Source organism: Arachis ipaensis, chromosome B5 (assembly GCF_059453495.1).
Source record: "Arachis ipaensis isolate K30076 ecotype BB chromosome B5, ASM5945349v1, whole genome shotgun sequence".
NCBI lineage: Eukaryota > Viridiplantae > Streptophyta > Magnoliopsida > Fabales > Fabaceae > Arachis > Arachis ipaensis.
In genome coordinates this window covers 151,773,991-151,835,750 of record NC_142440.1, presented here as the reverse complement: position 1 = coordinate 151,835,750, position 61,760 = coordinate 151,773,991, and the positions used below count along the sequence as shown (strand labels likewise).

The following is a 61,760-nucleotide window of genomic DNA, read 5'->3' as shown; positions in this document are numbered from 1 at the left end:
TTAACTTCCTTTAATAATTAAGTAATTATTGTATATTTTTTTATCTAACTTTTTTTTAATTAAACTTTTGGGATTGAATAGTGTGAGACATGCTTGCTTTTTTTTTTTTCCAAAGATAATATGTTATATTTCATTAATTATTAAAATATGAAATATAAAGATGTCCAAAAGCAGGACAGCATAATAAAAAGTGGGAATTTCCCAAAAACACTATACTGAAGGTATTCATCCAACGGTGCGTGGTTGAAAAACGAAGAGAAATCTTAAAAAAGAAAGAATGATAAATCCAATTGAATGCAACTAAGAGCTTGCCTCATGGAGATGACGACCTAAACTGGGAGTTCTTTGGATTTCACGGAGTAACTTGATAGAGCTTGCTAGAATGGCAGACGGCATAGAAGTAGAACCTTCAAAAATCAACTGGTTGCGAGCTTTCCAGCAGTTCCAGCAAATGATGGCAAGCAATTGAGGATTACGGTCAGCATTCTTCAACGGGTTACGTATCTCTGTTGATGCAGTCCACCATGTCCAAAAGTTGTTAGAACTCTGAGGGGGAAGACAGTCACGAAGATAACTCTGAGACCATACGTTTTTAATTCTAGAGCAATCGATCAAACAATGAGTGACTGTTTCCGTTACTTCATGACAGCAGGGGCATATTGGTGATATAGATGGGATGCGGTGATGAATCTGAGCAAGTACCGGAAGTCGGCCATGGAGAGCTTTCCAGATAAATAGCTTAATTTTGTGAGGCAAGTTCAACTTCCATAGATCAATCCACGGCTTTTTCTGCTGCTTATAATTAGGGCAGAGCTCCAGAGGCAGATGGTAAAATAAATAGCCAATTCTGTAACCTGAAGCTGTATCATATTGCTTGGATTTGTTCAAATCCCATTGCAATTTGTCCCTACTCTGCTAAATTTTAACTGACAAAATCCTGTTTGCAACATCTTGGGGAAATAATTCTTGAATGAGATTCTGAGTCCAATTTCTATCTTCAGTAATTAGATCTTTAAATCTTGGAACCAACTCAGAAATAGCCTGTCTATTTTGCATGTCAGAAATCATTAAAGGATACGGAGGAGGCAACCAAGGATCCTCAAAGGTTCGGATATCCTCACCAGTATCCACAGCCCAATTAAGACATTTTTCAACAATCTTTCGGCCTTCCAGTATGCTCCTCCATCCCCAAGAAGGTAAGACTCCAATTTCTGCCGTTATAGCATTACCATTGCTAAAGTATTTACCTCTTAGGATTTTGGATAATAAGGAAGTAGGCTGTGTTACCAGTCGCCAAAACTGTTTTCCTAAAAGCGCCAGATTTTGGATTCTGAGATCTTTAAATTCAAGGCCTCCTTCTTTTCGTGGGCGAGTCATAGTGTCCCAACTAATCCAAGCCATCCGCCTTTCAGAACCTTATTGTCTCCACCAGAACTGAGAAAGTAGAGAGTGAATTTTCAAAATTAAACCATCAGGCAACTTGAAGTAAGACAATGTATAGATAGGAATAGCTTCTCCCACTGCCTTAAGCAATACGTGTCTACCACCTGACGAAAGAAGATTGCGCTTCCACCCTTGGATTCTTTTCCGAACCTTTTCTTTGATCATACTAAAAGAAGCCTTTTTCGATTTAGAGACTGTAGAAGGCAAACCAAGGTATTTATCCTGAGTCCCAATATGATTAATATTCATAGAGTTAGCCAGTAGTGTACGACTAGTGGAGGGAGTGTTGTGGCTAAAGAATACAACAGATTTATTAAGATTTACCCTCTGGCCACTGATGCTTTCATAAGAATTCAATAAATGCAGACTATTTGAACATGCTTCAGGATTAGCCTTACAGAATAAGATGGAATCATCAACAAATAGGAGGTGGTTGACCTTGGGATATCACCTATGTATCTGAAGACCCTGAATTAGTCTGTTTTGTTTTGCTTTGTGTAGCAAGAAGGAGAGACCTTCTGCACAGAAAAGAAAAATATAGGGGGATAGATGATCTCCTTGTCGAATACCTCTATTTGGTTTGAAGAAACCATAAGGTTGTCCTTCCACAATAACAGAATAAGAAACAGTTGTCACTAATTCTCGAATCCACATGATCCACCGGGAGTCAAAACCTAACTTCTCTAATATAAACTAAAGAAAGTGCCATTCCACCCTATCATATGCCTTACTCATATCTAATTTTAGCGCCATTTCATTTTCGAGACCCCTTTTTTGTTCTTCAAGTAATGCATACACTCGTGAGCAATTAGGATATTATCAGAGATTAATCTGCCTTTAATAAAAGCACTCTGCGTATGGCTAATTAGTCTATTCATCATACTCTGAAGCCTATGTACAAATACTTTGGAGATAATCTTGTAAAAGACTGAAGATAGGCTTATTGGTCTTACCTGAGTCATGTCTTTAGCATTAGAAATCTTGGGAATAAGACAGATCTGAGTGTGGTTAAAACCTTTCAAGATTCTGCCCCCAGAAAAGAAGCTCTTAACTGCTCGAAACACATCACCACTAAGTATGTTCCAGAAGCTTTGAAAAAATTTTGCTGTCATACCATCATCTCCTGGAGCACTTTGAGGATAAATGCTAAATGTTGCGCGTTTCACTTCCTCTATAGTCACTGGTCTTTGAAGCCTACGGTTCATGTGAGCTGTAACCTTAGGTTCAAAATCAGTAAACAGAAGTTCAGGGTTCTCATGACAAGTGGAGGAAAAGATGTCCTTGAAATAAGATTCAGCCACAGAAGCAATACCTGCATTTGAAGTAGCCACTTCACCATCACTGCCAGTTAGTTGCCAAATTATATTCCTTCAGGTTCGATTTCTAAATTTCTGATGGAAGAAAGCTGTATTCTGATCACCAGATTTGAGCCATTTGACTCTAGACTTATCTTTCCAATAAGATTCCTCATTTTGCAATGCTTTTTCAAGTTTGTCCCCTATTTCTGAAATGATGTCGCCTCCATGAATTCCTGCTAAACAAAGTTCCTCTAATTCCGACTGTAGTAAATCAATCTCCACCTTCGAATTAGATCTGTGTTCTTGCTGCCATCTGACAATCTTATGCCGACAACGCTTTATTTTTTGAGCTAGGATATACATGACTGAACCATCAATCTGTTCATGCCAAACCTCTCTAACAATCTGCCTTATTTCATCATTGGAACACCATCTTTCTTGGAATTTGAATCGACGTTTAGATATCACAGTTCTCGGATTAGAGTCTAAGAGAAGAGGGGCGTGATCCGAACCTGATTCTGACAGTCTAAGAACCGTTGCTTTGGGATAGAGTTGCTGCCAATCAACTCCTACCAGGAATCGGTCCAGTCTTTGCTGTATCAACTCATCACCCCTCCGTCTATTTGACCAAGTGAATGGTCTTCCGACCATACCAATATCAATCAGGGAATTATCATCAATAAAACTATTAAAGATTTCAATAGAAGAAGGAGATTTAGCACCCCCACCTTCTTTCTCCAATTGATTAGAAATGGCATTAAAATCCTCCATTAACACAACCTTACCATCGAACTGTTGGGTGACTGAAGTTAATTCAGCAAATTGAGCCATTCTATGTTAATAATTTGAACTGAGATAAACACCTAGAACACCATAGGGATCATTAGAACCCGCTGTCAGAATTGATGCTGCAATGAAAAATCTACCATGCTGTAAAATCTGAACAGTGCAACCATCCCTCCATGCCATTGCCAAACCCCCTGATAATCCATCCAGATCCACAATAAACCATTCTTTGAAACCACAAGATCTTAGTTTTCCTTCAACTTGTCGAGATTGATTTTTTGTTTCACAGATAAAACCAACATCGGGGGAGTAGGATTTGCAAATCCCTTTAAGATTGTGGATTGTCAGGGGTCTCCCCAAACCCCGACAATTCCACGAGAGCAGTTTCATATTTCTTTGGGTGCCACTTGAAGGCTGGCACCCTCCACCGTTATAGCAATTATACGAGGGTTCTGAGTCTCTGATTTGTTGCTCATGGTGTAGAGAAAATCAGAATTGGTATTCAATGATTCCAAAGAGAAATAAGATATATGGAATGAGTAAATTAAAAAACGGAATGAATTAAAAGAGGAATGAATTGGGAGAGAAAACGAAAATTAGGGAGCTAAGTGGAAAAGAAATTAAGAAAAGAAAGTAGAAGAAGATGGAAAGGAATTTGACGACGAAAAGACAAAGAAAGGTGTAACCATGAAGGCGGCGCAGTGAAACCCTAGTAGAGCGTCTGACGCTAGATGAGGAGTACGTACTCCCTAGTATGAGGCATGCTTCACACACACTTTTATTGCACTAAAATACACAACATCACCACCGTTATCAATTAAATGCTATAATGTAACGTTTCATTTGTATTATTTTTATTATTATTATTATTATACACGAAATTTTCATATTTCTCTCTAAGGCAATGTAAATATTGTTGGATAATTTTGATAAATATAAAAATATTTTTTTATAATTAATTATAAATACAGTACTTTTTAACTACTTCTTATATGTTCATATAAAATAAGATAATATGCATAATATCTTAAATTAAAATACATAATATTTTATTTTAATAATAAATATATAAAAAAATATTATATCTATAATTAATTATAAAAATATAAAAATATTATTCATATAATACTTTTATATTTATCAAAACTATCAACTAATAACAAATATTACTTGAATATATAAAATTATTATTATTAATATTATTTATTAATAAACTATTTTGTCTCTCAAAATGATAAAATATACAGAACGTTAGTATAATTTTTGCATGGAACATCAGTTTCTTCTTCTTCTTTTTTTTTTTTTAAATATTTGTCAAAAATATTGCATGTGATTTTGATTCTTAAACGAGACATTATTCATGTAATGTCAACTAAACTAATAAAATTGTATAAAAAAGGAAAGATAGAATAAATATTGCATGCATTTTTAAGATTAGTAAGAAAAAATTGTAAAAATAATAAAATAAAATTTATTTTTTATTTTTATTTATTTAAAAAGATTTTCAAGAATACGAAATGTTAAGATAATTGCATATAACATACTAATCAAATAAACCTTTAAGTACTGGATTACCGAGATTTTGAGTGAAATCACAAAAGCATAAAAGGAAGAGTTAAGAACAAACAATAAAAAGCGTAAAAACTCTAAAATCAAAGTCCTGATTGAAGATACTAAGTAAGAGACATCAACTTGTAAGGTTTATCTAAACTGAGGAGGTAGAGGGGAAAAAAATATATTTTTTGTTCTTGAAATTTAGCAAAAATTTTAAATTTTAATATTATCCTTAAGTTTTATTTTGTTTTAATTTTATTCCAAAAAAATTTTATTTGCATCAAATGTACTCTCGACGATTAAATTTTTAAAAAATTTACAACCAATCTGATGATAATGTATGAAAATTATACTTGATTTGCTTGTGTTGAGGGGTTGTTCTTGTGAAATTGTTGTTGAATTGGTCTTAAATTTTTTGAAAAATTAGCCGTTAGGAATATATTTGATATAAATCGAAAATTTTTAGGATAAAATTGAAACAAAATAGAATTTAGGAGTATTTTTAAAATTTTTGTCAAACTTTAAAGATAAAAAAATATACTTTATAAAAAAAAAAGTGTGGTTTTGGAAGTTTGACCGATCAAATTGAAGTTTGAAGAGATTGAAGAAAATTGGAATTGAAACCGACAAAGAGAAAGAAAAAGAGATGGTTGAGGAATGAGGAAGAAGATTTGAATGAAAGGAAAAAAATAATACCAAAGATTGGATCAAATAAAAAACAACAACAAAAAATAGAAATAAAAAAAAGAAAAATGATGAGTTGATATCTTGACGAGTGATGACCTTTTTTTTCTATTTTTTTATTTATTCTACAAATATTTATAGAGGAATATTCTTATTGGACATGTTAACCTGCATAAAAGATATTTACATTTTTATTTTGATAATATTAATTTTTTAAATTTATATAAATATACAATAAAAAATTTATGTGTGGAGTGACACTATGAATAATAATAATGATATTATTATTTATATATAATATAAAAATACTAAAATAATAGATGTATAATTATTTTGTATGAACAAAAATAAAAATACTACAATAGTTCTTGTTTGATAGGAGTATGAAATAAGAAAAAAAATATTAAATAAAATAAAGTTATATTATCTCTATTTTAGATACAATATTTGTGTTCTTATTTTTTTAAATTTTAATTATTTTATTTATTTTTATAATTTTGTTAAATTTTTAGTTAAATTTTTATAATTTAAAATTTTATTAGATATTTTTTTATAAATAAATATAATAATTTTAGAATATTTACTCCTAGAATATTTTAGAAAATCATCTTATTTTAAACATAAAAATAATATTTTAAGAAGACTTTATATTTTTTAACAAAGGCTAGTTAATAAAAATTTAATTCAAAATTTAGTAAAATTTACAAAAAATAATTAATCTTTTTTCTCTTACCTCCTTTAATATTTAAGTAATTATTGTATCAATTTTTGTTTGTATCTAATTAAACGTTTGGAATTGGTAACGCGTGATTCGTGCTTCACTCACACTTTTATTGCACTAAGATACAGATTATCACCGTTATCAATTAAATGCTATAATATAATGCGTCAAGAAAAATGTTTTGCAGACGTATGCACGAGTTTTTCATGTTTCTCCTTAAGGTGATGTAAATATTAAAAGGATAATTTTGATAAATATAAAAATATATTTTATAATTAATTATACAATCTCGTTACGTTACCAGCATTTCTACCAATTTCTGTCAACTCTTATTTATAATTGTGTTTAATGAAAGTGTCTTTGCAAATGTGTCTAATAAAAATGTCTTTTTTATGACTATATTTAATAGAAGTGTCTTTATATATATTTTTTCTGGATATATCTCTTTATATATGTGTTTAAAATATAATAATTAATTATTATTGATAATAAATTAACAAATAATTTGTTGGTACCTATACTTTTTCTTAATTATAACTACCATATTCTCTTATATGTATAATATTTTATTCTAATAATGAATATATAAAAGAGTACTCAGAGAATTTTAGTTTATATATAATATTTTATTTTAATAATGAATATATAAAAGAGTACTAAGAAAACACTGTAATTATAATTAATTATAATAGTATAAAAATATTATTGATATGATATTTTTATATTTAACAAAATTATCCATTAATAACAAATATTATTTGAATATATAAATTATTATTAATATTATTTACTACTTAACTATTTTGTCTCTCAAAATATATGAAACGTTAGTATAATTCTTGAAATATGTATGCAATATCAATTTTATTTTTTTTAAAAAAAATATTTGTGAAAAATATTGGATGTGATTTTGATTCTTAAACTGTACATCATACATGTAATGTCAAATAAACTAATAAAATTGTACAGAGAATGACGGGTGGAATAAATATTACATATATTTTCAAGATTTGTAAAAAAATGTAAAAATAATAAAATAAAATAAAATTTTATTTTTTATTTTTGTTTATGTAGTAAGATTTTCAAAAGTTCAAAATGTTAAAAATAATTACATATAACATGTTTACTTATCAAATAAACCTTTAAGCACAATATTAAGCACAGTAGAACTATGATATGAACTTATGATTAGAAGTGTTTGCAGGTTGTTATTTGGAAAACACTTCTAATTCCGCTTGGTAGTTGTTAGCCAAGAAACCAGTTTGCTTTTTTGTCCATAAATTTGGATACATTTGAGTTTTAGACCATAAGTAGGCTTAACACATTTAAGGAATAATCTTTAGTAGATAGGCCTCCTACTATTTCTAATTTCAACAAAATTAGGATATAGTTGAGCCAAAAGGATTCATTTTCCTTTCATTTACTATTAGTAGTAGTAAGTGAAGGAGGTTTTTATTATAAAATTTTGCGAACAAAATTTTTTTTCTGTTCTCTCACTGCACTTATGTGTTTTCTATTCTTTTTCTCCGACAAAACCTTCGATCAAAAGAGGCTACGTCCAAAGAGGACATTCATGAGATCACGAACTCCTACCACCACTACGGCAAGGACTAGACCAGCAACAACGAAACCTGACGAAGGTGAGAAAAGAGCTGGGCTAAGGCTAAGAGGGATGGATGGTAGGAGAACTGGAAAGTGAGCAGACTAGTAGGTAGTGTTTGATGGAGAGATAGAGACGGAAAGACTGACTGAAAGACAGAGACTAAGAGACAGGATTAAAATAAATTTCAGTATTCTGTTTGGTGTAAAATAGAAGACAGAAATTGAAACAGGAATGAAACTCTAATTTAATTTGCACAAAGGGTAAAATTGAAATTAATTAATTGAAATAAGGGTATTTTAGGTATAAAATGTTATTAAAGTTTCAATCTCCATCTCTAAAAATTTTAGTCCATGTGTCCTTACTTTTTAGAGGTACTGAAATACTGAAATTTTAGAGACAGAAACAGAAATTTTAATACTAGTCTTTGAACCAACAAACATAATACTGAATCTCAAATTCTTAATCTCTGTCTCAGAACCTCAAAACAAACGCTACCGTAGTGTCCAAGTTGAAAATTTCTTTAGCAAGGCAGTCAAAGGAAAAAAAAAAGTCTAATTGTAGAGAATGAAGATACTACTGAATTTCTAATGTCTCAATATGAGAGACTCAATAATATTTATTTTGGGCGGGAAATTGTAGGACATGAGAAGGCCAATTGTCCCAAGTCTCAACAGACCCAAAAAAATAACACTGGAGGTAAAGAAAACAATGATAAAACTCTTCAAAAGAACAATGGAGGTGAGAGCTAAGATAGGAGAAAAGCTCAGAAGGACAAAAGATAAGGGCAAAGACATCATTGAGGATGGAGGCCCTTCTCAGAAATCCAATAATGCTGAAAGACCCGAGGATAAACCATTGCTACTAGACTAGTCTAAAAATTCTAACAAAATATACTCAAATATCCATATGCAGCAACAACAAAGTACACATTTGCTATCTTCACCATAAATCGAATGAACTATCCTTAAAAATCATCGTAATTGTTGTGCCAGAGTAAAATCAACTCAATAAAATCGTGAGAAAACCTGAACCAAAGTCACTGAATTTTAACTTTGTTAATACATATATAATGATTGAAGCTATTATGATATATGCGAATAAGACTAGAGGAGGCAGAGCCTATGAAGGAAGCATTGTCCCAGAGGGGCGGCTAATAAAGCTTTTAGCCGCACCTTAGGAAAAATTCTAAGAACCCAGAAATATTACATGAGAATTAAACTGGAGAACAAAGAATGTTAGATTCTGCCTGATTTTCTCCTTGATTGCAATTTCTAGGATTTGAGATCAAGACCTTTAAGGTGGGAAGGAAGAGATATGCCATGTGAGTTAAGACTCATTAGTGAATAATTATGCTTCATATAGTGTAATCTCTTGTCTTGGGCTTAGGCTCATTATGTTACCAAAAATAATATTTATTTAAGAGTTTAAATCTTATTTCATCTATGAAAAAAATTTTAAATTTTATATCATTTTAATACATGTACTTTTTATTTTTGTCTTTATCTATTTCTTTAAATTTGTATTTTATTTCTAAAACCAAATGCCAAAATATAGAAAAAGAGACTCATGCAAAATAAAATAATTGCAAAGGAAGAGAAGTATTTTTCTTCCTTCCAAAAATAGATAATCTCATTTATGGAGAAGAATTTAAGAAAACTCATAAGATATGATCTTGAATCAAATCTATATGTTGAACTTAAGAATAGTTCAATGCTAAAAAAAGGGTAGGAAATGAAATAAATCACTCTGAATTTCATAAAGTTTTGTCACAAGAGATAATATTCACTCAAAAAAAGTTTGGACCAATTTGTTTGGATTTGGATACAAAAATGCTTGGATGTGTAATTGGACTGAAATTAAAAATAAGTCATCATCATATTTTTTTAGGCCAAATTTAATGCCAATCACTTTCAAAATGCATCTCAGATGCAAGCTAGCAAGCATAGTGATCCTCACTCGTTCTCTGTAAATTCTAGACAAACTTATCCTTAAACGCTTTTTGATAGGTGTTATGATGAGAGTGTTAGTTAAGACAGGTAGTTCTGTTGTGAGTCAGCACAAGTCACACCTTTAGCACAAGTCACACCTTTAGCACACGTCACACCTTTCCACACCCTTAAGCAACTCTCTAGAAGCTTCCATCACTCTCTATAAGTAGATGCATGCTATTGTACTGAATTGATTTTGATTCATTCTTTTGAGTAATCAATAAAGTTCATTTTCCTCTATTCTCTTCCTCAATCTTCAATCTCCTTTCTCCTTTCTTTTTCAATCCTCACCCTCTAAGATATGATACCTTCATGGTATCAGAGCTTATGGTGCTACAGCTTCTGCGAAATCACAAATTCAGAAGAGTTCAAGCTAATTCAAGCTGAGTCATGATCGCTCAAGGATTTGTAGTAACACCGATCTCAATGAAGTTGGATGAGAAAAATTTTCTGCAATGAAAAGACCAGGCATTCTCAACAATTGAAGGAAATGATATGCTAACTCATATTACAGAAAAAGGAATCCCTCAGCAATACCTAGCAACCGAAGACGAGACCAATGTATCGTTGAATCCGCAGTATCAACAATGGAAAAGATAAGATGCTTTGCTCAAGTCATGGATCTTGGCTTCGATGAGTAAACTGTTTACCACACGGATGGTTGGAAGAGGCTTGAAGATCATTTCGCATCTCAGATCAAAGCCAAGGTAATGCAGTTAAAACACAAGCTCAGTGCTCTTCAAATTGGAGCATCTGTAACTGAGTATGTCCTTTCAATTAAGAGCACAATTGATGCATTAGTCTCAGTAGGTGAAGCAATAACTGAAAGTAATAATGTAAATGCAATCTTGCATGGTTTAACCGCAGAGTATTCTTCGGTCTACACCTCTGTGCTAGCAAGATCTCAGTGCATAACAGTTGCCGAATTGGAAGCCCTACTGCTGGCTCATGAGAGCATGCTCACAAGGTTCAGGAAGCCAGAGGCATTTGTTCAAGCTAATATTGCTCAATTTGACAGAGAAGATTTTAGAGGTGGACTTCGAGGACGAGGAGGACGCACGTTTAGAGGAGGCAGAGGCTACTTCAATGGAGGTAGATCTCTACAAGATTCCTCAGTGCAAGAACATACAAACTGTAGATTTAGTGGCCAGACTGTAGGTGACAGAAGACAGTCTAATAGAGGTGGTAGGATGAACAATATAAGAGGTTATCAGGCTAAGAAACCACATTGTCAAGTGTGCAATAAAATAGGTCACACAGCTCGAACTTGCTGGTATAAGTATAGTGAAGACTTCTATGAAGGTTACTATGAAAATGAAAATGGAGGATATGGTGGATACAGCAAAGCAAGCAATCAACCCTATGACAATGAAGGGTACAACAGTGGAAACAATCAGGTCCCTCAGCAAGTGTCTCAGCCTCGTGCCAACTTCTGTAATGTTCTGGCAACACCTGCTACAGTTCAGGATCCGAATTGGTATCCTAACTCAGGAGCTACGCATCATATGACTCACACTGAGCAGAATCTGTTAGAGAAGGAGGAGTATTGTGGTGATGAGCAAGTTATAGTAGGCAATGGAACAGGTTTGCCAATTTCTTTTGTTGGTAATTTGTGCATTAAATCTGAGCTCTAGATTATAACACCTTAGAAAACTGCTATGTGTGCCAAAAATAACAAAGAATTTGATGAGTGTATATCAATGTTGCTGTGACAATCAAGTCTTCTTTGAATTTCATGATGATAGGTGCTGCATAAAAACCAAAGACACTAAAGAGATTGTTCTTCAAGGCATTGTTCACAAAGGCCTTTATAAGTTCACAACTGGTCAAAGCAAACCAAAAGCATACACTTCTGCATTAGGAAATAAGGGTGATATCCTGATTTGGCATGCTAGATTAGGCCACCCAAACTATAGCATTGTATCACAAGTATTAAAGACTTGTCAAATTCCCTCTTCTATAACCAAACTTAAATACTCAGCTTGTTGTATTAGAAAATCCCACCATTTACCTTTCTCTTCCTCTCAAACTGTGTATAACCATCCCTTGGAGTTTGTACATTCTGATATTTGGGGGCCAGCACCCATTTCAGACACTAATGGACATTGGTACTTTGTAAACTTTATCGATGCATTCTCAAAATATACATGGCTTTATCTCATTAAATCTAGAACTCAATTAAAATCAGTATTTAATCACTTCCAATAAATGGCTGAATTGCAATTAAATACAAAGTTGAAAATGTTGCAAAGTGACAATGCTGCTGAGTATAAAAGCTTATCTAAGCTGTTGCAAGCAAAATGAGTTGTATGCAGGTTTTCATGTCCTCATGTTCATCAGCAGAATGGAGCTGCTGAAAGGAAGCATCGCCATGTGGTTGAAATGGGCCTTACTTTACTTGCAGGGACATCCATGCCTATTAGATTTTGGGGAGAAGCATTTACTACTATTTCCAAGCTCATAAATATGCTTCCAACACCAGTGTTAGAGGGCATGTCTCCTACTGAAAAACTGTTTGGAAAAACGCCTTCTTATGACCAGCTTCGAGTCTTTGGATGTTTATGCTTCCCTCATCAAAGATCTTACAATAAACACAAGCTAGATTTTAGGTCCTCACCTTGCACATTCATTGGGTATGGCACATCTCACAAGGGATACAAATATCTTACTCAGGATGAGAAAGTTATTATCACCCCTCATGTTGTATTCTTTGAAGACAAGTTTCCTTTTCAACAAGCTACACAGCAGGTTCCTAGTAAATCTGTATCAGCTTCTGAAGATGCCTTACCTCCCTCTATTCCAACCATTCCACTCATCCCTAGGCCTTTGTCAAATATAGTTGAACCAAGGCAGTCTCGGTCTCAGCAGGTTAGCTTTAGCCATTTAGTCTCAAGTCAGCAGGTCTCTCCCTCTCAAGACAGTTTGAACCACAACTCAGCCAATTCTTCACCTTCAACTCTTCCTCAACCATCAACCTCACCCCTCATACCTCAGTTACCAATAGCAGCTTCCTCTATTCCCACTCCTATCCCTATCAATGACATTGAGATACCAATTTCAGAGGATTCTGAACCTGTACCTGTTGTTGTTAATTCTCACTCAATGATCACTAGAAGTAAGGCTAGAATTTTTAAGCCAAAAGTCTTTTCTGCCAGTGTAAAGCCAAGAACTATGAAGCAAGCTTTGAATTCTCCAGAATGGAGAGCTGCTATGAATCTGAAATATGATGCACTAATCAGGAACAACACGTGGGTATAAGTAAGCCTTCCACCCAACAGAGAAGCCATAGGCAGCAGGTGGGTATTCAGGGTGAAATACAATGCAGATGGCTCTTTACAAAAGTACAAGGCAAGGCTAGTAGCTCAGGGGTATGCTCATAAACATGGATCTGACTTCACAGAGATCTATAGCCCAGTGGTGAAGCCTACTTCCATTAGATTGTTGCTGTCCATCGCTGTATCCAAATCTTGGGTAATCAGATAGTTAGACGTTAATAATGCCTTATTGCATGGTGATTTAATGGAGGAAGATTATATGAGGCAGCCTTCAGGGTATGAACAAGAAGATCCTTCCTTAGTATGCAAGCTTACAAAGACTTTCTATGGGCTGAAGCAAGCCCCAAGAGAGTGGTATCATAAGCTGGCAAGTGGATTAAGGAAGATTGGCTTTGCAGCTACCAAGTCTGATGTCTCAGTTTTTGTCAAAATTGTTGATGGACTCCAAACTTATGTGCTTGTGTATGTAGATGATATCATTGTGACTGATGAATCTTCTGCGCTTGTAACAGATGTGATAGCTAAGCTGAACAAAAAGTTTGCTCTCAAAGATATAGGATACCTACACTACTTCCTTGGAATTCAAGTAACCAGAACTTGTGATGGTGGTCTAGTGCTCACTCAGCAGAAACATGTTGGAGAAGTATTAAAAAAAGCTGGTATGGTTGGCTGTGCCTCCTGCCACACACCTCTGCCATCCACTGTGAAGATCTCAGCTCTTGGTGGGTCTAGCTTCTATGACCCAAAGCTATACATATCGATCATTGGTAGCCTACAGTATCTCACAATAACAAGGCCTGAAATCTGCTACAGTGTTAACAAGCTGTCTCAATTTGTTCAAGCTCCTTTGGACTGTCATTGGAGAATGGTTAAACGGGTACTAAGATACTTGAGTGGCACAGCAAGCTACGGCTTACATATAAAACAGGATTTCTCTATGGGCGTAAATGCTTATAGTGACTCAGACTGGGCTAGGGATCCAGATGATAGGAAGTCCACCAGTGGTCATTGTGTCTTTCTTAGCTCAAATTTGATCTCTTAGGCGTCAAAGAAGCAGTCGGCAGTAGCTAGATCAAGTACTGAGGCTGAATATTGAAGTATGACAGATGCAGTAGCAGAGTTAATTTAGGTAAAAACCATGATGAGTGAATTGCTGTATCCATCACCTGAAGCACCAATGTTGTATTATGACAATCTCAGCGCAGTTTTGCTTGCTGCCAATCCTATCCTCCACTCCAAGTCCAAGCACTTCGAGATTGATCTGCATTTTGTTAGGGATCATGTCAACAATAAAAAGATTCGGGTCAGCCATATCCCACGGTCAGTGCAGCTAGCTGACATTCTTACAAAGGCAATACCCTCAGAGAGCTTTCTCCATTTTCGTGCCAAGCTCAGTGTTCATGATCAGCAACTTCTTGCTGGAAGTCAGAATTGTTCATCTTCAACAGAGTAGAATGAAGTTTGCTGGAGATGATGATAAGTGTATAGCTGTCAACAAAACAAAACAAAGATAAGTAGAGATGATGATATGTGTTATGATGAGAGTGTTAGTTAAGACAGGTAGTTCTGTTGTGAGCCAGCACAAGTCACACCTTTCCACACCCTTAAGCAACTCTCCAGAAGTTTCAATCACTCTCTATAAGTAGATGCATACTATTGTACTGAATTGATTTTGATTCATTCTTCTGAGTAATCAATAAAGTTCATTTTCCTCTATTCTCTTCCTCAATCTTCAGTCTCCTTTCTCCTTTCTTCTTCAATCCTCACCCTCTAAGATCTGATACCTTCACTTTTGACACCTTCTTGATATGCATATATACCTAAGATAAGATGAACAAGTGAACAACGAACAAAACTAACACCATTTAAGCACCTTTGAAAGTTGGATGGCTTTGATGGAGTCTTAGACACTGTCCAATATAAAACTTTTTCGGAGACTCTTAAGAAAAAACTCACCCTAACTTAGTTCAACTCCAAAGTGGCAAATTATACTTGCCTTCTAGGACAGGCAATAAAATCGAATCTTGACTATGAAGAGAAGTATACAAAAGAGCTACCTCATCAACATGTTCTCCATAGTATAAAAAGTATCAGAAACATTTGGTTACAGAAAGATATTAATAAAAAACAATTAGAATTTATTAATTTTTATAACAAATAATGAATGTTAAATAGGACAAGTTTTGACTTTTTTTTTGTTTTTTTTGTATTACCAAAAAAGTATATTGGGCCTAAGACAATGATCAGCCACGTCTCAAAAAAAAAAAACATAATCTGGATCATACCCGTGTAAGATCCTATCTAAATCCGAAAGAGATCTATACCTGGATTCTCCTCGAATTTCCTTGCGAATACTATAAATAAATTAAAGGGTAGGAAGAATGATATCCATCTATGGTCCTCATGGACCTCTGATTACTTGCTCGTTGAAGTTCTTTACATGTACAATTCCATCCTTGTGGAAACGTTAACTTTGAGCAAAGAGATCCCCATTGCAACCTCCAATTTCGATCTTACATATTTGTATTATACAATTATAGAATAGGTAATCATAATCTCCTTTATGATAATTTTTAAATAAAAATACTATTTATACACTAAAATTAGTTATTAAAATTAGTTATTATATATTTATATATAAATATTTTATATATATTAATAGTTGATTTTGATGATTAATTTTATTATATAGTTGATTTTAGAAAAATGTTAAAAGAGATGCATGGATGGTTAGGTGCAACGAACATATGCATGCAGAGCATGTCGATTAATTTGTCTTCGGAATTTAGATATCTTTTGTCTTTTGTTGCAAAATATCAGCGGTCACATGCAAAAATTAATGTACACACCCCTAATAAAGGAGAACGTAACCAAAAAAGAATAAACCAACAATGTTACACATGCAACACATAATAATAATAAGAAACAGTTCTCACACGTTATAAATTTTACTGAATTCATCATTCAATTGACTTATGATAGATTTGATGAACAAGTAGGTAATGGTATACGGTGTAGTCGTGTAGATCATCATATTACCTTTTATTTTGTTTGACGGAAGGGTTTGAATTTGGAATAGGGTATCATATAGAATTATGGTGGTTGTAAATGTACTACGTATATCGGTGTAACAGTGTAAATATGGAAAATATCATAAACGTGTGGATGTTAGAGTGTGATTTAATTTTTAAGGGTAAAAGGAATTATTGATTTGAAATAAATTAAAAAGATAAAAGTTCAAAGACAATTTTTTTGTTCGCACGATATTTTTTAATGTATCGATTAAAAATTAATCCGTCGCGAATTAAAATTCTGTTTAAAAATTTGTTGCACTTGTCAATAAGTTATTAAATACACGTAATATAAAATTCGAACTCCACACAAACACTTGTGTTAGACAAACGAAGTGAGTTCATCACTCTAACAATTCAAATTGACAAACTTTTAAGAAAGCTCAAAAGTAACAAAATATATATTCCAATACTAATATTTATTTTGATTTTATTTTTTTGTATACAGATGATAAAGAGTTTGACTAATTTTTATGGACTTAACTCAAATTCCATAAAATATAGAGATTTTTTTATAATAAAGATTCACATACAATTTTCTTATAAAATTGATAGTTGAAAGTCGTTAGATAATAATATAGTCAAATATTTTAAATTATTTAAAAATTTTCAACTAACAATTTCACATAAAAATAACTACATATGACTTTTTCATTTTTTTTATTTTTATTTTTGAGACTTAAATTCAAAACCCCAAAATAAAATACCAATATACTTTTCAAGTTTCAACGTACGTATTCATCAACCACATTTTTACGAGATTTCATATATCTGCTCTTTATACTATTTTTATACTATTTTTAATCAATCACTAACTCTACAGTGTACTAGTTAAATTGTTTTTTTTTTTTTTTGTGACTAGTTAAATTATTAATTGATCTGTGTAGACCCAATTATACATGCATGTGATAAAAATCCACGGATATATAGTTTATTAAATATGTTGACCATGTCACCAAAAAAAGCTATGTTGACCAAAAGAAAAAAAAAGGGTTAAATATTCTGGTAAACAATATTATATTGGTGACAAAGTGGTCAAGTTTCGCAAAAGTGAGTTCCTTGCGGAAGTGGTTAGAAAAAGAACTCTCAAAAAGTCACAAGAAATTATAATTAAGTCAATATATGCCAGCATACCAGATTACCAGGATCTCCACGTGTTATTTCCATATCTATTATTAATATTTAATACTATCAAAAACATACCATATAATATAATATGCATATCTAAAAACTCTCACATGCTAAATATATATAACCAACGAATTATAATTTAAATGGCATTATTTTTCATCCTTTTGCGTATATACTGTATAGTACATAAAGTTATTCTCATAAAATTACTTTTTTTTAAAAAACTTAAAAACAGATAGAAAAAAAATAAAAATAATTATATTTTTAACTTATTTTTTGTATAAGAGTTTTTTTAAATTTGTTTAAACTTTTACATAATTTTTTTATTTTTTATTTATTTTATATTATTTTTTAAAAGAGATAATAAAAATTAAAAATCCAGATTTTTCAATTATTAAAATTCTAATTTGATGTCATAAAATTATATATTCTATAAATTTAAGCAAAAAGCTAAGAAAGAGGCACATAAATAGATTTCTCTTATAGATACATAGTCTAAGAATCAAAATTTAATTATTTCACTCTGTTGCATAGTGTAGTGTATATTATATAAAGCTACATACTCTGTGGTTTCATCAAAAGAGGTAGCAGCCATATGATCCAAGTTACTCTCATCGGTATATTCCCAAACCCTCGCTACTACTCTAGTAGTTACATATATAATAAGTTGATAGAAGGAATGTTAGATTCTGATTATTTGTTTGTGTTGGACAGAGGAAGAAGTAAAAAGAGATCAAACAAAAACAGAAACATACAGAGTTGAAGATGTGGAAGTTGAAGATAGCAGAAGGAGGAAAGAACTTGGTTTCAGTGAACAACTTCATAGGAAGACAACATTGGGAATTCGATCCAAATGCAGGAACACCACAAGAACGTGCTGAGGTTGAAAGGCTACGCCAAGAGTTCACTAAAAATAAATTTTCCATCAAACAAAGTTCTGACCTCTTAATGAGGATGCAGGTATATAATTTTTCAATGGTTTCAACTTCTATGTCCGAAAAAGTTAGAGTTCGATTCTTGTTTGTTGTGTATTCCTTATCCATCCCTTATCCATACATCATGCCAAAACTCCATCTTCAATTTGCATTGTAGCCCTTCAAAAGAATACATCGGCAAGTATACGAAACCAATTCCAAATAAGCCCATAATGGAACAACTTAATTAATTATAAATATAGTGATTAATTTTATTTATTTATGATTTAAAATATTGGTTATTAAATATTTCACCACATTCAAATTAGGAGGAGATACGTTCAGTATCATTGCAATGTGAATCACGGAAACTGATTCAATTAGTTTCCGTCTCTTCACCCTCCTTTCCTCTTCAAATGTCTAAAACATGATAAATCAAAAAATATATTCAGAACCATCCAATTTACAAAGAAAATAAACATCCTAATACCTAAAATAAGCACCATTCACATAGAAATTTTGGATTTACCCGTAGGCATTTGGCTGATTTTTTGTTGGAACCATCCTAATTCCTAGCATTGTTGTTCTTTAAATTATTACATGGAAAACCACTTCCTTCCACAACTCACATTGCACTTTGTTCAACCACCACCACTTAAAAAGTAGCATTATATTCTTTAATGATTCATTTGTGAGAAAAATATATTTTATACAGTTATTTTTTATGGTTGATTCTTAATTTATATAAAATTTACATATTTTTTTTATTTTTTTATTTATTTTATACTAAAATCATTCTTTTAAAAATAATAAAGATCAAATTCTAAAATATTTTTGTTATAATATTTTTTATATAATATCATGAACCTACTTATTTCAAATATTTAAATAAATAAAAAATACACATAAATAATTACTTATCTAAATATCAGCAGATCATATATTATGTAAAATACTTTTCATGTTTATTACTGTATCAAATTTGAAATAATAATAAATATATAATCAAGATAGTAATGCATTACAAAAATGCTATTTGCAATTTAAAATTAACTACTAAAATAGGTATTTTGTATTTTAATACATATTCTACACAAATAATTAATTTTGGTGGTTGATTTTAGTGTACACCTAACATGAGTGAATGCGCATTATATTTCAATTAAAATTTTTAGCTTATTTTTATAAATAACAAATTTCATGAATTATATGTAATAAATGATATTTTTTAAAAAATATACCAAATCTATTCCATGTCCCTATTATTACTATAGAAAAGCTTTCAAGTATAAGGCAGTAGGAATAAGTAGATATATATATTAAAGGAAAAGTCTAGGTTCAGCAACTTTGTTAAATTATAGCCAGTATGTAATCAGTAAAGAAAAGTGAGCTATTGGATGAAATTTTACACCAATTTCACACCATTAAAACTATTATTGATGATTATTTGATGGCTACAAATTACAAAAATTGTTGACCCTAGCATTCCTCTATATTAAATATGATAAATAAGAAAGAATGAAAGAAGAAACTGCCAAATCAAGTATTATTCTTTTTCTTTTTTTTCTGCCAACTTCACATTTATAATAATAACCAATTATTGCTATATATGACTCACTTGATCACTTCACTTATGAGTTATGACTCTGGTCATGGGGTGGTTGAGTATTGACAAAAATTGAAATGCATTTAACCGGTGGCAGCTCAGAAAAGAGAACAGATGTGGACCAATACCAGAAGCAGTGAAAGTGGGAGAAGAAGAGAAAATAACACAAGAAGCATTGATTACAACAATGAGAAGATCTCTCACTTTCTTTTCTTCTATTCAAGCACATGATGGTCATTGGCCTGCTGAATCTGCTGGCCCTTTATTTTTCCTTCAACCTTTGGTGAGCTTTAGAATTTTAATACTACAATTTTAGCCTTTATATATGCTATACAAAGTTTTCATTTTGGTAGAGATATAATTATTTATGTTGTCTTCTTTTATCAATTTAAATTTGTAGGATGAGTAATTTTATGACATGCTATTACAGTTCTATATCCAAAAGATCTAAAGTTCGATTTTAGTGAATTCCAAAAGTAAAAAAAAAAAAGATAAAGCAAATAAAGAAAAATATCTATACAAAAATTAAACAAATTTAAAAGAGACTCTTTCTTGAAGGAGAGTGTTAGAAATATAATTATTCATATTGTCTCTTCCTATCAATTTAAATTTTTGGAATGAATAATTTTATGACACATATATATACATTATTTTTTATATTTATTAATAATTATGTCACTTTTCTAGGTAAGTGCTGGCATTACATTTGATCATGTTTGGTAATCTTATTTATTTTTGAGATGATATCATATAAATATATATGCATGGATGTTAAGGAGCATTTTTTAGCTTTACTTATTGATTTAATTGACCATGATTATCATGTGTGCAGGTAATGGCATTATATATTACAGGATCCCTTGATGTTGTTTTAGGAGCAGAACACAAGAAAGAAATTATTCGTTATTTGTATAATCACCAGGTAGCTACTCTTCTATACACTACTTCTTCACCATTTCCATGCATGGGATATTTATATTAAAGATATAATATAAAATTTATGTAATTTTTTTAATACTCCAAAAAAAGCTCTATAATTATTTCCTTTAAATCGTTAATTACTTTTTTCTATAAGTTAAAATTTTAAAATGTAACTAAACAAATATCTTTATAAAAATATGTTTTTGACATCTTAGTTAGAGCAGGTTTTTTTGTTAAAGAAACATGTCCATTTAATTTAAATTGGCTAGAAGTGAAAAGATGAATAACCAATAAAATTATTGGTTGGCATTTTCCATGACAATTAATGAGACAGAACAAAGATGGTGGTTGGGGGTTCCATATAGAGGGACACAGCACAATGTTTGGATCAGCATTGAGTTACATTGCATTAAGAATACTTGGAGAAGAACTTGAAGATCATGAAGACATGCCAATGGCCAGAGCCAGAAAATGGATTCTTGACCATGGTGGTTTAGTGGCTATTCCTTCATGGGGAAAGTTCTGGGTCTCGGTAAACTTATTAACTATTATTTTTCTATTATATTGAGTTACTTTAAATTTTAATAGTTTAGTCAAGTGAATGTTCATTTTAGCCGTTAATAATGTATATGTGCTTCATTTTACATCTTGAATAAGTAAATTATTTTTTTCTGTCTAAAATAAGTATTTATTTAAAGAAGTAGTGTTGTAAAGACAAAATTTTTAATTTAACTATACTCCTATTGATCGAACTTGTAACAGGAGTGAGGGGGGTTGTCCTGAAAAAGAGAATGTTAAAAGAAAGAAGATAAGTATAAAAAATTAACTTTTAATTAGATAATAGGGTAAAGTATTAAATTGGTCTTTTACGTTTGGACGTAATTCTATTTTGGTTCTTAAGGTTTGAAGTATCTTATTAGAATCCAAAAAAGTTTCATTTAGTTTCAATGTAGTTCCATTGTGAGGTCAAAGTTAAATAATTAACGGAATGTCCTTAATGACAGCAGTATAAAAATAAGATCGATAATCTGGAAAACAAGTATAAGCTCCAAAGACACAAAATCATCCGTGGATGTTTCAATACATTTATTTATCATTCTTCTTACAATTTAAATGAAATATTTTCTATGAAACTAAGGAGAATGATAAATAAATGTATTGATATATCCACGGTTGATTTTGTATCTTTGAAGCTTATACTTATTCTCTAAATTATTGACTTTGTTCTTATACTGCTGTAATGTAGGATATTCCATTAATTATTTAATTTTGATCTCATGATGGGACTAAATTAAAACTAAATGAACACTTTAAACCTTAAGAACCAAAATAGGATTACGGCCAAACATAAGAGACTAATGTAATACTTCATCCTATATAATATTAGTTTTATATTATAACATTATTTTTTAACATTTATGTTTTGTAGAATTTAGGATTAGAATTTATGGCTAATTTAAAATTTAAAATTTACTTAAGGTTTAAAGTGACGGCGATGAGAAGTAAAGTTGTGGTGTTGGGAGAAAAAATAACAAAAGAATGAGAGAAGAAATGATGCATATAAAGATAAAGTGATAATTTAAAATTTTAGTTGATATTGATTATTGAACGAAAAATAGTTGGTTTTATAATTGTCGTTGGACTCTGAAAAAAACAGTGCTAGGACATGTTAACGTTATAACCATTAAACCTTAAAAAAATACTAGGAAGAGTAGTTTTGCCCGTTCAATTTAGTTTATCTAAAATAAAAATATTTTTAATTAATTATCTTATTAATTTATGTTAATAACTTAATATAATAAATTTTTTATACTTATTTTGAATCCGTGGGAAAGTAACAATTTTATTTTTAATGTTATGAGCTAGTGATTCAAATCAACCAATTTAAGGATTCATTATTAACTTGAATATCCTTTTTGATATCAAGTTATAAATAATCAAAACAGTAATATTAAAAAGATAAAAAAAAACCGTTCAAACGTATTTTATTTAGTATTTATTAATTTTAGTAATAATTAATAAATGTTAAATAAGATAAATTTTAACTGTTTTTCACTAATATTTTTGTTATTAAATATTTTCGTAATTAAAAATATGTTATAGTATTCCCAGAATTTATTATTTTTATAATTATTTTTATCTATTAACCCATTTTGTTATTTTAATAATTCAATAATATATTTTATTCTATATTTTTAAATATTAATAATTAATTGATGAATAAAAATAATAAATTCTGATGATTTTTTAGTATTTTTAAATAATCAATTATTGCTAAAATTATAATAAAGAGTAAATATTGTGATTTCTATTTTAATAATATCATTTTTATATAATTTTATTATATTTTTAATAAATATATAAAATATAAGAATAGACACAAAAAAAATATTAAAAATAAGAGTAATAATATGTTAATTTGATTTATTGGTGAAGGTACTTGGAGTTTATGAGTGGTCAGGATGCAATCCACTTCCACCAGAGTTCTGGCTTGTTCCCAATTTCATCTCTATTCACCCAGGTATATATATAATTTATTATTCTCTTTTCTTTTTTATTTTTGGTACTACCATTTAGTTTGCTTGTTAATTGTGGCAGGGAATATGTTATGCTACTGTCGCTTGGTTTATATGCCAATGTCATATTTATATGGAAAGAAGTTTGTGGGTCCTGTCACCAATTTAATCAGATCTTTGAGAGAAGAAATGTACAATAAACCTTATCATCAAATCAACTGGAATAAAGCTCGAAATTGTGTTGCTAAGGTTCATTCAATATTTATTTAATTTCTAATCATGATTAATACTCATTTAATTATTCTGCTTTGTGTTATACATGCAATTAGGTACTGTTTATTTTTAGAGGGTATTGAGACTGAAACTAAGAAATTGAACTTAATATTGTGTTCGACCGCTAAAGACTGAAATTAAAATTTTAATTTTAAAATACAAAATTTTAATTTTTTTAATATTTTCTAGAAAATAAGAGCACAAAAAATTAAAAATTTAATAGTATTTTTTTAAAAAAAATATTTTTATTTAATTTTTCAAATTTTATTATTCCTCAAATTTTATATTTATCTTAAATTATACTCATTAATCTAATATATTTATATCCCTAATTAATGTTATAATGACATATACATGATACAAATATATAGGAGGATTTGTATTATCCACATCCTTTAATCCAAGATATGTTATGGGGATTTCTTCATCACGTGGGAGAGCCTTTGCTGAATTCTTGGCCCTTTTCTAAGCTTAGACAAAAAGCATTAGAAATTGCAATTAGTCATGTCAGATATGAGGATGAGAATAGTAGATACCTTTGCATTGGAAGTGTAGAGAAGGTAATAAATAAAATAATCTTATATTTTATTCATTTACAATAATCTTATATGATCAATTGAAGCAAATGAAAATCATGATATATAATGCAGGTTTTGTGTTTGATTGCGCGTTGGGTTGAAGATCCTAATTCGGAAGCATACAAACTCCATTTAGCTCGAATTCCTGATTATTTTTGGCTCGCCGAAGATGGCTTGAAAATTCAAGTAATTATTGCTTTTTTAAAATAATTTTGTTTAATTATACAACAAGATGTAAAATATAAAAAAGTTTTTTACGCTAAATGAAATAAAAAAAATTAGTAATTAATAATTGTTCTTCAAAATGATATGTAGAGTTTTGGTAGTCAAATGTGGGATGCAGCATTTGCTATACAAGCAATACTTGCTTGTAATTTAAGTGAAGAGTATGGACCTACACTTAAAAAAGCTCACGATTTTGTCAAGGCTTCACAGGTACCAATTAATAACTATTAATTAATTAATTAATTAGTGTTTCTGCTTCATTATACATATCTATACTATATGATTTTTGAAACAATAATTACTATTAAAAGAGACTTTGATTTGAAATTGAAGGTTAGTGAAAACCCTAGTGGTGACTTCATGGGAATGTATAGACACATCTCAAAAGGTTCATGGACATTCTCAATGCATGACCAAGGTTGGCAAGTCTCTGATTGCACAGCTGAAGGATTACAGGTTCATACAAATTCTCTCCAAATTGACGAGTGTTAGGGCAGTAACTTTTGTGATTTATAGCTATCAAGTAACCATCAATGATATTTTTAATGGTGTGAGATTTTATCCGATAGTGCGGGATTATTCACTTTTCTTTTGCTAGTTACATACTTATATGCTGGCAAGAATTTAATAAAGTTATTGGACCTCTAAACTTTTTCTTTTTGTAATAGAATCAATCATTTATTTTTTGATTTGTAAATTTTTCCCGTGGTGGATAATTGAGTTATTATAAATTTTTGTTAGGTGAAAACTCAGGTGTAGTCGACTTCATGTGAAGTTGATAGCTGAGAGCTGTTAGATGATTTGACCGATTTGACTAAATTTTCATTTAACAGCTCTCAACTATCAACTTCACGTGAAGTCGACTGCACTTAAATTTCCACCTTTTTACTAATACAATAATATATGATTAGAGAAATGTTTAAATTTTATATTTATAGTGCATTAAAATTAAATTCATTTTATGATAAGTCTAATATCATGATAGTTTTTCCATTATGAACTAATTATTAATTAAATTTCTCTCACTTGCTACTAAATTTAATTACAGGCTGCGCTCTTATTGTCAAAAATGCCATCTGATCTAGTTGGAGAACAAATAGAATCAGAGAGATTCTATGATGCTGTTAATGTCATCCTTTCTCTACAGAGCAACAATGGTGGTTTTCCTGCTTGGGAACCTCAAAGAGCCTATCGATGGTTAGAGGTAAAAAAAAAAAAAAAAAAAAACACATACATACATATATATAGTTCCATTTTAATTAAGAAAATCTAGTTATATATATAAAGTAAAATTTTAATTTTAAGGGTTAGAGAAACCATCATGATTATATTATCTATGAAATATTATTTTATATATATCTCTATTGATTTATTTTGAGATTAGAGGTACCGAAATTTTATGTTCTGTGTTCTTCGAATATGTAGCATTTTTTTTTTCAAAATAATTATATTTTGATTTTTTTTTAAATAAATATTTAATTAACACATACTTTTAGAACATATATTAAGATTATTATTAATTGAAATTTTTAAAATTTATTTTATAATTTTTTTAATTAATAACCTTAACATATATTCTTAAAATTACAAGCATAAGACGCATGTTAGCCGAATTAGTAATTCAATTATGGAAAAAAAGTCTTTAAAGTTACGTTTATTTCTGAGAATTGAATAAGATAAGATACTGAGAATAAGACATATATGACAGAAATATAAAATTTTGTGTTCTTATATTCTGTTTAGTGATAAACTAGAATAAATTATGAAAATTTAATTTATTCTCATTTTTTTCATTCAAAAAATTTGAGACGAAAAATATAATAATAAAAAATATAATTATAAAAAAATTAACAAGAATAATAAAAAAATAAAAAATAAGTTGTGTTTCTTGTTAATATCTCTGTGTCCTTGTTAGACACAAAATACATTATTCTAGTGTTTCTGGATATATTATCTCTGTCTATGTCTACTCTCTCAAATATAATTTTGTTTCTCTATTATATTTCTGTCTTAGTGTTCTATTTCTGTAAACAAACGTAGCCTAATAAATCATATTAAAAACACTGTTTTAACTGGTGTGAGAAACTATTATTCGTGCATTGCAGAAATTCAATCCAACCGAATTCTTTGAAGATACTCTGATTGAGATGGAGTAAGACTATTACATACGTCGTTATTATTGTTAGAATTTTTAATTGAATGAAGTATTGTTTATTTAGCCTTATGTACAATCTTAATTACTTGGCACTTGTTATATATATGGTTCATGTTGTGAATGAAATAATAGGTATGTAGAATGCACAGGATCAGCAATGGAAGCATTGGCTCTATTTAGAAAGTTATATCCAAATCACAGAAGAAAAGAAATAAATCACTCCATTTCTAAAGCAATTCATTACATTGAAAACACACAAAATCCAGATGGCTCATGGTATTGTTGACTTTTGTAATTTTGTTGCTTTTTTTTTATTCAAATAACTGTCATCTTAACATGCATAATATATGCTATCTATCTTGTAATTAAATTTATAGTCGTAAAATACAAATACTTATTGAATTATAGAAATCATTAGAAGCTTTATTATAAATTAAAATTGACTATCTGTAAGGCCGTCGATAATCACGAATTTTCTGGTAATGTCATAACTAATTAATTAAGAAGTTATTTGTGTAGGTATGGTTGCTGGGGAATTTGTTATACCTATGGAACTTGGTTTGCTGTAAAGGGACTGAGAGCATGTGGAAAGAACTATCAAAACAGTGCTTCATTGCGCAAAGCATGTCAATTTTTGTTGTCAAAGCAGCTTCCTAACGGTGGTTGGAGTGAAAGTTATTTATCAAGCCAAAACAAGGTTTATATTTATTATTATTATTATTAGAGTAAATTGACAAATAAACCCTAAGAATTTACATTTTCAATAAATTAGTCCCTAAAAAAAATACCAATAAAGTTCTTCAGCATAATAAGGTAGTTTTAAATTAAGACCTTCTACTCTAATTATAGGGATTAATTTGAAGGTAGTGTGTCCATATTTACTATCCTAAAAGACTTTATTGATATTTTTTTTCTTAAGAATTAATCTGTTTGAAATGTAAATTCTTAGAGATTTATTTATTATTTTATTATTATTGTTGTTGTTGTTGTTAATTATGCTCTACAATACAAATTAAATATGAAAAAGTATAGGTAGACAATGAGAATATTAAACAATGTGAACAATAGATATATCGGATATTCAATTCAATAGGTATCCAAATGATTATATTCATTATTTTTAATTCGATTTACTCATGCACAATTAATAATGACTGGATATTCAATTCACTAGGTGTACAGATAGTTATCCTAATGTTAAGGTTTAGGAAGTAATTTAGAGGTGGAGTGTCTTTTTATTTTATTGGGTCAATCCTAAAGTCCATTATTCACATTATTTACAAAAATCATTGTCTACCTGCTAGCAAAACCCATTAAATATTAGAGTACAAAGAATCAAAGAAAAATAAATTGGGGGTAAATTGCGGTGGATTTCTTTAAGATTAGACGATAATGTGATTCATTTTGATTTATCATATGTAAATTGACCTTAAAAGAAAATTAGTATACCACATTTCCCAAAATATAAAGATTTCAAGTGTAATGTATGTGGTACAATTCAAACAAGATTAATATCATATTTTATGCATAAAAAATTTGTTGTGTCTATACATATTTTGATTTATCATAACATGTTTTTTTTTTGTTGACAAATAGGTGTATACAAATTTAGAAGGCAATCGTGCTAACGTGGTTCAAACTTCATGGGCTTTGCTATCCCTTATTGGTGCTGGACAGGTTAGTAATAATTAGCATATCTCCATATTCTTTATTCATAATTTTTGAGACTTTAAGGTCCAAATTAAATGGAAGGCTTGTTAAAAGATAGATTTAAATATTTTACCTAATAACAAATCTTGTTCTTGTGATTGATAAGGATAATAGGATAATATAACGTTGATGACCAAAAAGTTGAGAAAATAATAAACTGTTAGACAAAGAGAATACATGATATTAAAGACAGCATAAGGTAATTTTGATTTTTTTAAATAATTAATATATGCTTAATTCCCCAAAAGAGAAGTCAATGATACAAAGACTCCAAAAACAAAACATTCAAATAAAAGAGCTAAACAGTCATACGGTTTAAGATTCTGTAATATATACTCATAAAACTACTACTTCTAACCCACTCAAACCTTTAAGATTACTTAAAATAAATAAAACACCTCATATAACTCAAAATGGATTATTAATATAGAATAATTTTATAAAGAGTCACTAGAAAATTTTGAAATTTTTTATTAAAATAGGCCTAAAGATCCAAAGAAGATTACAATACTAAAATTAAACAAACTAGTCCGTCGCGGATTTAAACTAGTCTGCCACTAAACTAGCCAATGAATTGCTACATACATAAGGCGGAATTCGAACTTACTTAAGCGGACGAGTGAGCTGACCACTCGTCCAACCCATTGGGTTGTTGTTTTTGTTCATTAAATCTTGGTCCGTTTTTCCTTTCTTGGATTGAGTTCTTTTTCACTAGTTCCCAAATTTTATGGGCCTAACTCTACCATAGATTCATTCTGGTTCTCATAAGTGGTTTAATCAACAATATGACTCAAGTCCATAAAACAAAGTCAACAATATCATTGCATACATCATTTTTATCAAAGCTTTAGTCTTAATGAATTGGGCCTAGATACTTGAACAAGTATTGTTGTGGGTTTGCCCAATAGAATTTGGTGCTTGTTTGAAAAGAGGTTCCAATTCTAGTTAAAAAAAAAGAGGTTTGAATTAAAATGAAAAACTGAATTAGAGTTTGTTTTGTTTAAGGAATTTCTTTAACTACTATATAAAAATGCTCATAAGATTTTTAATTCTCTCATTAATATTTTCCTATTTGTATTGTCTTATTTATAAAATCTTGAAAACGAAATAAATTGAAAAAAAAAATGAAATTTTTTTGTATTGAAAAATAAAAACATAAATGAAACAATTATTCAATGAAACCGAACTTAGTTGCTGATTATGTTATTTGTTACTAATATATACTCTTAATGTTTGTTTAAAAATAAAAAGGCTGAAATTGATCCAACACCCATACATCGTGGAATAAAGTTACTAATCAATTCACAAATGGAAGATGGAGACTTTCCTCAGCAGGTAATTAATTTTCATTAAACTAATTTAGTTACAATTAAAAACACTTAACATCTTATATGTATGTTTATCCATTAAAAAAATACAGGAAACTACAGGAGTGTTTATGAGGAATTGTATTCTAAATTACGCATCGTATCGAAACATATTTCCCATATGGGCGTTGGGAGAATATCGTCGCCGAGTTCTATATGTATAAGCATGAAGATGATGAAGAATATAATCAAATCCAATAATTATGTGATTGCCTTTAAATTAAAGTAAAAATTATATATTTCACGTGTATATATGTGGTGCAAATGTGTAGTCCTTTCTTAATAAACATCTCATCTATGTTGTAAATGAAACTACTATATATAAAAAAGATACGAGCTTTACTAAGAAAAAATTGTTCAGATTTCAGTAATTCATGAAGTATTTTGTTGACAAGAAGAGAAGACATGTGAAATTCGAATAAGTGAATTGTTGCTAGTGAAATTACAACCCTCTAGACAATATTCAATGGTATTGAGAAAGAGCCAACAACTGGAAATGAAGTACTTTGAGCATTTTAGAATCAGTAAAAAGCTAAGTGCAGTAGCTTATAAGCTAGCTCTTCTTATGAAAGCCAAAATCCATAGTCTTTATACGGACATTTCGCTGAGTTGTTCGTATTCCCGTGTCAAACACATTTTGGATACGACACTTGTCGACATTTGTCCGACACGCGTGTCTGCTGTATCCAATCATGTCTTAATAAAAAAATAAAAAAATTGTTTCCGAACACGTCTAAATACCATTACATGTATTTTTGAGATAAATTTAGAAATAGTATATATTATTATTATTAAAACAAAAATATTTTAAATACTTTATATAATTAAAATAAAATACTAAAAATAATTAAAAATTAATTTATATTTTAATATCAATAAAATATCAAAATATCATTAATATTTATCTAAAAAATACTTTATATTTTATATATATACGTGTCCCCATCTCTTATAAAATTTTAAAATTCGTGTGTCAACGCGTCCCGTATCATGTCGTGTCTCGTGTCTATACATCATAGCTTTCATACATTTCAGTCTGCAAAAATTTTATGGAGAACAAGAAAAAGACCATTTTCACTACAAACTACAGAGCTTGGGACAATATTAGAACCATATAAGGTTGGTTGCTGGCAGAACAATCTTAAAGATTGGCAAGGAGGTGCAACAAGTTCAAATTCAATGGGACAAGAGTCTAAACTTGAGACTACATTAGTTGAAAAGTTTCAAAGAGCATATCCTAAATTCAACCTTAGTAAGAGACTCGAGGGATATGCATGGTAGTGAACTAATAATATATTCACACTTGTGATTAATCACCTTTTCATTGCCCTAATAAAAGACGATTATTTGATTTAATTTTTCATCCTTAAGGTTGTGTTTGTTCTCCATTTCAAATTAATGAAGACATTAACACAAAAGTACACATACATACACATGAATACATGTAATCTATTTTGGTTGTTAAGACACTAATAATAATTTTATCCCTATTGTTGTTGGTGATGAAATTGATAAGGATAGAAAATAAAATTTTCAAAATTTTTTAAGATACAAAATTATAATAAAAAATTATATCTCATGTCTAATATTTATATATCAGCTTTCTAATAAACCTTAACCTCTAAACTATATACAATATTGTGTTTAGTGTATTCTTCATAATTTTGAAAATCAGACTATATTGGTTGGTTTAATTGCCAAACTAGCAATTTAAACTGGTCTAATTCATAATAAAACCAGTTGTCAATGAATTGATAAAAATAAAAAATTGGTCAAAATGCTTGTGAACAGTCAAACTAACCCATTTCTTAGAGATTAGATCATTTAATTTTAATTAATAAAACAAAAATTTCTTTTTTTTTAAAAAATTCATATATAATTATATCATTTTATTATATTCTATTCAATACTAATAAAATTTCTGTTAAACCTTAAACTTTTAAACTTTTAATTTTACGAGCTCGATTATCAATTCGATTTTTAAAATCTTTCAAAAATTGTATCTCATTGAACAAATAATAAACGTAAATATCTATGTTTATGTCTAGATAAATTTGCAGAATAATCAAACAAACTACAATATTTATATAGATAATTGGACATGACATTACGATTGTCATAATACCACTTCTTTCAAAAATGTTAGTTGATAGGAGAAAATACATGAATGATTATATCTCTAATTCGCTATTTCAAGTAATAATTTTTTAACGAACTTTATACTTTTATTATAACATGGTATCAAAATTTCTATAACAGAAAAATTTAACATTCGATTCTTATTGAACTTAAAAAAAAAAGAATTTTAGTATAAGACAAATGCAAAAAAAGAAAAAAAAATCTATTAAAATTTTAAATAAATTCTAAAAAAAATTTTACTTGAGAAAATAGGTAAAAGATATAATTATTTAATTTTTTATTAACTTAAATTAAAAAAAAGGTAATTTTTGCAACAATTAATGTTGTAAGTTCAAAGATGAAGCTACATATTGACAATGATGATCCAACCGCACATGATTGATCCCATCGTGTCATATGACATCTCTAAATCATTAAGATAGCCAACCATGCATCCACACAATCACAAACCAGAAAACCATTATAGGAGAGTAGTTGATTGATTATGACATCTTTATTGTTGATTTATTGGTCTCACATTTAATATATATTATATTATAATTTTTAAGTTTTATATAGATATATTAATTAAGTAGAGTAGTTGCTCATAAAATACATATTAAAATATTTTAAAAAATATTAAAAATATTTATTTACTATTATTAGAAATCTTAATTAAACAAAACTTGCTTCTCAAAAATAATATATAAAGTCATTAAAATAAAAGAGAATGATCAACTCATAATTAAACTAAAATAATAAAATTCATATATATAAAATACAAATTACAAAACTAATGATAATAAAATATTTATTTCTCACTTTCTTAATTTTCTCATGATTATTTTTTTAGTTAGACATTAGTTAACAAAACTCACCGCATAGTATATTAGGATAAAATATAGTTTTTATTTTTAAAATTTATTAAAAATTTTAAAAATATTTTTAAATTTTATTTATTTTAATGTTGACGTAGAATTTTTTTATTTACATCTAATATATTTCTGATGGCTAATTTTTTAAAAAAAATTTAAGACTAATTCAATAATAATTTTATATGAATAATCTTTAATACAAGCAAATTAAACATAGTTGTTATGTACTATTGCTAGATTGATCTTAAAATTTTTAAATATTTAATCGTTAGAAATATATTTGATATAAATACAAAATTTCTAAAATAAAATTTAAAAATATTTTTAAAATATTTGATAAATTTTAGAGTAAAGTATATTTTTTACTATTAAAATTTGTCAAAAGTTTCAAAAATACTCCTAAATTTTGTTTTGTTTCAATTTTGTTCCAAAATTTTTCGATTTACATCAAATATACCATTGACAGCTAAATTTTCAAAAAAATTAGGACTAATCCAGCAATAATATATCAGAATTATTTCTAATTTATTTATGTTGATAATTGTTTTTGTAAAATTTTTGTCGAATTGATACTAAATTTTTTTAAAAATTAGTCATTAAGAATATAATAAAAAAATTTTAGTACAAAATTAAATTAAAAATAAAAAATACACTTTATCCTAAATTTTAAAAATAAAAATATGCTTTAAATTGTTTTTAAATATACCTAAAATACTGAGGTATTTCAATAATTTTAACTGTTAATTTTAATTAATATATTATATATATTTTTTATAATTAAAATTTACTGTTAAAATTATTAAAACACTAATAATGTACGTGATACGCTTCAAATTCTTCCAATACTTTATCCGACATGATATTATTCAACCATTTTAAAGTGACAATGCAAGTGAATAGACCTACTTCTCCTACTTTTGGGTGTATGTGCCATAATTATCTGATAGGAAAATTATCACATGTTCTATTCTACTAGCATGGAACATCATGTTCTTTTGTACTATCCGGTTTCTATTATATATTTGTCTTGTAGTGAAGAACTTAAAGACAATTTTATCCTTTAAAGCAAAACTAAAATGACCCATTTGTCAATGGTTGAGTTTCTAAATTCCTGGCTTGGCTAAAAATGGGGCGTGAGCCATTATTTGTTCCATTGAGAATTAAATCTTTATGCCATTCTTAAAATACACACCATTAGCAACATATCCTAGCATATTTAGTTTTTATATTTATTAACAAATCATTCAATTTTTTAGTAAAAAATTATAAACATATTCAGCAGCTACCTTAGTAAAAATAATATTATATAAAATAAGTAAATAATATATATCAAAATAAAATTTAATTTTCAAATATTAACATTACAATTAAAAATATTGAACTCTTCTTCTAATTTTTCTTTAAAATTAACTCTTTTACTTTTAATTTGTCTTTTGAAAAACTTAAAAATACAACTTTAATAACATTCTCATTTAAATCTTTTAAAATACTTGTTCGACATCTAATTTTTTAAAAACACAAAATTCGAACAAAAAATGTACGTCTAATAGATTTAATGACAGAGAAAAATATTTATTTTTTTAGTGGCTTCACTGAATCTAATTTATAGACTTTGAATTAATTTCAATCCACATATTTTTAACTTTAGTTTTTACAAAAAAAAAAAAATTAGTTCATTGCTGTGGTACTTATATGAAGATTTAAATTTAATATCTAATGATATTAGATTTTTTTTATTCGGTTGTGTCCAAAAAAATATATTTGGCTATTTTAATATTAAAAAAGATTATAATTATCAAATTATCGTAAATCAAAATTCATTATATATACCTTCTCTTTTATAATTTATATATAGATAATAATATTATTATTCCTAAATCTTGTTATTCTACCATGATTTACTAAGAATTTTATACTATATTTTAATACGTAAATTATGGTAGGATAATTATTTTACAAAAATACACAAGTTACGCTATATCTTATTGGAAAGTTATCCAGTATTCCACACTAATTTAATGGAATACAGTATGTCATGTACGAATAAGTTGCCATGTTACTTTTGGTGTTTAGTGAGGAGTTAAATTTCTAAAATGTCTATCTTATTGATGAAAACGACGAAAATAAGTCCCCAAATGTTTTGGCTTTGAAGGTTGCTCCTCTCTGATTTTCTTTATTTATTTATTTATTTATTTATTTATTTTAGGTCTAAGTTAAAGACATATATGAGAGGGTTAACATACCTAGTACAAAAAAAGAAATCTAATTAAAAAAGACACGTGTAAACGGCTTAATATTTTTATTTTTTAAAAAATATTAAAATTAATGTTGAGTCAATAGTTTAATTAAAAGTTTGATAGAAATAAGATGTAATTAATTTTACATAAAATTGATAACTAAAAATTATTAGTTAAAAATTTAGTTAAATTAATTAAATTATTTAATAGTTTTTAGTTATTAACTTTATGTGAAGTTAATTGTACATAAAGTTTACCTATAAAATTATATTATAAATAAAAATATGATATAATAATATAAATATATTTAATATAATTAAAAACTTTAATTTATTTTCTTAAACTCTAATTTTAAAATGTTTTATTAAATTCTCTTTAATTTCTATCTTTCTTAATACAATATCGTATCAAAAACTTACATTAATTTTGATTTATTTGTTAAATTTAAAAATATAAAAACACATACATTTGTCGAACTGAAATTTTTTTTATAAACTTTTTTTCATTGATTTATTTATAATTTTTCATCATCATCACTATTATTCTATCATTGCCATTATCTATTGCTATTATAATTGTTACTATAATTGTTGTTATTGTCATTATTGTTATTATTAATTATTGGTTAATCGTGAACAAATTCTATTTAATTAATTAATTAATCAATAACAATAATAATTGTGAACAATTTTTTTTAATTCTTTTGTAAATGCAGTCTTTATTAAATTTGAAAAAAATATATATTATTTAAATTATAATTATTTCCATAATTTTTTTAGGTAATCATCTTTTAATAAATGTATGTATTAAGAATATGTTTAATTATTCTGTTGGTCTTTGTAGTTTTATCAAATTTGTAATTAAGTTTTTATATTTTTTTCTAATCACGTTCTTACACTACTTTTAATTTTATAGTCAAGTCTTTTTGTTTCAAAAATATTAAAATCAACGAAATATTCCCTCTAAAAAAATTTTCTAGTCAAAGTTTTAATTAAGTTTTTAATTGTGGGTACATTAAATTTGTATAAAAATATTTCATTAACTCTAAAAATTAATTTTATGAAAAAAATAGTTAAATAAAAATTGATACATAATTTGTTAAAAAAAATTAAGAGGGAGCATTGCCCCTCTTCCTTTACACAAAATTTTGTTTTTGTTTATACATATTAATTTATATATTTTTAATTAAATAATTAACTATTAAAATAATTAAACTTAATATAATAGAATAATCAAATAATAAATAAATAATTTAACTATTTTATAGTACTATAATAAAAAATTTTATGAAAATCAAAGATATCTTTATACACAATAACTAAACTTTTTTTATATACATTGCATGATTATTGTTGTGACACTCGTTCCAAAAAAGAAGAAAAATAATGCCATTTAGTGCAGTTCAGTCAAGACATATCACATATGGCGGCTGGAAAAAAAATGGCTTTTAAAATTAGTCTATAAGGACAAGCTGATAACTTCAATCATACAAAACTTGTTAAAAGAAAAAACGGTTGCATGTCTACATGCACCACCCAACCTTCATGTTCATCTGTGTTTCACTCGCTTAATCTGGACCTTGTATTTTTTTTATTATTATATCTAAATGATTAATGTTGTTGAAATATCATATTTCAAAAAGGACATCGACATGACATACGTGAACATCTTCCTGTCTGATATCCCTAATCTTGATGTTCTTCTTCCAAGTTCTAACCGAGTATTAATTTATATATATTGATGAAGACAAAGTGACAAACCCTTTTGAATCGACCGTACGTTGAAAAAGAGGGGCAGACGCAATTCCTTTCCTTACTACTGTGGTTGGGGATTGGATCGGTACTTAGATACTTAAAAGTTAAAAGGATAAAGTATATATATACTTAAATTTTATTTTATTTTAATTTTATTCTAAAATTTTTTTATTTTCATCAAATATATTTTTGATGATTAAATTTTAAAATAATTTAAAATCAATTCAATAATAATTTTATCAAAATAACTTTTAACATATATAAATAAATAAAACATAATTATCATATATTATTATTAAATTAGTTTTAAACTTTTAAAAATTTAACTATTATAATTAATTATATTTCATACAAATAAAAAAATTTTGAACAAAATTAAAATAAAATAAAATTTAAAAATATTTTTAAAATTTTTAATTAATTTTAAAGGTAAAAAATATATTTTATCTAAACTTAAAATACGTTCATGTCCTCTCTTTAATCCCTACACGCTTAGACTTAACAAGGCTATTGAATTGAATGGTTATTATGCATTCACTCATGATAAACAATATAGGAGAATACTGTTTTTTTTTAACAATGTAAATAATAAATAAAAAAAAAGTTAATTTTAATTTTAAAAATCAAATTTTAAATTAATTAGATTAATCATAATTTTGATTTTTTTTTTTGCAACCACTCTCTTGCAATCCTGTGCTACCGCTGCTGCTGTTGTATCGCGAACCCAAAGCCTTCGCAGCTACTGTTTCGTTACTTATTTTTTATCAACTTAGTCGGATGTTCATTTTATTATGTATGTAGATGGTTCTTTTCATTCTAAAGTTGATGTTTATTTATTGGTATTTTACTTGATTTGCTTGATTATGCATGCACATGCTTCGCAAGATATTCATTTTACTATGTACAGATGGTTCTTTTCACTAAGATGTGGATGTTTATTTGAATCTTACTATTTGGGTGAACAAAACAACGTGACACACAATGAAAGTGACGAAGACAATACAACGGCGTGGAAGCAAGGGCAGAGGTGCAGCGTTGGAGCAGCTAGCGGCGGAACAAGGCCTCTACTCGGCGACGATGCGACGTCACAGGAGGGAGAAGAAGGCGCGCAATAGCAGCGTCGCTTGCAGGGAGAACAGGGGCAGCGCAACGCATGGAAAAATAAAGTGCAGCGGCAGCGTCGAGAGCAAGGGGCGCGACACAGGGAAGAAGGTGCAGTGACAACGTTGGTTGCAGGGAGCACAGGGCGGCGCAACGCATGGGAGAAGAAGGTGCAGCGGTTGTGCGGCGCGTTGCTTCTTTAGACAGTGGCGGTGGTGGTGAGGTGCGTTGGTAACGGCACGATAGGGAAGGGAAAGTGAAGCGGCTGCAGTAAAAAGAGAGAAAGGTAAAAGGTGAGAGATTAGAATTGTAGTGGAAATAGGATGGGATGTTTTTTATTTTACTAGACCTGCATTCCATTATTCACGTTGTTTGCACCCTCTATTATCTACTTAGCAAAACTTTTTTCCTATACAATATACTGCAACCGTACGTGTATGCTACTTAACATATTAACAATTAGCATGATTTTTGTATATGAAATGTGTCACGTAAGGGGTAAATAACTAAATGGTTAAATTTGTCTTTAAAAGATTATTCGTTTTTAAATTAGTCTCCAAATTCGTCTTTCAAAAATTTTAAATTAATCACGTTAGTCTTTCTGTTATTTTTTTTTGTTGATCGCGCCAAAATTTGTTAATGTGACACGTTAAGTGATACTACAATACACACATAGGAGTCTTAATTGACTATTAGCATGATTTATAGAATTAGATCAAATCAAAATCTAATTGAGGGGAGAACTTGAGGCATTGGAATCCTTCAATTTAGAGTTTATTTGATCTAATTTCATAAACTTATCATGTTAGCCGCCAATTAAGATTACTAGGTATTGGAAAAACTCAACAATAGTTCAAACAAGAACCTGTCTAACAGCGGAAGCACCAAAAATAATTTTCCCACAACCTGTGTGATTAAATAAGCAATACCAAAGATACTCCAAGCAACAAATACAATGACAGAATTTAAATAATCAGACACCCGAATTTTAATGTGGAAAAACTCCCAATAAGAGGGACAAAAAACCCACGAGACCTAGTCCAGTAAAAACTTCCACTATCAAAATAATGGGAACACAAACAGTCTTTCTAGTAGCACTAGGGCATCTCAACAATCAACAAAATACATCATCAAAACTGATGGAATCAACATAAACCCTCCACAAAGTGGGTATCTCAAGTCAGACAAAAGAGAAGACAATACAACTAGAAACTTATATCCTAATGTTCATCTCTACACCAGGAATAACATACTAAAATTTCATAAGAAATGGAGCAAGTTTACCGGGTCAATCGGATAAAAAATGGCTTGCCCTTTTCCCCTAAATTTTCTTCTTCTCCTTCGACGAAGCCTCTGCTTCGTTTCTTTCTTTCTTTTCAATATGAGAGTCTAAAAAACTCTCTCTCCCTTCTCGTGGCTTAAAAGCCACTTTCTTTCATTTATTTATTTATTTTTGTTTTAAAAGTTATGTGGGCCCCATTTGAGATTGGGGACCCACCAACAAATCTCTCCCTTACCAACTCAAGTGGAGATAGGCTGCTCTACCAAGTCCGCCTTCTCTTTGCAAGAATCAAACTTAACTGCAGGTAAAATCTTAGTCATCATATCTGAACAATTATCATCAGTATGGATCTTCTCAAGTGCGTATGACTTCATCTCAAACGCTTGACGTATCCAATGATATCTCACCTCTATGTGCTTCGATCTGGAATGAAACGTAGGATTCTTGCTGAGATGGATAGCAGTCCGACTGTCACAAAATAACACAAACTTCTCTTGATTGATGCTAACTCTTGTAGAAATTTTTTCATCCCACAAGAGTTCCTTAGAAGCTTCAACAATGTATTCTGCCTCTATAGTAGACAAAGCAATATATTTATGAAGTCGAGATTGCCACGACACAGCTCTCTCTGCAAAAGTCATCATATAACCAAAAGTAGACTTCCTTGAATCAGGATCCCCAGTCATATTCGCATCTGTGTAACCATCCAATACAGGTTGGCCACTCCCAAAGCATAAACAAACTCTGAAAGTACCATTAAGGTATCTGAAAATCCACTTCACTGGTTGCCAGTGTTTCTTGCCAGAATTAGAGAGAAACCGACTAACAACTCCAATGGCATGAGCAATATCTGGCCTGGTGCAAACCATAGCATACATCAAACTGCCAACTGCAGATGCATATGGAATCTTCTTCATTTCTGCTTTCTCTTCTTCACTTGTAGGACATTGCCGTGAATTCGGCTTGAAATGACTAGCAAGTGGAGTACTAATAGGTTTGGAATTACTCATGTTAAACCTCTTTAAAAACTTCTCAATATACTTCTACCGTGACAACCACAATTTTCCATTCTTCCTGTCACGAGTGATACTCATGCCAAGAATTTTCTTTGCAGGACCCAAATCTTTCATAGCAAAGGATCTGTTCAAGTCTTTCTTAAGACTTTCAATCTTTTTAGTGTCATGACCAACAATCAACATATCATCAACATAAAGTAAAAGAATTATAAAATCACCATCAGAGAATTTCATAACATACACACAATGATCAGAAGAAGTCTTACTATCCCCATGATCTTTCATGAAGGAATCAAACTTCGTGTACCACTGTCTTAGCACTTGCTTCAGCCCATATAAGCTCTTCTTCATCTCGCATACAAGATGCTCATTTCCTTTAACCTCGAAACCCTCTGGTTGCTCCATATAAATTTCTTTATCTATGTCACTGTGAAGGAATGCAGTCTTCACATCAAGCTGCTCAACCTCTAAATTCAAGCTAGCCGCCAAACTAAGCACAACTCGAATAGAGGACAACTTCACAACTGGAGAGAAAATCTCCTCAAAATCAATACCTTTCTTTTACTCAAAGCCTTTCACAACCATTTGGGCTTTATACCTTGGCCGTGAGACATTTTCATCTACTTTCAATTTGAACATCCATTTATTCTTAAATGCTCTCTTACCCTTCAGTAGCTTCACCAATTCTAACGCATGATTCTCATGCAAGGAATTTTATTTTTTCTTGCATGGCCTTCAACCAATCTTCTTTATGCTCATCAGACATAGCTTCCTGGTAGCTCTCTGGCTCTCCAGTCTCAGTGTTCATCACATACTTATGAGGAGAGTATTTCTGAGAAGGATGACGCTCTCTAGTAGATATTCTCAATTCAGGCTCAACGGGTGGTTCAGGTGGAACTTCAACATCTGGCACCTCAAGTTGAGGTGTAGGTTCATCATGCCAATCATCACCATTATTATCAACTTGTACATATTCCCCATCAACAGAAGGTCAAGTGGAAGGACCAGGTTCATCATCAGCAGAACGTCTAACAGTTATTGCTGACTTATCTGTCTTCTCAAGATCATCAATCGTTTGGTCTTCAACAAAAATCACATTTCAACTTCTAATTATCTTCTTTCTCACCGGATCCCATAATCTTTAACCAAAGTCTTCGTGACCATAACCCATGAAGATACACTGCTTTGACTTTCCATCAAGTTTGGACCTTTCATCTCTTGGAATGTGAACAAAAGCCCTACAGTCGAACACTCGCAAGTGACTATAAGAGACATCTTTTCCTCTTCAAACTTTCTCTAGAACATCACCATTTAGTGGAACTGAAGGAGAAAGGTTGATCAAATCTACCGCAGTCCTCATTGCTTCACCCCAAAAGGATTTAAGCAACTTTGCATGAGAGAACATACACCTGATTCTATCATTGATAGTGTAATTCATTCTCTCTGTAACTCCATTATGTTGAGGAGTTTTAAGAACCATCTTCTCAAACTTAATCTCATGTCTTTTACAATACTCTTCAAACGGACCCCTGTATTCACTACCATTATCTGCTCGAACACATTTCAATTTTCTTCCCGTTTCTCTTTCAACACTTGCATGAAAGTGTTTAAAGATACCGAGCACCTGGTCTTTAGATTTCTAAACAAAAGTCCACACTTTTCGAGAATAATCATTAATAAAAGTAACAAAATACCATGCACCACCTAGTGTCTTAGCATCCATAGTGCAAACATCAGTGTGAACTAAATCTAGAACATGTGATCTCCTATGAGGTCCAGAACTATGAAATGATACTCTAACATACTTTCCAATAAAATAATGACTATAAGTATTTAAAGTTGTATCTTTCGCTGAAAGTGAGTGCTTCTTGGCTAAGACGCTTAGTCCTTTCTCGCTCAAGTGACCAAGACGTATATGCCACAAATCAGAAGAGGAATCATCAGCTACTTTCACCTTTTTTTTGCACAACTTTGCTTGTAACTGATAAAGAGTAGTGAGACTATTGTCTTCTCTAGCAATAATGAGATCCCCTTTAGTAAATCTTGTATTTTCCACTACCAAAGGAAGTGTAATACCCCTCTTGATCCAATGTCTTCACTGAAATGAGATTGAACCACATATCTGGCGCATGCCTAACATTCTTCAACTGCAACTTGCATCTCATGTTGGTTTCAAGCTACATATCACCCATACCAATGATATTACACACTCCTTTACCTCCCAATTTGATTTTGCCAAAATTTTCAGCAGTATAGGAAGTGAAAATTCCACACCTCAGAGTGACATGACATGAGGCACCAGAATCCATAATCCAAGTGGAATCATCACAAACAAGATTCACATAATTTTCATATGTGATAAGAACATCTTCATAAACAATAGCAGCAGTTTCTTTATCACTATCTTTACCTTTGTCTTCGTTTTTTTCTTTGATTGTTCTCTTTTCAAGAACCTACAATACCTCTTGATATGTCCCGACTTGCCACAATGGTGACAAATAAACTCCTTTCTTAGCTTGCACGTTCCTCTTGACTTGCTTCGACTCTCTAACTTGTCAGAACTGTGAGGTTTTCTACTTTGACTTCTCCCCTGTGACTTTGAAATAAGTGCTTCTGACCGGGAGGAGGTATTAGTCAAACCTCGCTCTCTTCTTCTGACTTCTTCATTCAACATGCTCTCTTTGACCATTGCTAACGTCAACTTTTCTTTTGGAGTTGAGTTAGTCAATGTCACAACCAGAACTTTCCAACTATCAGGCAAAGAGCTCAACAACAACAAGGCTTGCAACTCATCATTCAAAGTGATTTTATTATTTGTCAGTTGGTTCGCTGTCTCCTGAAAAATGCTTAAGTGCTCCGGCATTGATTTACCTTCAATATACTTTATATTGACAAGCTTCTTAATCAAGAATGCTTTGTTTTGCACATTCTTCCTCTCATATATCTCCTTCAATTTGTTCCACATCTTCTCGGCATTCGTTTTGGTGACAACATGTGGATACATGCTAAGATCAAGCCATTGCCTAATCAAAGCAACTGCCTTCCGATTCAGCTTCTTCCATTTAGCATCGGATTTAGTACCTTTGGATTTATCCCCCTCCATAGGATCATACAAGTCCTTGCTATACAACATATCTTCCATGAGGGTCTTCCAAATCGAGTAATTTTGGGAATTCAATTTGACCATATTTGGTCCATGAGTATTTTCCTCTATTTAATCAGCACAGAGATAAACAACCAAAGCTCTAGATGCCACGTTGTTGGAAAAACTCAACAACATTTCAAATAAGAACCTGTTTAACAGAGGAAGCACAAAAAATAATTTTTTCACAACATGTGTGATTAAATAGGCAATACCAAAGATACTCCAAGCAACAAATAGAATGGCAGAATTTAAATAATTAGACACCAGAATTTTAATGTGGAAAAACTCCCCAAAAAGAGGGATAAAAAATTCACAGGATCTAGTCTAGTAAAAATTTTTACTATCAAAATAATGGGTACACAAACAATCTTCTTAGTAGCACTAGGGCATCTCAACAATCAACAAAATACATCATCAAAACTGATGGAATCAACATAAACCCTTCATAAAGTGGGTATCTCAAAAATACAACTAGCAAATTATATCCTAATGTTCATCTCGACACCAGGAATAACATACTAAAATTTCATAAGAAATGGAACAAGTTTATCGGTTCAATCAGATAAAAAATGGCTTGCCATTTTCCCCCAAATTTTCTTCTTCTCCTTCGACGAAGCCCCTGCTTCGTTACTTTCTTTCTTTTCAATATGAGAGTCTCAAAAACTCTCTCTCCCTTTTTGTGGCTTAAAAGCCACTTTCTTTCATTTATTTATTTATTTTTGTTTTAAAAGTTGTGTAGGCCCCACTTGAGATTGGGGACCCACCAACACTAGGTGTGTGTTGTGGTGTTACTTATCGTATCGCATCAACAAATTTTGATGCCGTTAGCAATAAAAGTGACAGAATGACTAAAATGACTAACTATTAAAAATCTTTGAAAAACAAAATTGAATAAAAAAATCTTTTAGAAAACTAATTTGACTGTTTACTCGTCGCATAAGCAATGCGTATGTGTGTCCACTATTTAAAAGGTTATATAAAAAATATAAATTAATTATAAATCTTTTATTTTTAATGTGTTAAATATATAAAAAATTAATTTTTTTTGTGGGCTTGTGACTGTCGTGCGGTTTCAAAAATAGCAAAGGAGACACCGCGATTTTGAAGATGGTACTCCTGTAACAGTTACCGTCGCCTCTCTTAATATTTTTTTTCTCTGCTACCTTCGATAGACTAACTCAATTTCACTCTTCACCACCTCGAGTTTTCTATTCCCATTTTCTTCTCTTGTTCTTTTTCCTTATTCGTTGTTCTTATTCTCTTCTTTGTTTTTTGTTTTTTGTTTTTTTTATTTTTATTTTTAAAGAATATATACATTAGTATTTTTGTAAAATTATTATTATTTTATTAGAATGATTTTGATTTTTTATTCTGAGATTTTTAAATTCAAATTAAATTTTTGAAAGTGACTAATAAGCAGTAGTTGTTTTCTAGAAATGAGATATTGGTGTATATTTGTTGGAAATTGAATAAAAAATATAGCTTATCAGAGAGGATGGTGTATTAGTTTATTTGGATAGAAATATATCTTATAAAATTGAGTTTAATTTTGACTTGTTGTCATTGAGTTGCTGATGTCAAACTTTCTCCTTCTCCTCTCACTTTAAAATTGAGTTGTTGTTTGAAAGAAGGGATGATTGATGTTGTGATAAGGTGAGATTGATGTTGTGATTAAGTGAGATTGATGGATGAAGAGTGGTGTGATAGTGGTAGTGGTGATGATTGAAAAAGAGGAAGAGGAAAAGAGAGAGGGAGAGGGAGAGGGAGAGAGAGAGAGGTGCGTAGCCATGGTGACGATGATACAAGGATTAGTGGTGAGGTGGGTTTTTTTGTTTAAAGACAAAATTTTTCGAAAAATGTCGATTATGGACAAAATGATAATTTTATAACGTTTTGTAACGTTGAGGATGATTTTAATAAGAAAAAAAAAGACACGAGACGATTTTTATTTTGACCGAAGACTTTAAAGACGAAAAAAGTATTTAACTCTTATTAATATAATATTATATTTTCATATTTAATTAATATTTTTTATATTATATAATATTTTTTTATTTTACAATAATTGAATTTCGGTATATTAATTAAATTTAATTTTTAAAAATAAAATTTTATTAATTTAATATATAAAAGAGTAAAATATACTTTTTGTCCCAAAAATTTGCTAAAAGTTTTAAAAATATTCCTAAATTTTGATTTGTTTCAATTTTGTCCATCAAGTTTTCGATTTGCATCAATTTTATCCTAATTACTAATTTTCTGATAATTAATATTTTTCTTTCCAAGTATACCCCCTTCCTTATACTATCATCATCATCACAATCCTCTGTCTCTCCTTCTTTCTCTCTTTTCATCTCACTGTCATCTTCACCACCACCATCATTATTGAGCAACACTGTTAACCTCCTCCTTCATCGTCGCCGGCCAAACTCCTCATTCTCCTTCTTTTTCCTTTCTTCTCCGACCCTCCATCTCCATCACCACCATCTCTGTTGAGCTCCATTCTCGATGACCACCACCATTTTTCTCCTTCTTCGCAGAAACCCAGCACCGTCAAAGCCATCGCTCTTCCTCCTTCTCTGTTAGCAAACCCAGCTTCCTATCTTTTCATTGCATGCATATATCATGTATACCCTAATCAATAATTATACTAATAAATTAGGCCCCTCTTGTATTTGACTGCAAATTGAAGCCTAATTGAAGATCTAAAGCTTTGTTATTACTACTATGGCTTTGTATTTGATGATTTGAAGAATTAAGAAAGTTGCAAGGCTTGAAGATGTTGTAAGTCCTATTATTATTATTATTATCATCTATACTAGTATTAGAAAATTTGAATATGCAAGAATCTTGCTGTGAAGAAGCAGCAGCTTGATATGATGATGGCAGAGATGAATACCAATTACTATTTGATGCTTTCTCGACCAAAAAGTTTGAATCTTGATCATTGGGGTTGAAGCTAATTTGGGATTTTTCACAAATTGTAAAGTCAGAATAGTAGTTGTAAGAAGAAGGATCATAGAACCAAGGGGTGTTACTGTTATTATGATTATGATTATGATGAGAAAAAATCATGATGATTGTTGTTTGGAAAATTGGGCTGTTGAAGATAGTAGTTTATAGTGGCTTTGCTTACTTGAAGCTGCAACCTTTTTTTCTTTATCCTCTTTTCTTTGAGAGCATTTTGGTGCCCACCAAGTACTTGTAAATTTGCAAATTCCTTCAAACAGTATTGGCACTCAAGCTTCTTCTCATTATTATTAGTGGTTATGGTTCTTTGATCTTGTGCTGTGATTTTTTCCCTAAGCTGGGTTTGCTAACAGAGAAGGAGGAAGAGTGATGGTTTTAACGGTGCTGGTTTCCACGAAAAAGAAGAAAAATGGTGGTGGTCATTGAGAATGGGGCTCAACGGAGATGGTGGTGATGGAGATGGAGAGTCGGAAAAGAAAAGAGAAAAAAAGAGAATGAGGGGTTTGGCCAGCGACAATAAAAGAGGAGGTTGACGGTGGTTGCTCAATAATGATAATGGTGGTGGAGTTGACAGTGAGGATGAAAAGAGAGAAAGAAAGAGAGACAGAATTGTGATGATGATAGGTATAAAGGAGGGTTATATTTGAAAAAAAATATTAATTATAAAAAAATTAGTAATTAGGATAAAATTGATGCAAATCGAAAACTTGATGAACAAAATTGAAACAAATCAAAACTTAGAGATATTTTTAAAACTTTTAACAAATTTCAGAGACAAAAAATATACTTCACTCTATATAAAATTTATAAAATTATATTTTTACATATGTGATCAACCCAAGTTAAACTAATTTTTTTAAATTTATTTAAAATAAAGTTAAATCTTTAAAATAAATAAAATAAAATGTTAAAATTAAATCCAAATTTAATTAAATTCAACCCAATCCAACCCAACTCATATACACGCTAGCCTAGCACGTGTTATGTGTATGTGAAAACTCACCTTTTTAGTTTTAAAGCAGGAAACTTCCGGTTCCCCGCATTCGTTATCTTATTAATTTCCCGTACCAAGTCAGACTCACAAGACCCTTTTTTGAGTTTTGAAGCACAAGTTTGGTACCTGCTAAATTTAAGTGCATTAAAAGTTAGTACCTGCTAAATTTCACGTAAAAGTGTAGCCTTATTTACTATTTATTTAATATTAAATAAAATAAAAAATAAAAAATTTGATAATGTTTTACTAATACTTTTTAGAATAAATATCTAAATTAATTTTTAAAAATTTTAAAAATAGATATTTTAATAAAAAAAATTAATATACTAAAATATCTTCAAAATTTTACTCTAGATAAATTAGTCTTCAATCTATTTTTCGGCAGAATAATTATCTAAATCAGTCTCCAAAAATTTTAAAAACAGACATTTTAGTCTCTCAAAAAAATTAAGGTAAGATCAATTCTCAATATTTTATTGTCAGACATAATAATCTTCTATCTATTTTTTGACATAACTCACTTTAAGAGAATGCAAATTTGACACACTTTTTTTTTTTGTTAACATAATTTTTACACACATTATAAATCAAAGAAAAATAATATATATATATATATATGTCACATGAATGTATATGTTAAGTTAGTTTAATTATAAAGAAAAAATTCAGTTAGCCTTTTGAATTAATTGATAATTTAGTGATCAAATTAAGATTCAAGTAAAATAAAGGGCAAAAAACCATATTAAGCCAAAGCAAGAATCTTGTAACCAAAATGCGCCAAATCCAATTTCGTTTCAGCAATGAGCCAAAGTGTATTTTAATATAATTCGAACCAAGCTGGTTCGAATTGCACTCCTTCATAATTCGAACCAAGATGGTTCGATTTAGTGTTGTACGTATTTGAATAATTCGAACCACTAAGGTTCGAACTCCTCCCATACATAATTCGAACCACTATGGTTCGAACTTCTCTCATACATAATTCGAACCAGGTTGGTTCGAATTATGCTTTGAATTCGATTCCATGTAATTCGAACCAGGCCGGTTCGAATTACTCCTAGTGCACTCCTTCATAATTCGAACCAGGCTGGTTCGAATTAGGTGTGATTTGACTATATAAGGAGTTCGAATCACCCTCATTCGAACCATTATCCCTCCCCCCTACCCCACAAAATCTCAGAGAAAACGACCCAGATTCTCTCCGAGGAAGACCTGAACGGACTACTCTGCTGATGGGGGACGATCCGGCACAGTTATATCGGTTGGACGGAGTCGCTCATATAGCCGGGGTCATCAACGACGAGGTTAGTGGTTTTGTATCTTGGTTAGACGGTACTTTATGTTAGTGGTTTATGTAGGTGGTTTGGGTGAGGGGATTATGTAGGTGGTTTATGATAGTGGTTTAAGCTAGCGGTATAAGTTAGTGGTTTATGTTAGTGGTTTAGGGTGGTGGTTTAGGGTAGTGGTTTTTGTTAGTGGTTTAAGTCAGTGGTTTTTGGTAGTGGTTTATGTTGGTGGTTTATGTTAGCGGTTTTTGTTAGCGGTTTTTGCAAGCGGTTTTTATATGTGGTTTAGGGTAGTTGTTTAATGCTAGGTGGTTTAAGTAAGCCGGTTTATTGAATTTGTTTCTTGTTAATGGCTCTCGTTAATTGTGGTATATGCTAGCGGTTTAGTTGTGTGGTTTAGGGTTTGTTTTCCAGTTAGTTATCTTTCATGTAATGTTATGCTGTTTAATTTAGCGAAATGGTTAATGTAAACCGGTTTATGGAAACCGTTTTATGTAAACCCGTTTATGTAAACCGGTTTACTGTAAACCGGTTTATGTGAACCGGTTTACTGTAAAACCTGTGTAGTTATATATCTCAGTATGCGGTTCTTTTCATGCGCAGCCCGAGCGATGCATTAGGAGCATGAGGCGGCAGCAGGGCATGCGTCTTGATGACAGATACGTTCCATACTTGCAGATGGCAGGGCTATACCATCTTGCAAGGCTGAACGACCGGTGGTTCCGGCTAGACGAGGCGCTCGTCAGTGCATTCGTGGAGAGATGGCGTCCCGAGACGCACACATTTCATATGCCGTTCGGAGAGTGCACGATCACACTCCAGGACGTGGCATACCAGCTGGGTTTGCCAGTCGATGGCCGTTACGTGAGCGGGTGCCTGTCAGAGTTCCATATATACATCGATGGCGGCCGTCCACCCTGGGTCTGGTTCCAGGAGTTGCTAGGAGTTATACCTCCTCCCAGTCAGGTTCAGAAGTACGCAGTGAACTGCAGCTGGTTTCAGGAGACCTTTGGTGAGTGCCCTGAGGATGCAGGTGATGACACTGTTCGCCGATATGTCCGTGCGTACATCATGATGTTGCTGGGCACGCAGCTGTTTGCGGACAAGTCTGGCAACCGGATTCACATTAGATGGCTTCCATATGTAGCGAGGCTGGAGGAGCTGGGTACGTACAGCTGGGGTTCGGCAGCACTGGCCTGGTTGTACCGGTGCATGTGCAGGGTGGCAAACAGACATGTTGTGAAGTTAGCGGGCCCGCTCCAGCTACTGCAGTCTTGGATCTTTTGGCGGTTTCCTCAGTTTAGGCCTACAGGATATGAGGCGTTCAGCTGGCCGTTGGCGTCGAAGTACTATACTGGGCCTATTCTTTTTCAATATGACTTACAGAATTGCGTGTATGTTAATACTCTATTGCATAATGTAAACACATATATTAGTATATGTAACTCATGTGTATGGTGCAGATGGGCAGGTTACAATCCTTCCGGTAGCGAGAAGGGTCCGAGAGTGCGGGCGTGGAGGCTTAGGATAGACCGGTTACAGTCCAGGGAGGTTAGTATGCTAATTAATAACTGATGCTCTTTTAGTTAAATATCTTACACTTGGGTCGTACAGTTGCCTTGATAAGGGTGGGTTTGTTCTGCAGTTTATATGGATGCCGTACAGTAGCCCCGACGTACTTTAGGTGTTGCACCCGGAGGTTTTGGAGCCTCGGCACATGGCGGTGTGGCGCTCTGTGACCGCGCTGATCTACTTTGCTGTCATAGAGTGGCATCAGATAGATCGTGTTCTTCCTCAGTTTGGAGGGGTACAGGCCCCTCCGCGTCCCGCCTTGAACATCGACTTTCTGATGTCCAAGGACGGGAGAGGCGGCGATCGATGGTTCCCCTCTTCCATGCCGAAGTGGCATGCATACTGGGACGCTCGTCAGGACAGTGTATTGAGGTTCGATGTTGTTGCCGACCCTGGACCGTCTCATCAGTTCCTTCAGTGGTGGAGTCAGCATGGGAAGAGGTTCTTGGCCCCGGACACTCAGCTGGGGGATCCGAGATCAGTTCCTATACCAGTTGAGGCCTCACAGCGGGGTCCGGGGCGTGTGCCTGACATGCATCCTCCGGATGACGTGCCTGACAGGCGCAGGGTTGAGAGGAGGATGGGTGTAGGGACACGGAGGAGCCAGCGTCAGTGGAGGTGGCCGGATCATACGGCGAGGAGTGGTTCTGACCATGGGGACGACGATGACGACCAGCCTGGCCACGTTGGAGGATGCACACACGATGGAGGTACTAGTACACACGATGGCGGTCATGGAGGTGAGTGGTATGGCACAGGGCTCGGTGACGGGGCTGACACTGGTGACGCTGGACCTGGACCTGGATCGGGCCCGCTTGGAGATTACTTCGTTGGTGTGCCAGCGGATGATCAGGCTGAGCAGGGTGGTACACCTTGGCGCATATCAGGATCACAGTGGGCAGACTTTGTTGGGTCAGACTCGTTTGTTGGGGACTTCGGGAGTCCACGCTTCCTAGATGAGATCACCGCCATCATGCAGGGTGAGGTGACCCCCCGCAGAGCTGGCCAGACCTCAGGGATCCAGGCCCCCTTAGATGTTGATCTGAACGAGCCTCCATCCTCATCCGCTGGTCAGCAGTTTCGTCTTGGAGGTACCGCTACATCCGCCTTCACCGCTGCATCAGAGTCTATCGCAGGATCGTCTGCAGCACCGTTGCGTGTTGCGCCACCAGTACAGCCTGCTCCGCAGGAGGAGGAGGATGAGATAGAGGATGAGGAGCCGCTTGTCCATCGAGGTCAGAGGGCACGGGTAGCACGTCGCTGTGGTACTGGTTCGCATCTGTTTAGATGAGTCACATTTCATGTATTTGGTTTCCTCTATTTCAGTCATGTATGATAGTTAGGTGTAGTTTTCTTGTTATGTAGTGCTCTGTTTATGTCTGTTTATGTATTAAATGAAACATGATAAGGTATAATGATTTCGTTTAGTTATTAAAATGAGGATCAACGAGTCCTGTAGCATAACTTGTAATGGAAGACAACATATTCATTACTACTCACAAATAACAAAGTTCAATGCATTAATCTCAACAAGTTAGATACGTGGTCAAGCAATGCATCTAACAAGACAACTAAAAAGTAAATAACACTAACAATAACATCATGGAAACTAATTTCGCCCTGTCTGAGACGATCCTACTACCTGTGGGCATCTACGTCTAGTGTGTCCGGGTTGGCGACAAAGGCCACACCGTTTTGGCCTGTTTGGATCTGCCTCATCCATATTCGTCCGTATCCTTGTGGATCTAGGCCTCCCCTCTCTCGCACGCCTTCTGATTGGGTCCGGAATCACCGTGGGCCCATCGTAGGGTGGCCAGTAGCCCTCCGGGATTGGAGGTGTGAATCCCATCCGATAGACATTGAACACCGAGCTAATCTAATAGACGCTATGAACATAGGAGCTCCAGCTCACACGTGCGTAGGCACAGCATGCAAGTGCGTGCTGACACGGGAAATGAAGCGCCTGAAAGTACCCACAGTCACATGTCCGGGAGGCAAGCGATACTCGGTAAGTACCCAATGAGAAAGTACCAGTCGGAGTGGTCTCCGCTACGGTGAACTCGGAGTTATCACGGTCATACAACGTCACAGTGAAGCACCTGGCCGTCTTCAAGTTGGCCTCGATACACTTCACCAAATGCTGACTGAACTGCTGTCCGGTGCCCATCTGGGCCTCAGCCTCTCGCCCCTTGCGAACAAAGAGTTCGGCCAGCCTGCCATATGTTGCCTTCACCAGGGATGCTACAGGAAGATTTCTTACACCCTTGAGGATTGAGTACACACACTCGGAGATATTCGTCGTCATGTGACCGAATCTCCTCCCCTCATCGCGATGCTGCGTCCACAACGAGTAATCAATACGGTTCGCCCACTCACACATCGCTGGGTCTTCAGACCGCAGTATATCAAACCAGTAATCAAACTCAACCTCAGTCTTTGCGTACGCTGCATTCACGAGAAGCCTCCTAGCGTCTTTGCCCTTGAAGGTAAGGGCGAAATTAGCCACTACGTGTCGTATGCAGAATGCACGGTACGCAGATGGTGGTAACCAACCTCCGTCCGGGGCCTCAAGCGCAGACTTGATGCCGTTTTGCCTATCCGATATAACCAGCAGACCGGGCTGCGGGGTCACGTGCTGCCGAAGGTGCGAGAGAAAGAATGTCCACGACTCCGCATTCTCACCCTCTACTAGTGCGAATGCGACAGGTAGAATGTTGGAGTTCCCGTCCTGTGCAATCGCAATGAGCAACGTTCCCCCATACTTACCATATAGATGTGTGCCGTCAATGCTGACTAGCGGCTTGCAATGCCGGAATGCCTCGATGCACGGAGGGAAAGTCCAGAAAAGTCTGTGGAAATAAGCTTGAGAGTCGTCCACCTGTCCTCCAACTATAACCGGGCTCGTCCTGAGGACCGCAACAGTACCAGGCATCGTCAGCTGGACACCCAACACCCACCTAGGTATCTCGCTGTATGACTCATCCCAGTCACCGTAGATGAGACCAACGGCCTTCTGCTTCGCCATCCAAACCCTCCTGTAAGTCGGCCTAAAACCAAAATGCGCTGCCGTGGCGTTCAGGAGCACCTTGATGCTAACCGATGCGTCAGCCCTAACCATTGGCATAATGAACGCCGAAATCACAGAATGATCCAAACTTATGTGATCACTTGATATGGATGTGGCCAGGCAAGTGTGAGGGCCATTGTACCGTTTGACCTCCCAAATGCCCTTGCGCTTCCGGAGACTGAGCCGAATCAACCATGTGCACCCATTCCCAAACTCGGAACACTTGCCCACATACCGGCGGTGATCGGACTCCACCACCTTGTACTGTACCCCTCGCCGGATGCTGTAAGTCTTCACACTTAACAGGGCCTCATCTTTATCCTGGAATTGCTGACCAACCTGGAACTCTGTGAGACCAGCATTCCCTTCCGCATCTCTAGCTCCGAATCCAACAGGGTGCCCTAGCGCACCCTCATGCGTCATGGCGTCCAGGTCCAGCGAAGAAAAATATGGTGGATACTGCTGTGTGCCAGAGCTAGAACCACCGCCAGCCAATGCAGGCCCAGCCGCTACAACCTCGTCCCCGCTATCATCCTCAATCGTTTCGGGCTCAACGTCGTCCTCATCAGGATCACCCAATTCTCCGTCTCCGACGCCAACCGGTGGAACGCCGTGTAAAGCGTTTGGCAGAACATCAAAGGATCCTACCTCGTCGCGGACGCCGTCATTCAAATCAACAGCAAATGACGGAGAGGCGACAAGTTGGGCCGCTGGCTCGTAAACTGGGACGGAGGAAGAAGCCACAGCAGCCATCGAACTGGAGCCAGCTGCCGTGGCTACATTGGCGGTATTCCGGTTCGAACCCCCTGAGCTGGATACCACATCAACCAGCTTTGCCAGCAACTCTGGTGTGCGGACCTCCGGAAACTGCCTCCGACAAAGAAACATGACTTGGAGGTCCTCATCACTACCAATCGTGAGACAATCATACTTCACCGTATCGTGCAGGATCGTGACTGGAATGCGATAGAAAAACTTCTTAATCCGCTTCGCACCTTCCAGGCCAAGTTTCATTAGCACAGCTCTAACCAGGTCATCATAGCTTGTCGTTCGATTCACCACAATATAGAGAGGATTCTTATCTGTGAACTTCACTCCGGACCGAGTTTTCCTCTTGATGGATCCTTTGTGGTGTACCAAAACAGCAAAACTCTCCTCTTCACTAGCCATCTTAAGTCCTCTAATGAGAGCAAATCACGTTTACAGCGTTTATATAGAGCTCTGACTCCAACTAATTCGAACTAACCTGGTTCGAACCATGATACATGTAATTCGAACCAGCCTGGTTCGAATTACTACAGTCGACCTCTCTCCCCATAATTCGAACCAACCTGGTTCGATTTATTACACTAGGCTAATCTCCACAGAACTCTACCGGTTCGAATTACATGCTCTCCTGGTTCGAACCTAACCGGTTCGAATTATTCACATTTTTCCAGTAGTAGTTCGAACCAATATGGTTCGAATTACTTGCTAATAGAGTTCGAACCTTGGTGGTTCGATTTATATAAAAATGCCTCTTGGCTTATTGCTGAAATAAATTTCTGTTTGGCGTATTTTGGTTAAACTTTTCTGCATGTGGCTTAATATGGTTTTTTGCCCTAAAATAAAAGAATAACTTTAATTATACTTAATTTTTAACTATCACACCAAACTAAGTTATATTAAATAAAAAAAATATCAAATAATTTCAACTTTGAATTTTTTGGATAATAATTTCTAATAATTATATATATATTTTTTGGATAATATATTTTTTGAATTTTTTATATATTTTTAAACAAAAATATATGGTGGTGGTGGTGGTGGTGGGTTTAGGGTTTATAAATTTTTTATGTATTTTTTATGTAAATTTTTTTATATTATAAATACATATATAAAAATCTAATGAATAAATTTATTATTATTTTTGTTTAAAAATATATAAAAAATTATAGTACAATAATATATTATTATGTAATTAATAATAATAATAATAATAATTTTATTTTACTTTTTCTATATGGTGTAATCGTCAATTGATATTAATAAATGTCACTAAATGCGCATTCCATGATGATGATGATTGTATGAATATATTTACTTACAATCTTACATAGTACATACACATGTATATAATCAATGTTTGGACCACTTCTTAATGAAAGACATATCTGACTTGGAGTCACTACAAGAAAATAGAATATTTGTAACAAAAAAATTATATCAAATTTAAAATTGTTACAAATTTTGATTTTTTTGTAACAATAATTAGTTATTGTTACAAAATAAGAATATTTTGTAATAATAAAAAAATTTGATATAAAACATTTCAATATTTTATAACAACATAATTTTTTTGTTACAAATTATATTGGCTTTCGTATCAATAATTGTTATTTCGTTGCAAAATGTTATAATGTTTGGTAACAAAAATTATATTGGTGCAAAAATTTAAAATATTTTATAACAAAATATCTATTTGTTTCAAAAACTCTAAATATTTTGCAAGAAAAAATTAATTTGTTACAAAATACAATATTTTTGTAACAAATTATTTATTTGTCACAAAATTCAAAGATTATTTGTAATTAATAAGAAATTTTATTTTAAGATATTAAATGTAAGGCTCTAATTTTTTAAAATTAAAATAATAATTTATTTGTGATTTATTATATTTATTTAGAATTTTATATTAAAAAAATATTTTACTGAAAATATTTAAATTAAATTGATAATACTTTGAGTTTAAAATTATTTTGGACTCATATAAATTCCATAATCATTGAGTATTTTCTTATTTGAAATTTAAAAAATTTTTAGTAATTAAGATATAATGAGAATTTGATAATTTAATTTAAAAAATTAGAATTTTTAATATAATTTTATGAAATAAAAAAGCTAATTAGATTATCTCTAATTTTAAATTAGAGTACATATTTGAAACTAATTAATAAGTTATTAAATAAATAGTGTTCTTAAAATAGTTTTAGTGTCTGTTTTGGTGCCAATAAGTTGATAGAAAAAATTTTATTTCAATAAAAAATATCTTTTTTTAATCTTTTAGTGTGTTTAGTAAATTTTTAGTAGTAAAAATAAAAGTACTAAAAAAATCAAAAGAACATCTTTTTAAGAAGTCACAATTTACATCTTTTTTTCTTAAAACAGATATTTTTTATATAATAAATAAATAAATAATACTTTTATATTGTTATAGCTAAACATAATTGACAAATAAAAAGATCTTTTTGCATGAGATATTCAAACATAAAATTATTTTTACTTTTTTATAATATCTTTTAAAGAAATATAACTTGAAAAAAGATCTTCTATTAAAACCGCTTGACCCAGTCGACTGAAAAATCGCTCTTCCAAAAACGCCAAAAAATTTGTTGAACCGGTCGGTCGAACCAAATTGAGACTCAGCCGATTTCTCCTTCATTTCTTCCCCCTCCATCCCAACCTTTTAAGCTTCTGCGACTGCCGCAAGGAGTGGTATATTGTCGCCGTCCGCCGCACTCAAAGTTTGTCGTCTATCCGTCCGTTCATCTAGCTTTCCTCGTGCACTAAGTCTCCAACCTATGTTCGCTATCACCGATCGCAACTACTTCTTCGAGCTCGTGTCCATCGTCTTCGTCTGTTTAGCCGCACTTTCTTAGCCGTCCGTCACGCTCAGGGGCTTCCGTCCTCGTCTGATCGTGTTGCTCCAAGTCTCCAACCCATTTTCTCATTCACCAACGGTGTGGTCGTTGTCCGGTCTTCGTCTGCTCGTGGTTGTTTAGTCGTCATCTTGCTCGCTGTCGTTTGTCACGCTCAATCGCTCTTTGCTCTACTCTACTCTAGTCGTCATCTTACTCTACCTCGCTATCGTCAATGATCACTGCTAATGCTTGTTCATCATTTTTTATGATCTGTTCAGAAATTATATTAATTATTTAATAATTATTAAATGTTTTGGGTTTTTGTCGAATGATTAATTGATTATTAATTAGCTCTGTCTATTCCACTGTGTTGCTGTTTTGTGTTTTGTATATTTTTTTTTGCTAGTGCTGTGCTGCTGGAAACCTAGAATTGTGCTATTTTATATTTTTATTGTGTTGTATTTGTGCTTTAGTTCATCCCCATTATAGATTTATAAATTATTAGTCTTTCATATATTCTGTTGTATTTGTCCTCATCACAAATTTGTAGGATTTATGGTCTGTGCTGTTTTTGTGCTTTAATTGTGCTTTTTTGGTGTAGTGCTATATATGCTGTTAGAATTGTGTTGTTTTGTATTTTTATTTGGCTTAATTGTGTTGTGTTTGAGTTTTAGTCCATCCTCATTGATATTTATTTGTGCTTGTGCTGTGTTTTTGTTGCGTATGTGCTTTAGTCAAGGTTCTGAAAACCGAACCGGTTATCGAACCGCTCTAGCTACTGGTTCACTGGTTCATAGGTTCAATCGGTTCGACCGTAGTTGAACCGAAAAAATCGTTTTATAATAAAATAATAAATAAAATATAAATAAACACATGAAAATATAATTATAGTCTAATCTAAACTTTAAAATATCATTCAAATTAAAAGTACTACATAAACCAGAATGTTATAATCTTATTCAAATATAAATTCAAAAGTCAAAAAACAAAACAACCAATCAAACATAACATAGCAGCATCAAAATGATCCAAATTTGTCATCAATCATCAACCCTACCAAGTGGAATAAGGTTTTTTGTTGTATATCTTTCTTATTTTAGCTTAAGTATTTGATTAGGATTTGCTGAAACATATATTTTCTAGGTCCTGTCATTCACCCAAAAGAAGAAATTCTACCCTTAAATGTATCATCAACTCATCATCATGTTAGCAACCGTGGTTTCTAAAGAATGTACACATGTGAATAACCAACAACCCATCTACAATAGAGCAGGATCATCATCACCGCCTTCTAAGATGTCCATGTTTAATCTTCATTTACATAATTAAACAAATATTTATATACCAAAAAATGTAATGAGAGAATCTTTCAAAGGTACCTCTCCTGCAGCTTTTTTTGAAACTTCCCCCTCTGAAGCTAGAGCTCGGTCAGCACATAAATGGGAATGAGCCACATTTCCAACATAAGTGAAATCATACATGTTATTGCCATCACCAATAATAAACTGTTCAAGAGAGAATTAAAATTAAAGAATTAAAAGACTTTAAGAAATTTTCTGGTAATAAGTTACATGTGCATATTGCTCTGTCCAAATCCCTCTTTGTTTCTGGAAGCACAAAGGTTTTCTATTATTTGCAACAAGCCAATTTCTTTCAATTCATGGATAATTTGAATTTGCTATGTCCCACTCAAGATTAATTGTCCAGATTAATTAGCTACTGAAGGAGAGTACAAAAATTTATTAGGGCACTCACTACAAATGCAGTGCAAAGCATAGCCTTCAGCAGAAACTCACATTAAGAGTCAGGAAGTATGACTGAGTATGCCATAGCATCAGCTACAAGGCTCTACAAAGCAGTAAAGTCAAGCTAATTGCTAACTCTTCTCATTCTGCTCAGCCCAAAGGGGATAGGATATAAGAGTAGAGAACAGATCGAATAAACATTAAGCCTGCCTAAATCACGCAAAAACTACAAAAATATATTCTATAGCCCATACTCAAATTGATACATGAACACAAAGTACAATGATGATGCCAGAAACAAAGTTGCATACAGAAATTTCAAAGGGAAACAGAATTTCAAAGTTCACAGTTTCGGTGTTCATCATCTTGAATCACAGCTCAGTTTCAATTCAAAGTAAAATACGTCCAATCAGTTTGAGTAATCAACTAATCACACTACACAGTTCAAAGAAAAATAAAACAGGGAGAGTAGGAGACACTGAGACAGCGAAGGCACCTTCAAGGCAGAATATGCAAGTGATGCAATAGGGAGAGGGAGAGTGAGAGTGAGGCGGTGGGAGACAGCGAAGGCACCTTCTCAGATCTCCACGGCTGCTGCGGTGGCTCGACGGCGGTGGCTCAACCCGTGTGAGAGTGAGGCGTTCTCACTTCTCAGTTCTCGACGGATCTAGGTGGCGCGACGGCGGTGTCTCGACGGCAAGCCCTCGACCCGTGTGACGCGGTGACGCCAGTGACTTCAGTGAAGCAAGCTTGCTCGAAGAAGAATCATCAACAATGGGAACCACTGAAGCAGAGAGAGCAATGAGGGCAATTAGGGATCTCAGTCTCAGCCTTGGGAGTTTTCGTGATTTAGGGATTCAGACTTCAGAGGGAAAAAAACTCAAAAACAGCAGCGTTTTGTTGCTTACTTAAAAATCGGTCGGGTCACGGTTCGGTTTGACTGACCGGTTATCGGCTGGTTTGCCGGTTCAATTCCGGTTTTGTAATTTTGCGATTTTGATGATTGACCGATCCGTTTTTCAGTCCGGTTCACGGTTCGACCGGTCCGATCGGCCGGTTCGAACCGATTTTCAGAACATTGGCTTTAGTTTATTCTCGTTACAAAATTTATAAATTATTAATCTTTCATTTTTTATGTATTGTGCTGTAGTTGTCCTCGTTATAAATATATAGGGTTTAGGATTTGTGCTGTATTTATAAATTATTAATCTTTCATATATTATATTTAAAGTTGGATGACATTTGTTATGAGGATTTTGGCAGAATGTGTGTATTTTGTAGTGATTGTTTGATAATTGATACCATGGTTCTGAAAACCGAACCGGACCGGCCGGTTCAACCGAAATAACCGGGAACCGATCACCTAGCCGGTCCGGGTAAGGTCAGAAACCGTCTGACAAAAAACCGATCGAATCGGCGGTTAACCGGAAGAACCGTCCGATTTTTTAACGGTTTTTGGTTTGAAAGTAAAAGTGCTAAACGACGTCGTTTTGTCTCTTGAAAAAAAAAAAGGCTAAACGCGGCGTAACAATACGGGCAGTACAGAAGGCTCCCTCTCCCTTCACTTTCACAATTCACACAACCTAAACCCTATCAGAGAACTCAGACAAGAGCAACCCCCACCAACAGTAGAGGAAGAAACAGTGGAGGCGGTCGGCGGCGTTCGAGTGTCGCTGCATGCTTCTTCAATGTTGTCGGCGGTAAACTCTTCGACTCTAACCTGGTCGTTCTTCCCTGATTTGAGTTTCTAATTACTAGCAGTAGCCAGCAAGTTTGCAGCTCCCCCGATCTGAGATCCAGCGGTATCACGGCGGCCAGATCTGAGATCAACCTCTCCTTCCCGTTCACCCACTCCTCCATCAATCTGAGATCTGTTTATTTTTTCTTAATGCAGAGTTCAATTTTTGAATGTTAGAGGTCAAGGGCATCCCTAGGTAAGCTTGGAAAGAAGAAGAACATTTTTTTTTTGTATTTTGTGTCTTAAGACTTGTTCTGATGATGTTCTCTATCAACATTTGACTTAATTATATGGATTGATGGCTTGATGCAGAGTTCTTATTTTGCTTTTCAATTTTTTTATTTTGTTAATTATATGAATTAATTGTTATGTAATTCTAAATTTTACTGAATATAAATTGGATTTTGAATTTTGCTATATAAGTTCAAAATTCTGCCCTATTGAATTTTGCTGAATATAATTTTTTATTTTGAATGCTGGATGAATTGATATAATCTTCTGGGTTCTGAATTGTTATATTTTGAATTTTGCTATAATTGTTATAAAGAATTAGTTAAGTTTAATTTGTAGGTTATAACTTAATTTTTACTATGATGAAAATAGTGTTATGTGTTGTTTTTTAATTTTGGTTTTCATTGTTCATATTTGCAAGAGTATGAAATTGATGCCAACATGTTAGATTTTATATTGACTGAAAAATACTAGAAGAATCCAGAACTATAAATCCTATATAATACAAATTTTATGTTAGGAAAAAATTATGTTTAATTGAATTTGTAGGACTTATTTTATTGTAAAAGAATATTAATGTCATGTAAGATATTTTAATTATCTATATGATTATATATTATATACAAATGTTGAATTAGCGTGTCTAAAAAATTAATTGATATATCAATTATTTAATTAAATATTTTAAAATAAACCTTCTATTTTTGTAACTAAAAGAATAAAACATATTATAAAAATAAGTAGTATTTTGTAACAATATATTATGATACAAAAATTTAAATTGTTACAAAAAAGAGTTTATTTGTCAAATTTGTTACCAATTTTTTAACAAATTTTAGAAAAAAAATTGTTACAAAAAATTTATTTTTTGTTACAAAATTTTTTTGTAATGGAATATACTGCAACAATCCTGTAATAATTTTTTTTGTTACAAATTTTTTTCGCTTCAAAATTTAGAGCTTTTGTAACATTTTTTTGTTACAAATACTACTTTATTTTGTAGTGCGCTAGAGAATACTTAAAACAACAAAATAAAACTTACAAACAATAAGACATGAAACTAAAATAAACCACAATAATATGCTTTTAATTTAAGAAAATATATATGAGGTTTAGTATATCTCTTTTTGTTGAGAGAAAGAGTACGTACTCGGAGAATGAGTGAAGGAGAGAGCGGGAGAGAGCGTTTG

General features: G+C 32.2%; 1 protein-coding gene and 1 pseudogene across 2 annotated transcripts; one reads left to right on the top strand and one right to left on the bottom strand.

Annotated features, from left to right (window-relative positions):
• The first annotated feature begins 18,051 nt into the window (after positions 1–18,051).
• Positions 18,052–30,106, top strand: LOC107641345 (lupeol synthase). 2 transcript variants are annotated; one of them, XM_088487774.1, is made up of 18 exons: positions 18,052–18,144; positions 18,269–18,514; positions 20,172–20,357; positions 20,907–20,996; positions 21,330–21,527; positions 23,432–23,516; positions 23,594–23,760; positions 24,156–24,344; positions 24,435–24,548; positions 24,678–24,797; positions 24,921–25,043; positions 25,636–25,791; positions 26,693–26,739; positions 26,875–27,018; positions 27,262–27,439; positions 28,339–28,419; positions 29,704–29,787; positions 29,873–30,106. In XM_088487774.1, the coding sequence occupies exons 2-18, from the start codon at positions 18,320–18,322 to the stop codon at positions 29,981–29,983; spliced, it is 2,268 nt and encodes a 755-aa protein (XP_088343900.1). In that variant the 5' UTR covers positions 18,052–18,144; positions 18,269–18,319; the 3' UTR covers positions 29,984–30,106. The 2 variants fall into 2 exon arrangements, with proteins under 2 accessions (XP_088343900.1, XP_088343901.1); XM_088487775.1 differs by having other exon boundaries at positions 18,065–18,171.
• Positions 30,107–46,005: 15,899 nt separating this feature from the next.
• Positions 46,006–49,833, bottom strand: LOC110272154 (uncharacterized; annotated as a pseudogene).
• Between the last annotated feature and the right edge of the window lie 11,927 nt (positions 49,834–61,760).

Excerpts from the sequence above, each read along its gene's own strand:
- LOC107641345 (XM_088487774.1), top strand. The coding sequence starts at position 18,320 with ATGTGGAAGTTGAAGATAGCAGAAGGAGGAAAGAACTTGGTTTCAGTG. Across the intron at positions 18,515-20,171 it reads ACCTCTTAATGAGGATGCAG|CTCAGAAAAGAGAACAGATG; the intron begins GTATATAATTTT and ends AACCGGTGGCAG. Across the intron at positions 29,788-29,872 it reads ATGGAGACTTTCCTCAGCAG|GAAACTACAGGAGTGTTTAT; the intron begins GTAATTAATTTT and ends AAAAAAATACAG.